Here is a 70,712-nt window from a genome sequence, read left to right as displayed (position 1 = left end):
AAGGTCTCAGGATGATTTCAGTGTTTAGGCCCTAGCCTAGAATTTGGGCGAAACAGGCTTAGCCCCCCTGCTCCACAGCAGGTTGCCTTTGTGACCATAGGTAAATCCATTTCAGGTGGTTATGCTCCAGTTCCTCCTCTGTTGAAGGAGCAAACCAGCACTGCCCTTCCTTCTCAGGGTGTTGTGAGAATAATACTGCGAGGTACTCAGCTAACATGAAAACCAGTAATGGAAGCCACATAAGTGCCTGGGATACAGTGGACATTCACACTACAGCTTGCAGCATTCTGGCAAGTATCCCTGGCATATCCAAGTGTTACAGAAAGACATTGTTAATACCAGCTAAATTACCTGCCCTGCACACATTTCATCTTCCAAAAAATGCAGGCTTCCTCATCAGCACAAGCAGTAAGGAAGACTCTAAATTAGCCGGTAGCACAAATAAAGACGCTTGTCCCTGTGACAGTGTTATGATGTACATGTGACAAAAATTCTTTTTTGTATGGCTTAATGGCATCAGACATTACATGTACCTGAGTTTTGTGGGTTTTAAATGAGTTTGCATTATTGCAAACTTCCCAATGTAGTTTAGTTCACAATGTTACCATTAATCAGCTCGCCCTCAGCCACGGGGGAGGCGGGCAGGCTACACAGGGAAAGAAGGCTCAGACCTCTCAGTGCTTCTGCCTTCAGCAGGCTCCTGCACCTGGGACCACCTGGGAATGGCCTGGCTTGCCCCTGGGGCAGCACAGGAAAGCAGCAGGAGGGTTTGCTGGTGGCCAAAGAAGGAGGTGGGGACAGTGCAGAGGATGCTGGAAGCCTGGGTGGGCTGCTAGCTGGCTGGGTGCTACCACAGCTTGGAGGCGCCTGATCCAGCACTTCCCCGAGCCTGCCTGGGCTTCCAGCACCCTGTGCACCATTCCCGCCACCTTCTCCAGCTGTCAGCAAACACCGCCACGCTCCTGCCACCTCCCCACGCTGCACCAGGGGCAAGCCAGACTGTTTCCAGGCAGCCCCAGGCATCCTCCTGGCCACAGGAGCCTGCTGAAGGCAAAAGCAGCAAGGAGCCCAATCTTTTTTCTTTTTAGTGGAGCCTGCCTGCCTCTCCCATGGCCAGGAGGTGAGCTGACAGATCACTGGCTCAGATTAAGGTGGGAGAGATGCTGTGGGAGAGGCAGGCAGGCTTCACCAAGGTGGTGGGGGGAGGGAAGGATCAGTCCCCTTGCCACTTCTGCCTTCAGCAAACACCTGCAGCTGCCAGGACAATCACTTATATACAATGATGGAAATTGAAACAGAGAGGTTTCAATTAAAAACTCAATTCAGGGGGCATAGAATGTAACCCAATGGACCTAACCCCTGTCATAGGTACAAGCACCCTAAGACTTTTTGTCTTTTCTGCTGGCCAAGCTTACCTGCTCAGTGTAATCAAAGATGAACCATTATTACAGAATGGAGAGTAGAAGACAATGTTATATAGTTTATAAATGTGAGCAATTGAAACCTCCACTCACTTAAGCAGCCTCATGCTAGCAGTTGCTCCTAGGTAGACAGGGGTTTGGCTGTGCTGTTGCTCTGGAATTGCCTCCATTGCTTGTTTCAGGCATGCCTTTAGGCTGTTTCCAGCTTCTTGAGGGCATGTTGAGTAGTTAGAGATTCCAGGGCCTATGGTAAATGCAGGAAAGAAACTCAAGAAATATTACTACAGAATGAATTGATAGCGGGGTTCAGGAGCCTTTAGACACAGAGGCCATATCCACACATGCAGGTATGTGTGATTTATAGATTTAAAGATTCATAGATGTTATGGTTGGAAGGGACCTCAATAGATCGTCAAGTCTGACCCCCTGCATAGGCAGGAAAGAGTGCTGGGTTCAGATGACCCCAGCCAGATGCCTATCTAACCTCTTCTTGAAGACTCCCAGGGTAGGGGAGACCACCACCTCCCTTGGGAGCCCATTCCAGATTTTGGCCACTCTAACTGTGAAGTTCTTCCTAATTTCCAGTCTAAATCTGCTCTCTGCTAGCTTATGGCCATTATTTCTTGTGACCCCCAGGGGCACCTTGGTGAGCAGAGCCTCACCAATTCCCTTCTGCGCCCCCAAGATGAATTTATAGGCAGCCACAAGGTCACCTCTCAACCTTCTCTTGCGGAGGCTGAAGAGGTCCAGTTTCCCTAGACTTTGCTCGTAGGGCTTGGCCTGCAAACCCTTAACCATATGAGTGGCCCTTCTCTGGACCCTCTCCAGGTTATCCACATCCCTCTTGAAGTGTGGCGCCCAAAACTGGACGCAGTACTCCAACTGGGGTCTGGCCAGCGCCCGATAGAGGGGAAGTATTGCCTCCTTGGTTCTGTTTGTCATGCATCTGCTGATGCATGACAAAGTGCAGTTCGTCACACTGACGACTCATGTTCATCTTGGAGTCCACTAGGACTCTGAGTTCCTGTTCCGCTTCCATGCTACCAAGCAGGTTATTTCCTAGGCAGTAGGTGTGCTGGACATTTTTCCTACCTAGGTGCAGCACTTTGCATTTCTCCTTGTTAAATTGCATTCTATTTTTTTCTGCCCATTTGTCCAACCTGTCTAGGTCTGCCTGCAGTTGTTTCCTGCCCTCCAGTGTGTCAACTTCTCCCCACAGTTTTGTATCATCCACAAACTTGGACAGAGTATACTTTACTCCCTCGTCCAAGTCACTGATAAAGACATTGAAGAGTATTGGTCCAAGGATTTGTGGCACCACAAACCGCATGCATTGCACATTAAATTAATAATTTGCTACAGAGATTTCCCAGTAGCAAAAAAACCCAAAACAGTGCAAAGCACACCAAAATAGCATGTGCCAGGACAAACACAGAGCCCCTGCGCTGAGGTATGTGGAGAAGGGGGAGCAGCAAGCCCAGGGTTGCCTTTCCCTCATCTTAGAACCATAGAAAACTAGGGGTGGAAGGGACCCCAGGAGGTCACATCTAGTCCAACCCCCTGCTCAAAGCAGGACCATCCCCAGCTAGATCATCCCAGGCAGCACTTTGTCAAGTCAGGCCTTAAAAACCTTCCAGGATGGAGATTGCACCACCTCTCTGAGTAACGTGTTCCACTGCTTCACCACCATCCTAGTGAACAAGTTTTTCCTGATATCCAACCTAAATGTCCCTTGCTGCAATGTTCACAGCTGGATGGGGTGCAGTGTCCCTCAGTGCAGAGGCTCCACAGTGCACAGAGATGGGAGGAGTTGTACCCTGGGCTGCCTGCTCCCCTGTCTCCACTTGCTGCTGTCTGGCTGGGGCACAGGGTACCTCAGCACAGCAGCTGCCTGCTGGCTAGCCCCGCACAGCACATGGAGCCCAGTCAAAGCAGCACACCAGGAGCTGGGAGGAGCTGGGCATTGGCAGTTTGGGACAATAATGTGTCCCACAACAAAGGGCATATGTAGACACTTCTAAAGATATAACCAAACCTGTACAGCAAATATTACACCAGGCTGAACCATTATCCTGCCTGCAGAAATGCTCAACCATGATGCTTCAGCACAGGGAGATAAAAATGAATGTGGGTAAATGTGACATGGCAAATTTAGGCCAAGAACTGAAAAGCTTCTCCTACCAAGCTACACTATATCAGCCCTAAAAGCTCTGGCTTAGAGATCTGAGGTTATCACAACCCACAAGGACATGACTGAGTGTCTCTGCCCTCAAGAAAGAGACACAGACACAGACACAGCAGGCTTAGTCAAGACTCATGTGTCTGCTCCCTTCTCAAACCACTTCCTCATGTGTACAGGAAGGTTTCTAAAAGTTATTGTAGCTGCCAGCAGTTGTACAGGAAGGCTCTGCTCAGAGGCCAGAAGTGTCCTATGCATGCAGAGTGATTTTTTTTTCTTAAAATATTTTTAAAACAAATTACTTTGAAATTAAACAGCTAAAACAGTGATTCTCAGCCGCAGCACTATGAGATCCTTTTAAGGGTGTCATGGGGTGCTGCACCATATTAGCAGTATTAGGTGTGCAAATACCTACACGAGTCATTAAAAAAAAAAAAACCCAATCCCAGAGATTTTAAATAGAAATCCATAGTATGAAAAACATTTCTAATCTGCTGTGGACTTTCTGAGATGTTTGCAGCAGAAGAATTGGTCTGTTATTTTTCTGTAGTCAAAAAAAAAAACAAGTGAAAACTAAGAGCTGGCATTTTATCAGGGGTGCAGGAATCTAACCACAAGTGCCTTGAGTCTAACGAGGTTGAGAACTGGTGAACTAGAAAAATCTCTCACAACAAATATTTGTGTTTACTGTAAAGACAGTAACCACCGGGGATCCAGGTGTTCCGTTCACCACGGGAAATGTAGTAAAACCTGGGTTTTCTCCTTTAAAGAAGAAAAACACAGGAAATGGTGGGTTTTCCCTTGCAGGCTGGCAGAGTTCCAGCCTACAAGGGGCTAGAGGGAGTTGGAGGAGGGCAGTCAGGCGGGGGGCATCATGTGTGGTGGGAGGGAGTTGGGCAGGGCTAGGGCTAGGGCTAGGGCTAGGGCTGCAGCTGCTGCCTAGCCCAGGCGGTGCATGGGGCCATGTGCAGCCGCAGGGCTCTGGCAGGGAGTGAGACAAGGCCATGGCTGGGTCATCCAGGGGGCTGCCTCCCTGGCACTGCACACACTCCAGAGGGGCATGGGGGGAACATGCCCCCCAGATTTGTGCACAGGGTGGGTGTGGGCTGCTTGCTGTGGGCTCAGGGCTCCCTTCCCTTCTGCCCTACCCCCAGGGCCTTCACAGCCCAGTGGGCAGGACCCAGCACAGCAGGGCAGAGCGGGGCAGGGAAGCTAGGCGCTGCCGCCTTGAGCCCCGCACCACCGTGGCGAGATGCCCCCTGCCCTCCCAGCAGCAGCAAGGGTGGCAGCACACAATTGTGTCCCTTGCTGCTGCTGGGCAGGCAGGGGGCACCTAACCATAGAGGTGTGGCGCTCCCAGCAGCACCACAAGCCTCCCTGCCTGGCTTCACTCTGTCCTGCCACACCGGGTCCTACCCACTGGGCCACATTAACCGCTGCCTCCCATGTGTGGCACCCAGGGCTTGGGCACTGCTGCGGGGGCAGGGGCTGCAGACCTGGGTCCCTGGCCCCATAGCCTTGGTAGCTGAGGGCCCCCTCCAGCAGGGCTGGGAGGGGTGGGGGGCTGTGGGTGGGGAGTGAGGGGCACCAGCAGTGCCAGGGGGCTGTGGATCAGGAGTGAGGGGCACCAGCAGGGCTGGGGGTCAGGAGTGAGGGACAATGGCATAGGCAGGGCACCAGCATTTCAGGGCTGCTCAATGCCACAAAGGTGTGGCAGGATACAGCCACAGCTGGACCTGCATCCTGGTGAGCAAAGGGGGTAGGGGAACCTCTGATTTTTCCATGATAAAAATCCCCAAATCAAATGCCAAAATATATAGGTATTTAGAATTTCTTTTATTATAATGATTGAGGCACTGGTAGGGTACCAAAGTGCTTTAAGATTGTAAATATATCAATAAAACATTGTGTTCAACTGATATATAGTGGTGTTTCATTTAAATAACAGATTTGGGGTATTTTAAATCAGAAAATTTGTAGTTTTTTATCAGAGAATTTATGATTTTTAAAAATAGAAAACCAGGATCCCTGGTTACCACAGATGCATTCTTTGTCATGTAATAACATACAGTGTTTAGAGTTATACAGGACTAGCCCATTGTTATCTGGTATCCAATTTAAAACTCTTGAACTTTGTTTGATTGTGGCCCAGTTTAAGAAATCATGCCTTTAAATACAAGCAGGTGCTTAAAACTTAAAAGCCCAGACTTTCATGAATACTAATGATTTTATGCATGTGTAAGTGTTTTCCTAAATAAGTACCTGTATACCATACTTGTGGCTTCTTAGTTATGAATTTGCTAGGCTTAAACATATAAGATAGTTATTACCCTTTCTCTTTCAGGCTTCAGTAGGATGTGTCCTAGAGATCAGATCCTGCCTCAGTCATTATTGTTCATTAAGGATTTCATTGGATGACAAAACACTGGTAGGAACCTATGATAGTCCCATAATTTCAGAATAGACTATTAAATGTAGGATCAGAAGGAAAGAATGGAGCACTGAGTGAAAGCAATTTGCAGTGGTAATTGTGGGAAGATTTTAAAGTTAGAATTTAACCAATAATCTTTAGACCCACATATTGGCTCTTGAAAAAATGAATTGATTAAGCTATATTTTCTTCAATTTTCATTTGCTACAAAGTGCCAATGTTAGATCCATTTTTTTGGTCTCTAATATACATGCCAATATTGGATTTAAGTGACCTTTGTTCAGTTTCCTTGAAGTTTGATTAAAAAAAAAATCTGTCTTAGGTTTGCTCTGCCTAGGCTTAAAGATAGTAACAACAAATGCATTCTTAGTCATGAAATAACGTACAGTGTTTAGAGTTATAGTATTATATCAAATGTTTCACTGTTTGTAGATTTGAAAAGGGGAACAAGAAATTAGGTTTATAATGAAAGCTTAGGATATGCCTATGCAGCAACCCAAGGTATAACTGCAGTTTATGCACACATGTGACCATAGCAGCAGAGAGCTCAGTCCTAGAACCCACAAGTCGTTCCTACCAGCTGCATTACTTAACTAGCAGGGTACAGTCACACTTCCTCTTGCTCCCTTTCTCTGGCCTAATTAGGTATTTTTCTGCACAGCTTCAAAAGGAAGAGTAAAGAACACTACCACTCAGGAGCAGCTCAGACCCCAGTATGAGGACCCTCTCCAGAGAAGTGCAAGGTGTGTGTTTGTACCCCTGCAGAGAGAGGAAGGAACTGAACCCAGGTCTCCCACATCATGAGTAAATGCCCTGAGCTATTGCATCAAAAGCACTATCTCCTCCTCCGGTTATTTTAAAAGGAAGGAGCAAACTCCAGTCCAAAAGGGTTTAAATGCCTAATTCCAGGAGAGGAGTGAGGGCTATGAATCCCAAGTGGAAGTAGCCATGAAAGCCCTGAAGGGGCATGGCATGCCTCTTCCTCAGCACTTCATTTTGGCCATCTTAGGTTGTCTCCACTTAACATGCCAGGTGTTCTGAAGCCCCTAACTTTCCTCAGGTACAGGAGTTTAGGGCCCTAACTATGGACTGTGTATTTCACTCTGCTCCTCCTTCCCAGTTTTCCATGTAAGGCATCCCAAGAGTGCCCCGCCACATGTGCTGAGAGTGCTGCTCTGTACCTGTTCATCCAGCACCCCTTCCCTGGAGAACCACAACAGTGTGGGAGGTGTTCAGATTTTCCCAGCATTCACTGGTACAAATGCAGCCAATAACATGCAAAAGCTCTAGGCTAGTGACAGGCCATGACTAACTAGATGGTTAGAAAAGTTGCTGGGTGAACATTGTTGATGCTAGATGTAACTAGGGCTGTTACGAACTGCTTACTGCCATAATTGTAATGTTGACACATCTAACCACAGTTCGCCACTTAAGAGGGTGAGCTACAGGTGACAGGCAGAGCTCTTTCTTCTCTTTGCTGAATTAAATGCAAGGGAGGGAAGGGTTTGACATCTTTGCTGCTACAGTAGCGTAACTAGAGGCAGTTTTCTTCAGGCATGAGATAACACTGAGGAAGCTTCTTTACAGTGAAGAAGGCTAGACATGGGATTTTGATTTCTGCAAGAGCTGATCTTGCAGAAAGCAGTTCCCAGAATCACAAGCTTTTAAAATATATATGTAAGTCCCACTGTGATTAGTTCTGCTTCTGCTATTGTCCTTTATTGTTCCACTGGACATGCCTTAGGAAGAAGAGTTGGTATGTGTGGCTCTGCCACTAATTCATTGTTAGGACTTCAGCTATGAGATCTTCTTGGTGCCTCCATTTCATCATCTGTAAGGTGGAAGTAAAAACACTTACCTGTAGTTGCTCAGAGATCCTCAAGTGAAGGGTGATAGCTATCCATGTATAAAGACCACTCAGAAAGATTGGGCTGCCCAGTCTTCAGTATCATCAGCAACCTGATCTTTAACTACACAGGATGCTTGACTCAAGAAGCTTGCAAAGAAATGTCATTAAAGCAAGTTTCCTTAGTTTCCATCCATCCAGTGCCAGAAATAAATGACATCCACTCAGTAGCAGGAAATCAGCTATCTTACCTTGCACAGTACAGGTGCTATGTTCACTGACCACTCCAGTGTTATTCTCCTTCTTGGCTGACCACTGGTATATGAAAAGGGTAGTGTGGGATGGCCCAGCATCCAGAACAATGCCATACTGAAAAAAACCCACAAGATCATACATATTCTCCTGTTGCACACATGTTCACACTCTTGTTATTACAGGTTTGTACTACATTGCACAAGTACTCAGTATAGCCAGCTGCAAAAGTAACTCCCCTATGATTATTCTCCTCCTAGATGGTGCCTGCTGTGATGGAGTGGCTCTCTGCTACTCTAACCCTTTCTTTGTTTTTTTTAGTGTTATTCCTTTCTCATCTTCAGTCTTGATCTTACAAGTCACCTACCCATGAATAAGTCCAGCCTTCTACCTGCTGGTCAGAGCATTGAGGCCAGACAAATTAAACTTACCAGACTTTGCTTCATCAAGCATTCCCCATAAACATTTGTAAACTCAGGTCTACAATCAGGCTAGAAACTTTCTTTAAATTAAAAAGTTTATTCTGCAAAAGTTGGTGGCACATCTGTAGAGGAATCTTCTCACTCATTATGCACAAGCAGATTTTTCAAATCCTGCCCAATGAAGAAGGGCCAGGCTAATCACAGAAAGTAACTACCTGCTGGGTACCCACTCAGATAGTTGCTTTCAGCATGAATGCAATGGTTGATGGGGCACAGCTGTGTTTTCAGGGCATCATATAACACCTAGCTGTCTGCAAAGTGCTAGAGGAAGTGGGAAATGAAAGAGGAAAGCAAGAAATACAACTGGTTGCTTTATGAGTAATGGGCAAGATGGCCCTGTGCCAAAAGTATAACATGCCAATTATCTCACAAAATGACCTTTACTGATACTGGGCTTTGCTGCAACTGCTAGCTGCCTCAGGTTAGAGGAAGCGCTATGGAGCAAGCTTTGACTTATGTCCCTTTAGAGGGGAAAGAACAGTACTTGATTAATTTTGCTATTGAGGTAGTTTATTTAATAGTACAGTGTTTAACAATGAGACAACAAGGTACTCGTTAAGGACCTAAACAAAATACTCCAAGTAAAGCCTCAGCAGCTGTACTGTGTCGTTTTGGGCTCCACAATTCGAAAAGGATGTGGAGAAGCTTGAGAGAGTCCAGAGAAGAGCCACGCATATGATCAGAGGTCAGGAAAACAGACCGTACGACAACAGGCTGAGAGCCATGGGGCTCTTTAGCCTGGAAAAGCGCAGGCTCAGGGGTGATCTGTTGGCCACCTATAAGTTTATCAGGGGTGACCACCAGGGTCTGGGGGAACGTTTGTTCACCAGAGCGCCCCAAGGGATGATGAGGTCAAACGGTCATAAACTACTGGGAGACCGTTTCAGGCTGGACATAAGGAAGAATTTCTTTACTGTCTGAGCCCCCAAGGTCTGGAACAGCCTGCCATCGGAGGTGGTTCAAGCACCTACATTGAACACCTTCAAGAGCAAATTGGATGCTTATCTTGCTGGAATCCTATGAACCCAGCTGACTTCCTGCCCTTTGGGCGGGGGGCTGGACTCGATGATCTCCCGAGGTCCCTTCCAGCCCTAATGTCTATGAAATCTATGAAAAAGATAGGCTCCCTTCGTTAAGGCAAAAAGATTAGTGATCTGTGTGTATTAATGCCACCATTAACACCAGAAGCCCTTACAAGCCTTATGCCTGGCTAAACCCAACTCAGGCAGAGTGCACCTTACCTTGCTCCCAGGGGGGATCTTGACAATTTTAGTAGAGACGCAAAGCAGCAGGATCCCAGTTAGCCCGGCTACAATAACTAAGCAAGGGGGAAGAAGTTCACGCCAAGACATTAGGCTCCCTCTCTTGCATCTGCTGAATTAAAAAAGGAAGCTGTGAATTAGCAAATCAGCAAGTGCAGAGTCTGTCTCTAAAGCTATTTGCAGCCTTCAGAATGAGGAGGAAGGTGGAGCTAGAGTCTAGTTGTGACATCAGCACGGTCCAAACCACAGGTCTCACTGATAAAGTGATATGATATCCTTATCATAAGGATAACTGACCCATATAAAGAGCTTTCTTCCCCTTCACCATGGTGAATAGAGCTAAAGCTTTGTGCACATTCCAGTGCTGGCATCATAGTCCTCAATGAAATCTCACAACTGCTCAGGATATCAGCCCCAATCTGTATGCGGGTCTCTTTCTACCTGCCAAAATCTTTAACTGCACAACAGTGAAAAAGCTTACTTTATGCTCCTCTAAACTCATGTCCCAACAGAGAAAATGCCATGTATTTCATCTCATGTTCAGCAGGGAATAGCACAGCCTGGAAATGGGTGTGTTTCTATGCTATCCTCTATTTTCTCCATGTGCTGGCACATTACTAGCTTGCCCTTTGGTAAATCCCAACCTTAAAGATCATGTTAAAAAAATAGCCTGGGGTTTGCTTTTTTCATCAGTTATGTTAGAAATTCACTTATGTTGTTGGATGTTGGGTTGCTATGTGAGGCAGCATGCGGCCAGCAGTGGGGTATCAGGTCCCTTCCAATACATAGCCCCAATCCAGATAGGAGGAAGGTCAGAGTGACACCTTAGAAACTAACTGGTTCAGGGAGGCATGAGTTTGTGTGTGTACAACCGACTCCATCAGATGTTTCATTTCTCTGAGCCAGTTACTCTCTAAGGGTGTCTATGCATGTGCTCTGGGGTAGGGGGATGGCATTTTAATTAAAGCAGCCACAGTGTCACATGTATTCAGCAGCCCACATTTCAAAATGGCCATGGGGACACTTTAACTAAAGCTCATTAAAGAAGTTTTAGTTAAAGCGTCCCGGTGACATTTTGAAATGTGGGGTGCTGAATACATGTGATGCTGCAGCACACTGGAACATCCTAATTAGAATTAACTGAGTCTGCTCCAATGCATTCTAATTATAACACGTCAGAGCACATGTATAGGCAAGGTGTCACCCTGTCCTACCTTCTGCTTGTCTTCAGATTAATGTAGCCCAGGTGTACATGGGTTTGTACTTCCCTCTCCAATTGAGGAAATTATTGGCAGGGCTCTTCTTTCACCTCTCCCCACTCAGGAAAGAGGCCTGATGTTATTTCTCTTGCTGCCTCCTGATTGGTGGATGGGCTCCACCAATCAAAACAGCAGGATCTCAAGCCTGGGACTCAACCCAGGCTCTGAAAGGTAAGGCTGCTACATTAACATGGCAAACCACCTGTCCACCTATCTAGGTGCTAAGATGGGTGACTCCTAAAGGAACTCCCAGTTTTTGCAAAACAGGCAATAAAGCCTTTCCCTCACTTCCTCACTAAGCTGCCTGTGTAGGCTGGACATAGGCCTGTGCTGTATAAGCCATGACCATGTTGTTGCTAGGCTTGGCCATTTTCAAGAGGTCTAGGCTTAAGTTGCAGAAAGGTGAATAAGACAGAAGCTCTCAGAAACCTGAGTCTGAATGACCATAGCATAAACCTTTGGAAAAATAGCAACTAGCTTGGTCAGCAAAGCAGAGGAAGCCTTGATTATTGTCTGTTTAATTAGACATAGTTTTGATTATTGTCTGTTTAATTAGACATGAACCAAGGACAAGGCCTAAAAGGAAACTCTATAAGAAAGAACTGTACATCAAATAATCCAAATACTCTATATCGTAGCTTCATTTTAAAATAATTAGTAGTGATTAATGTAAACAAATGTATTGAATGTTATGTTGCTATACTAGATAGGTTTTTGTTAGAATGCTTAAATACATCATAAAAGCAAAGCAGCCTCATCAGATCATAAACTAAGGTGAAAAAATAACAAATCAGTGAAAAAACATTCCACAATGGGAAGAGAAGGGAGATAAGGAAGCCTTCCTTTTGCTTCTCTTGCTTTCACAGAGATATAAATCCCAACTGACTGATACCTTCTTGGCCCCCAAGAACTCTAGTTGAATCTGGTTCTGAAAGTTTCAGTGAAACAAAGAAATTTAAATACAGCCAATCTGAGATCATTCAAACCAGTCATCTGTAAATATTGGGCATAGGCTGGTTGAAAATTTGAACTTCTACTTCTGCACTTAAATTAAGACTTCTCTGGTATGACAGCTGAAAATTATGTCTGTGTGATAAAGGTGCTTGCTGAAGTCTCTATGAAGATTAAACCAAGTGTTTTTCTGTCATTTGTTTAGCTATTAAGCTATATGTTGTTGCTAAGACCCTAATTAAAGTTTAAGGTTTAGTAAGGCTTTGTATAAAGTAAGGCTTAGTAAAGGTAGCAAAGCCTTGAAGAAGTAAAGCCCCATGACACAGTTAAAATTAAACTTATCAAAGGAATGCAAGGCTTGTACTGTTATTGGTCAGTCTAAGGACAGTTGAAGTAAAAAGAATATGAGTGGCTGTAAGTTATCTGCACAGTTCAGACGTTCTAAGTTGGCTGAAACATCCAGAAATCATTCAGAAGGAAGATACAGCTCTGTGAAAAGGATTAATTAGCTGTTGACCTGGATCGGTGGGCCCATGGATCTTGAGGACCCAAGGACTGAATACCAGGGTCCTTCCCGGTACCTCTCGGACAGCACTGGTCAGGGATGTCTGACTTCACTGAGCTTTGTGGAAAGAGAAACTTGTCATGCTGGGATGGGATGGGCTCCACCTTTCCCCTAAAGGTAAGCGTGTGTTCTCTTCCAGGTTGGTGAACCTCCTTCGGCGGGCTTTAAACTAGGCTCGTCGGGGGAGGGGGAAGATGAGGGCGGAGGAGACGATGAGATACCAGGCCCAGCAACAGCCAGCGTGCCCAGACCAATGGTCAAAAGGGAGAAACAGGTAAGCGATGGGGGACGGGGCATTGCTGAGACTAGGGGGTCAGTGGGCACAACCGCTGAAGGCCTCAAATGCCTCTACACGAATGCTCGAAGTATGGGGAAGAAGCAGGAGGAACTCGCCCTCCTCCTAGCTGTCACCAGCCCTGACATAGTAGGGATCACAGAAACGTGGTGGGACTCATCGCATGACTGGGCGGTGAGTGTCAAGGGCTATAGGCTATACAGGAAGGACAGGATAGGAAGGAAAGGTGGAGGAGTAGCACTCTACATCAAGGAGGAATATACTTCCTCGTTAATTAGCATGGGGGTAGAGGGGGGGCACTCTGAGGTGCTCTGGGTTAGAGTAAAAGGCAGTCCAGGGGAGAGAGACTTAACGGTGGGAGTCTACTATAGACCTCCCAACCAGGGAGAAGAGCTCGACCTGGAATTCTTAGGTCAGCTTACAGAGGCAGTGAGGGCTAAGGATGTGGTCATCGTGGGGGACCTGAACTTCCCAGACATCTGCTGGGAGGAGCAGTCAGCCAAGTCTGATCGCTCACGCCGGTTCTTAGCCAGAGTGCAGGACCTCCATCTAACCCAGGAGGTGCACAGTCCCACCAGGGGAGACGCCTTGTTGGACCTAGTGCTGGCCACGGGTGATGACCTGGTGAGGGGGCTGCGGGTGATGGGCCACCTGGGAGACAGTGATCATCGCTTGCTGGAATTCACCATCCAGCGTAAGGTGGCAAAGGGCTGCAGCAAGGCAACAGCCCTAGACTTTAGGAGGGCTGACTTCAACAAGCTAAGGAGGATAGTTGGGGAAGCGCTGAGGACCCAGAGGGGAAGGGAATCAGATGTCGAAGGTGAGTGGTTGCTCCTTAAGGAGACGATCCTCCATGCCCAAAGGGAGGTAATCCCAACAAGGGTCAAAGGGAGCAGGAGGGCACATAAACCCCCATGGCTCACTAAGAGCATCCGGGAATGTCTCCTTGCTAAAAGGGAGGCATATACCCAATGGAGAGATGGGGTCATCGCCAAGAAGGACTATGTTATAGTCGCCCGAGGATGTAGGGGGGCAGTCAGGAGGGCCAAGGCAGAGTTGGAGATAGGACTAGCTTCCCGGATTAAGGACAATAAGAAGTCCTTCTTCAAATACATAGGGGGTAAAAAGAGGGTCCCGGGTAATGTGGGGCCCCTGCAGGACACGATGGGCAACTTAGTCATCACGCCAGATGACAAAGCTAACATATTTAACGATTTCTTTGCCTCTGTCTTCCTAAGTAGGGACCAGTTCAGCCACCTCCCTGCTGGGCCCCCCTCGGGCCCCGAGAGAGACACGCCTGGGCCAAGGGTTAGCGAGGAGTTAGTTAGGGTACTTCTGGAGAGGCTGGACGTGTTCAAGTCCGCTGGTCCGGACGATCTTCACCCTAGGGTTCTACAGGAACTGGCCGAGGTCATTGCGGGACCCCTGGCGCGGCTCTATGAGCACTCGTGGTGCTCTGGCGAGGTGCCGGAGGACTGGAAGAGGGCCAATGTGGTCCCTATCTTCAAAAAGGGAAAAAAAGAGGACCCGGGAAATTACAGGCCAGTTAGTCTGACCTCAATCGCGGGTAAGCTCTTTGAAAAAATTATCCTGGCACACATCCAGGAGGGCCTTGCGGGGGAATGCATGCTCAGGGGCAACCAACATGGGTTTATCAGTGGCAGGTCTTGTCAGACCAACCTGGTGGCCTTTTACGATCAGGTCACCAAATCATTAGACGCAGGGGTTGCTGTGGATGTAGTCTTTTTGGACTTCCGGAAGGCTTTCGACACTGTCTCTCACCCTGTCCTCATCAAAAAGCTGGGAGACTGTGGTGTCGATGCCCACACGGTCAAATGGGTCGCCAACTGGTTGGAGGGCCGCACCCAGAGGGTGGTAGTGGATGGGTTCTTCTCGACCTGGAAGGATGTGGGCAGTGGGGTTCCGCAGGGCTCGGTCCTCGGGCCTGCACTGTTCAACATCTTCATCAGTGACTTGGATCAGGGGGTAGAAAGCACCCTGTTCAAGTTTGCTGATGACACTAAGATGTGGGGGGATGTGGGTGCACTAGAAGGGTGCAATAGGCTACAAGCTGACCTTGACAGGTTGCAACGGTGGGCGGATGAGAATAGGATGGGGTTTAACACTGATAAGTGCAAGGTGTTGCACATGGGGAGGAAGAACCGGCACCACACTTACAGGTTGGGGAACTCCCCTCTTGCCAGCACGGAGACGGAAAAGGATCTTGGAGTCGTCATTGACTCCACGATGAACATGGGCCGGCAGTGTGGGGAGGCAGTCAAGAAGGCCAATCGTACCCTGTCATGCATCCACAGATGCATCTCGAGCAGGTCCAGGGAGGTGATCCTCCCCCTCTATGCGGCACTGGTCAGGCCGCAGCTGGAGTACTGCGTCCAGTTCTGGGCGCCACACTTCAAGAGGGACGTGGACAATATGGAAAGAGTTCAGAGGAGGGCCACTCGTATGATCAGAGGTCAGCAGGGCAGGCCTTATGAGGATAGGCTACGGGACCTGAACCTGTTTAGCCTCCACAAGAGAAGGTTAAGGGGGGACCTTGTGGCCTGCTACAAACTGGTCAGGGGGGATCAGCAGGTATTGGGGGAGTCCCTGTTCCCCCGTGCGCTGCCAGGAGTGACCAGGAATAATGGTCACAAACTGGCGGAGGGTAAGTTTAGATTAGATATTAGGAGGCGCTACTTCACAGTCAGAGCGGCTAGGGCATGGAACCAGCTTCCAGGGGAAGTGGTGCAGGCTCCTAGCCTGGGGATTTTTAAAAGGAAGTTAGATGAGCACCTTGCCGGGGTCATCTGACCCCGGTGCTCTTTCCTGCTAAGGCAGGGGGTCGGACTAGATGATCTACCTAGGTCCCTTCCGACTCTAGCTACTATGAAACTATGAAACTATAAGGCATCAGAGGGGACTGCTGATGAGTTGCCGATGCAAATTATTCTTGTCTCTCATTATTCTTGTCTGTTATTCTTGTTTGTCTTGTTACTACACATAGTTGTCTTCTTGTTAAGTCAATAAACCTTTCTTACCGTTCTACCTCCGATCATACTCTCAATCCTGAACCCTCCGCTGGCAGCTGGGACATCCGGGGCTCAGCAAAACACCTCAACTCACCAAGGAAACAGAGAAGCTTGGCCAGCAGACTTGTTTTTTTCCCTGAATCCAAGGCTACATAACCATTGTCTTTATTGATCTGAATAAGTCTCTGCTATTGTGTATCCTAATAAAACTTTTGAATTATAACTGGAATGGTCTCATTGTATCATCAGTCTCACTCTCAACCACAGTTAAATTTAGTGTAACACCTGCTCCTGGATATTTGCAAGTTCTGGTGCTGAAGAGTCAAGGTAAGCTTCATGAGGTGCTGTTTTTTCATGTGCAAGTTCTGGAGCTGCTGATGGTCATCCCATGTCTTCATGACAATGGCTATAGATACGATGCCTGCTGGGGATGTGCACTGCTGGGGAACATCAATTTTGAGCATGTGCCACCTGTTTTCTCCTATTTAAGCATTCTAACTCATTCTCTGCCACTGTGTGACACAGGATGCTGGGCAAGATGGACCTATTGTCTGACCCAGTAAATGGCAATTCTTATGTTCTTAACATTTGTGAGCAAACAGGAAAAATGACAGTCCCCTGTAGCAGTCACTGGGCTGTTTAGCTGACACTGGGCCTGCTGTGATGCCTCAAAGGATCATTACTGCCCCCACCAGCAACATCCCCTTTTCCTGATGGAAGACGAAAATTTCAGATGACAATACACGTAAGAAGGCAGCCTCTGAAGGGCAAGACAGGATAACTAGCTCAATTCCACCCTGCAGCAACTGCTCCAAAAATAGCACTTCATTACTTCTCAAGATCAAGACATAGGGACAAAGATGTAGCTTCTCTTCAGTTATGTTGCATTTCCTGTTTTGTGTTCTCTGTGGGGGTTTCCAGTGACCGGTAGTAAGAAGCCATGGGGCAGATGACCATTAGCAGAAGTACGGGATCACTTCCACAGCTTGGAGGTGGCCGACTGCCAACCAGCCCCAATGGCACTGCAACCCCAACCAAGCAGCAGCCTGTTTCGAGGTATAGCATCTTGCCCTCAAAGCAGAGACGAGAGCATGAAGGAAGAAAAAGGAGAGGAATCCCAGCCTGCATCCTGCTCTCCCTTGCAGAAAGATCTGTGGCCTCTGCAGCTGCATCTGGGGCTCAAGGACTGGACTCTTAAGTCACCAGTGACCCGTAGTAGGGTTCATCCTTGAAGTATCAGCCATGCCCTACGTATCCCTACATCTCCAAGTGTTTTGCACAGAAGCTACACCCCCACTGCAGTGCACAGGGCACTGTAGGGTTTTAGGGGCAGGGCTCCAGCCCCAGCCCTAGCTGCCCTGAAGGCTCAGCCCCTGCAGAGCAGTTTATACTGGGACTGAGCTCTCTGGCCTGCTACAGCGCCGGGGTGCAAGCAGGGCCAGATTCACACCTCACGCACCCCTAGGCACGCGATCTTCAGCGCCGCCAATCTACTCTGACTTCTGTCTTTTCCGAGCCGTATCAACATCTAGCGCTCACTGGTACTGCGGGTAGTCCAACAGATCGGTTTCAAGCGTGTATTGCGGTATATGGGAATCGATGCGCTGTCCGCCATTCCTATGCACAATACTATGTAAGATATGTATTTTATTAGGATGATTGTTATTTTTACCTCCATAAAAAAAAAATCACAACACTAGAACGCCGGCGCCCCTGAGCGCGGGCCTACTTTGCCTTATGGGTACTCTGGCCCTGGGTGCCAAGCTCCTGCCCCCCCAGCAGCAGCTGGCAGAAGCAGGGTGCCTGGCACCCTCCGCCCTCCCAGCGTGCATAGGTGATGCGGGGGAGGGGGCATTAGCCGCTGCCAAAGCCGCCGCTGGCTCCTTGCTGTGGACCTGGCTGCGGGCGGTCCCCGCTCGGCCCACCCTCGCCACGATTGGTCCGTCTTGAAAACCAGATTCAGGGTTTCCTGTTGGTTTTCATGGGTTTCGTAGGGGCTGGGCGGAGACGGTCCCGTTGTGAGGGCTGCAGCGCCCTGTCACTGCCCCCGCGGTGGCTGTCCTCTCTCTCGGGGACACGCCAGCGCCCCCTGCAGCGCGGGAAGCGGCGGCCGAGGACGGGGCAGCAGGGGGCGCTGGGGAGCGGGGGCAGTGCCGGCGGCTTCCCGGATCGGGCCGGCGGGCGGCGGGCGCCGGCAGCGGCGGAACCAGTGCGTGGGGCCGGGCGGAGCGGCCGGGCGACGGACCGGGGGACCGGGCGGCGCCATGTTCGCGGGGCTGCAGGAGCTGGGGGTGGCCAACGGCGAGGACCTGAAGGAGACGCTGACCAACTGCACGGAGCCGCTCAAGGCCATCGAGCAGTTCCAGGTGCGGGGCCGGGCCGGGGGCACTCTCCTCGCCCCTCCCCGGGGCCGGGGCCTTCCCCCTCCGCCCGCGCCCGCCTCTCCCCGGGGCTCTGTGGGCCTGTGGCACAACACCGCTCCGCACTTCAGCTGCTATAATTATTTTACTTATATTATATTTTTGTTTAATAGCATGATGGCCCCCTCAGGATGTTTTAAAGCCTGCGCTAGAGGACTGCGAAAAGCTTTGCTCTTTCTTTTTCTGCATGTTTCCTGCGCGGATGTGAGAAGCGGGGGTGTGCAAAGCTCCAAGGCAGGGGTGCAGGTCGTAGCCGTGTTGGTCTCAGGCGGTCGGCAGACCAGGTTTGTTGGGTGAATCTGACGTCTTTTATTAGACCGACTTAAACAGAATTTTCTTCTCAAGCTTTGGGGTTTAAAAACCCTTCGTCGGGTGGAAGAAGCCTGTGCTGTCGGCGCGGGTGCTTCCTGGGTGCCAGGAACAGTGGGGAAGCCAGAGGCCAGGCTGCAGGTGAGACAGGCGGGCAGTGAAGATGTAAACTGAGGAGTCAGAGGGTGAGAAACAGGCTGCACAAGGGGGTGGGGAGAGAAACGGGAGGTGAACGTAGCAGGTAAATAGTGGGGAGGTACCTGGGGAGTCAGATGTCAGGCAGGTTGTCGTGTGTCATAAACCAAATGTCTGTATCTGCTTGGTAGCTGTGTTGGTCTGAGACAAGAAGACATACAAAAAACTAGAACTCTTGGTTCCAGAATGATACCTTTTCTTAGACTCACTGGGAATAATAATTATTTATTAGACCCGTTGGTCTAATAAAAAGTATCATTTTGGAACCAAGAGCTCTAGTTTTGTGTCTATTTAGTCCATGATTTTTTGTATCCAGGAAACTGATGAAGTGGAGTTCATAGGCTCGTCTCTGGGAAGTGTTTTGTAGGTTGCCTTTGAGGATCAGGACTGAGAGACTGGAGAGAGAGTGGTTTTCTTGTGAGAAATGTGCCCCCACAGGTAATTGGATATTTTTGTCTTTGATAGATGTCCGGTGTGCATTCATTCTGTGGTGCAGTTGATGTTTGGTTTCTCCTACATATTTTCCATCAGGGCATGTGGTGCACGGATGAGATGTATCACATTTCTGGAGATGCAGCTGTAAGATGCAGGGATGCTGATGGGTCTGTTGTGGGGTGTAGTAACAGTGGGGGTGGTGGAGATGTGTTGGCAGGTTTTGCATTTCTTGCCACGGCATGGTCTGGATCCATTCGGTGTGTTTGGGGCCTAAGGAAGTTTGCTTCTGGTGATGAGGTTAACGAGGTTCGGTGCTTGGTTACAGGCTAGGATGGGTGGTTCTGGGAAGATCTCTTTAAGAATTGGATCTTCTTCTAATATGGGTTGTTTGAGGATTTTCCATATGGGTTTGCAGGAGGGATGATATATCATAACCAGTGGTGTGCGATTCATGGGGGTTTTCTTCTGTACTGCAGCAATTCTTCACGTGGTGTTCAGGCAGCTCTTTCACACATATGATCTATCTTGCATGCAGACCAGCCCAGCCTCTGGCTTCTTTACTATTCACTTCATCCAGAAAGAGCACGCGCCAACTGCAGAGGCTTCCTGAGCCTGACAAAGGGTTTTTAAACCCAAAAGCTTGCTAAATTTTTTTTTCCAACTATTTAAGTTGGTCTAATAAAAGATTAGATTCACCCAAAGAACCTTGTCTGCCTAAAAGCTTAGATATATATTTGTGTGTGTGTGGTGGCTCCTGTGCGCCACCCCTGCCCAGCACCCCCAGAGCGCACACAATGCTCGAGTTGGACTCGATGATCTTGCAAGGTCCCTTCCAGCGCCTAATGTCTATGAAATCTACGAAAATAAATATGAAATTTCATAGATTGCTAGGGGCTGGAAGATCATTGGGTCCAGTCCCCCTGCACTAGGCAGGAGAAGACAGTTGGAGTCAAGTGACCCCAGTGAGGTGATTGTCTAGTCTCCTTTTCAAGATTTCCAGGATAGGTGACCACACCACCTCTGGAGTGAGTTTATTTCACAGTCTGGACACCCCAACTGTGAAGGAGTTTTTCCTGGAATTGAGCCTGAAGCGGCCTTCCAGGAGTTTGTATCCATTGCTCCTGGTCTTCCCCAATGGTGCCCTGGTGCACCAAATTCTTGATGTAGTCCCCTGATGTAGTGGTGAGCCGCTACCAGGTCCCCTCTGAGTCTTCTCTTCTGTAGGCTGAAGAGGCCCAAGTCCATCAGCCTCTCCTCTTCTTGTATGGCTTGTTGTGCAAGTCCCTGATCATACAAGTGGCTCTTCTCTGGACCCTCTTGAATCTGATTCATACAGTTGTCCGGTGGGTTTTCAAAATGTAATAGTCACATGCATTTGTTTTCCTGACATAAAGTCCTTAATGTCGTTACGTCATGTGATGAAACCTCCAAGAATAGATTCAAACAGAGTTGGCAACCCTACTGCCCACCCTCCCTGCCTCTGAGGGGGCCACTACCCCTGCCTGTCTCCCCCACAACACACACAACACCCGTGTGGCTCTGGAGAGCGGTGCTAGGAGGGCAGCGGGTGCCAGGCACCCTGCTTCTGCTGCTGGCTAGTAGGGGGCAGGAGCCTGGTGCCCGGGGCCTGATAGGCATGTGCCCAGGGGCACGGGCGTTCTAGTGTTACAATTTTTTTATTGAGGTAAGAATTATAATCATCCTAATAAAATATGTATCATGTATAGTATTGTTCATAGGGACAGCAAACAGTGTGTCCGTTCCCATATACCACAATACATGCTTGAAACTGTTCTATTGGACTACCCTCAGTACAGGTGAGTGCTAGATGTTGATATGTATTGGCTCAGAAAAGACAAAAGTCAGAGTAGATAAGCGGCCCTGAAGAACGTGTGCCTGGAGCACATGAGGTATGAATCCGGCCATGGTCAGGCCCCTGGCACTGTAGCAGGCCAGAGGGCTCAGTCCCAGCCCAAGCTGCTCTGCAGGGGGTGAGCTTTCAGGGCAGCTTGAGCTGGGACTGGAGCTCTGCCCTTATAAAATCCTACAGTGCCCTATACACTGCAATGGGGTAGTAGCTCCTCCCGTGCAAAACACTTGGAGACAGTAACTTTGTGATTATTACTGTCTTTCCCTGATTATGGTTATAAATGCATCATGTACATTAAAAGGGATTACTACTGATCTGGTTGTAATGGAACATACTGCTTGGCAAAGAAAACAGAAGTTCCTATAAATGTCATGCATTTTTAATGTTCTTCCACTATAGCTGTAAAAGGCTTGATGGATATGAATTGAAATACAAATTTTGTTGAAATATTGAAAAAAATTGGTGTGAAATAACAGCCATGTATTTTAATTGGGATGCATAGGACATAGGTAAACATACAAGGGCTGTTCAAAAAGTATTGAGACTGGTACTATAGGAAACAAAATATTTTATTTACAGGGGTTTTGGCTTAATGTCCTTCGAAGTGTGCTCCTTCTCCAGCCACACACTTCTCGTAGCGTTTCTGCCATTGTTGGAAGCCCCTTTGATAAGCAATTTGTAGAATTGCTAAAAGCTGCTCAGCCGCATTTTGTTTTATGGTTTCCACATCACAAAATCTTCTTCCTTTCAAGGTTTTCTTTAGTTGAGGGTCACATGGTGCCATATCAGGTGAATATGGAGGCTGTGGCACTTTTGGGATACAGTGCAACTTTTTGCTCTTCCCTCATCTAAAGAAAACCTTGAAAGGAAGAAGATTTTGTGATATGAAAACCATAAAATGGAGTGGAAGAAATGCAGTTAAGCAATTTGTGGAATCGCTAAAAGCTGCTCATCAGAGGGGGTTCCAGCAATGGCAGAAACGTTGCGAGAAGTGTGTGGCTGGAGAAGGAGTGTATTTCAAAGGACATTAAGCCAAAACCCCTGTAAATAAAATATTTTGTTTCCTACAGCATTAGTCTCGATACTTTTTGAGCAGCCCTTGTATATAAAAGAAAGAGCTAAGGTTTTCACATTCACAAAGCATAGGCTTTAAGAACAACACCAAAAATCATGAGAGTTGGCAACATTGATATAAGCTGTGTTAACACTTTGTTTGTCCTGCTGTAAGTAGTCCTGCTACAACTCACCATCCTGCTTGGTGCTCATTTTGGCAGACAGAAAATGGGGTCCTGCTGCCATCCCTGCAGTCAGCACTGCCGTTCCTGGACCTGCATGGGACGCCGCGGCTGGAGTTCCACCAGTCTGTGTTTGATGAGCTGAGGGAGAAGCTGCTGGAGAGAGTTTCAGCCATTGCCTCGGAAGGAAAGGTTGAGGAAAGGTGTGTTGCTAATCTTACTGCTGAAGATTAAGTCACTGCATTTGCACAGAACTCCTAAATTAGCCATAGTAAATACAATTTGTAAAGGCTCCTAGGTCCCATAGGCTTCTGAGTAACTTCTTGTATGTGTGACTTAGTCTAGAGGTTCCCGATCCCTGGGCTGCGGCCTGGTACCAGGCCACGATGGGTTGGCTGCCAGTCCACAGGAGGGTTGGCTGCCAGACCGGAAGTCTGGAAGTGACCAGCGTATGGTGGACCAGCAGCCAACCCTTTTTTATACTGCAGTTTGCTGCGGTCCACAGTTTACCAATCCATGATCTAAAAAGATTGGGAACCACTGACTTAGTCATAGTGAGTGGAAAATCCATGGAGCCTGAGCACCTAAATCACTTAGGAGCTCTGAATATTTTAATCAGCAGCTTCTCATGCTTGCATTTTTCTAGATACAAGAAGCTGGAAGATCTTCTAGAGAAAAGCTTTTCCTTGGTCAAGATGCCATCCATACAGCCTGTGGTGATGTGTGTCATGAAACACCTTCCTAAGGTAAAAGGAGTATATGGCTAATTCTCCTGGTTACAGCCTCTTTCAGCCTCTGTGGTTAAACGGGCTGTATGCCATGTGGAAAGTCTTTAAGTTTGTAGCTGGCTGTTAAGGAATTTGGCTTATGGGTTACCTGAGTCTGATGGAAGTTAACAGTGGCATGTATAGCAGGGGCGGGCAGTTATTTTGGGTGGAGGGCCGCTTACTGAGTTTTGGCAAGCCATCAAGGGCCACATGAGAGGCAGCCAGGGGCAGATAAATATTAATTTTCTAAATTTTTTAGTGGCCCTGTGAGCCGGATAGAATGGCTTGGTGAGGCACTTCAGCCCGTGGGCTGAATTTTGCCCACCCCAGATGTACAGGATAGTTCAAAAATATTTTGTGTTGTCTAAAGAAGCTTTTAATTAGAAAAAGACGTCTTTCTAATTTTAAAAAGTATATGAGCTATCCACCCCACAAAACAGAGCAAAATTTCTGATGAGTGAGCTTTTCTATAACTAGTTTCAATGTTCATGGCAAATGAAAATAAGATTTTAAGTAGTTGGTCAAATTTATAAATCAGCAAGATTTCTGGGAAAAGGCACTTAAAAGGAAATAAGGCACAATGGTATCTTGAAGGTACTTACTTCAAAACTGCTACTGTAGGCTGCTGAATTTTGAATTGACACACTAGATAGCAGTGTTCTCCTTTTAAAGAGGAAAATACTTGCTTCAGAACTAGGAGGAAAACATAGGGCTTTTCTGGTTTCTGTAGGAAGCCAAATGCCTTAAAGTGATGATGTAGAGAGGCAGGGGGAAGGAAGGACAAGTCCTTTGTGTTTCCTTGGGTGGTAATTACTCTATGGAAATCATAGATGCAGCCAAGATTGTGATTCACAACTATCCAATGGTCTACTCAATACCATTTTGACTCTGCATTGTTGTTTACAGGTCCCTGAAAAGAAGCTGAAGTTAGTGATGGCAGATAAGGATTTGTACAAAGCCTGTGCTGTGGAGGTGAAGCGCCAGATCTGGCAGGATAACCAGGCCCTATTTGGTGATGAAGTGTCCCCATTGCTGAAGCAGTACATCTTGGAGAAAGAGAACATTCTGTTCAGTAGTGATATTTCTGTGTTGCACAACTTCTTTAGTCCATCTCCCAAAACAAGACGTCAGGGAGAGGTAGGAGCAAGGACACCCGTTACAAGGGAGTTGTGAATAGAAACCCTTCATTTCTGTTACATAATACAAACATGTTTGGTTCTTCTGTTGTCATGATCAGATACTTGAGTCTCCATCGGGCCTTGCAACTGTGTTCCCAACTGCAAAAATTTTACATGAGCATTCTGTCTACCCATTCCAGCTATAACTTACCCACCTGTTTTTACAAGTCTCAAATCATCAGATTAATTTTTATTTAGTAAATACATATAATGGCTAATAATATTATTTTTAAAGCCCCACTGAGTTCAGTAATTGGTTAATGTTTAGGTTAAACAATGTAAATGCAGTTTCTCTTAAATGGCTAGTAAAAAAAAAATCATGGTGTGTGTCCCCCCCCCAAATCTGTTTATCAGTCTGGATTGTAATACCAGGTGTACTGTGTGTAATATCTGGGCACCTATGGTTAAATCAAGGTTTCGTTTTTCTCTATTTTTCTTTGTTTCATATTAGCAGCATGCAATAAGAGTCCAATCAAAAAAAAAGTTTTTGTAAAAATAGGAAAGCAGCATCAGGAGTTGTGGATGATGTGATTTATTTTTTTTCTTAGGCCAGGCATTCAGTTAAAGGCACAGTGGGATGTGAATTGTGATCCTGACAATCACACCTCTTGCTATGCTACGCATGCATGACAAGAGGCACAATTATGGGATCCCAATTGCACCCTGTTGCTGGTGCAGGGGGAACATGATCCCAGGCTTCACCTGCACCATCAAGTAGCATGCTGGGTACCTGGTATACTCCTAGTTTGGAATACGAATCAGTTGACTGATGCTCCCAGCCAAAGGAACACAGTGGAGCCCTTCAAACTCTGATGTGCTCCTGCAGCAGGGAACACCAGTCAGCTAATCAGCACTGGCCACACATTAAATGTAAGGAGCAATGGGAACCAACCACGAAGTTATTATGCACATTTTGTATAATAACTGTGTGGCTTATTCTCTGTTTTTTGTACCATTAATTGCATGAATGTTTGGCCAGTTTACTATTTTAAGATGTGATGAACTGGTTAATCTCGTCATAAGTGTAATATCTTCCAGGGGCTTTAGTGTTATCATTTGCAGTTGGATTTTATGTGGAATATGCTACAGTGATAGGCTAAAATACAAAGCCCTAAGATAAAAATAGCAAGTATTTCAATTAAATGTGGTTCAGTCTTAACTTTGTGACTTACAATCTTTCCCTGATTGTGGTTATTAATGCATCATGTACATTAAAAGTGATTACCACTGATCTAGTTGCAGTGAACCACACTGCTTGGCAAAGAGAACAGAAGTTCCTATAAATGTTGTGCATTTTTAATGTTCTTCCACTATAGCTGTAAAAGACTTGGAAAAACATGAGCTGAAATAGAAATTCTGTTGAAATATTGAAAAAAAAATGGTGTGAAATAGCAACCATTTATTTTAATTCTGGTTTTCTACAACAGTTGAGGAAGAATTAAACCTTTCTAAAGCTATGGTAATAACATCTTGGATACAAAATGTATGGTTTTTTTCCCCCCCCCCATTTTAGGTGGTTCAGAAACTGACACAGATGATTGGGAAGAATGTGAAGCTCTATGACATGGTGTTACAGTTCCTAAGAACTTTGTTTCTTCGGACGAGAAACGTCCATTACTGCACACTGCGGGCAGAGCTACTGATGTCATTGCATGATCTGGACATTAGTGAGATCTGCACTGTTGACCCTTGCCACAAGGTACAGTGTGCTGGGCTTGGCAAAAATATTACTTTGGAATGTTCTGTCTGAGCAGATTTCATGTATGATTGCTGCCTTTAAGATCTCTAGAGCAGAGAAGGTGTCTCCTTTGGCAATGGGAGAAGGTCTAAGCCTCAAATGTGAAATTCTCTTATTCCTTGGAAACTGGTACAAAACAGATCTGTGTTAATTAAGTCCCCACTAAGTCGCTCACTGTAGATAAATTGTTCGTCATGTAGTTTATGGTACTTTAATATGAAAAAAAAATCAGTATCCCATTGAAACAATATCACAGAAAGTTACAGTTGGAAGGGACCTCAAGAGGTCATCCAGTCCCACCCCCTGCTCAAAGCAGGACCATTCCCAAATAGATCATTCTAGCCAGGGCTTTGTTTAGCTGGGTCTTGAAAACCTCCAAAGATGGAGATTTCACCACCTCTCTGGGTAAACTGTTCCAGTGTTTTACTACCCTCCAAGTGAGAAAATTCTTCCTAATATCTAACCTAAACTTCCCTTGCTGCAACTTGAGACCATTGCTCCTTGTTCTGTCATCTGCCACCACTGAGGACAGTCTAGCTCTATCTTCTTTTGAACCCCACTTCAGATAGTTGAAAGCTGTTATTAAATCCCCTTTCAGTCTCATCTTCAATAAACCCACTTCCCCCAGGCTTTCCTCATAAGTCATGTCCCCCCTCCTCCTACCTTTTTTGTTGCCCTCTGCTAGACTCTCCAATACCTTCACATCCTTTCTGTAGTGAGGGGCCCAAAACTGAACACAGTACTCCAGATGTGGGCTCAGCAACGCAGAGTAAAGGGGAATAATCACTTCCCCTTACTTACTGGCAACACGCCTACTAATGCAGCCCAGTGTGCTGTTAACTTCCTTGGCAACAAGAGCACACTGCTGGTTCATGTTCAGCTTATTTGTCCAAAGTAACTCCCAGGTCCTCTTCTTCAGAGCTGCTGCCCAATCAGTCAGCCTGCGGCCTGTACTGATGTATGGGATTGTTCCATCCTAAGTGCAGGACTTTGCACTTATCCTTGTTGAACCTCATGAGATTCCTTTTGGCCCAATCCTCAAGTATGTCTAGGTCACTCTGAATTCTAGCCCTACTCTTCAATGCCTACTACTCCCCCCAGCTTGGTGTTGTCTGCTGAGGGTGCATTCAATGCCATCTTCCAGGTTGTTGTCAAAGACATTGAACAAAACCAGCTGCAGGACCGACTCCTGGGGCACTCTGTTTGATACCAGCTGCCAACTAGACATCAAGCCATTGATTACTACCCTCTGAACCTGATGCTTCAGCCAGTTTTCTGTCCACCTTACAGTTCATTCATCCAGCCCATACTTCCTTAACATGCCTGCAAGAATGTTGTGAGAGACCATAACAAAAGCCTTGTTAAAATCAAGGCACACCACATCCACTGGTCTCCCCGCATCCACAGATCCAGTCGCCCTATTATAGAAAGCAATTAACTTGGGTCAGGCATGACTTTACCTTGGTGTGAATCCATACTGACTGTTCCTAATCGCCTTCCTCTCCAAGTGCTTCAAAACGGATTCCTTGAGGATCTGCTCCATGATTTTTCTAGGAACTGAGGTGAGGCTGACTGGTCTGTACTCTGGATCCTCCTTTTCCCCTTTCTTAAAACTGGGCACTGTGTTTGCCATTTTCCACTCATCCAGGACCTCTCATGATTGCCATAAGGTTTCAAAGATGATGGCCCATGATTCTGCAATCCCATCAGCCAAGTCCCTCAGCACTCTCAGATGCATCCCATCTGGCCCCATGGACTTGTTCATGTCTAGCTTTTCTAAGTAGTCCCTAAGGTGTGTTCTTTCACCACTGGTGCTCATCTCCTCCCCTGACTGTGCTGCCTGGTGCAGTAGTCTGGGAGCCAACCTTGCCTGTGAAGATGGCAGCAAAAAAGGCACTGAGCACTTCAGCTTTTTCTGCAGTCTGTCACAAGGTCACCCCCCCATTCAGTAAGCGATCCACACTTTCCCTGATCCCCCTTTTGCTACCGACATACTTGGAGAAAACTTTCTTGTTACCCTTCACATCCCTTGCTAGCTGCAAGTCCAATTGCGCTTTGACTTTTGTGACTTCATCCCTGTGTGCCTGTGCAATGCTTATATTCTTCCCTAGTTATTTGTCCAAGTTTCCACTTATAAACTTCCTTTTTGTGCTTTAGTTTACTGAAGAGTTCCCTGCTAAGCTGAGCTGGTCTTCTGCCATACTTGCTAGTCTTCCTGCGCATGGAGATAGTTTGTTCCTGCACTTTCAGTAAGGCTTCTTTAAAATACAGCCAGCTCTCCTGGACTCTTCTCCCCTTCAGTTTGGCTTCCCAGGGGATTCTGCCCATGAGTTCCCTGAGCAAGTCAAAGTCTGCTTTTCTGAAGTCCGAGAGCCTTAGTTTCCATGCTTCCTTCCCTCAGGATCCTGAACTCTATCATCTTGTGGTCACTGCTGCCCAAGTTGCCACCCATTACTACATTCCCACCAATTCATCTCTGTTTGTGAGCAGCAGGTCAAGAAGAACGTGGCCCTTACAGCACTTGCACCAGGAAGTGGTCCCCAGTACTCTCCAAAAACTTAACTGGATTGCCTGCGCACTGTTGTATTGCCCTCCCAGCAGATGTCAGGGTGATTTGAAATCCCCCATGAGAACCAGGGCCTCTGATTGGGAAGCTTCCGCTAGCTGTTTAAAGAAAGCCTCATCCACTATTTCATCTTGGTTTGGTAGTCTATAGCACACGCCCACCAGAACATCACCCTTGTTGCTCTCCCCTCTGACCCTAACCCAGAGACGTTCAACAGGCCTATCTCCAGTTTCATTTTGGAGCTCTGAGCAATCATACGGCTCTTTACATAAAGTGAAACTCCTCCTCATCTTCTCCACTGCCTGTCCTTCCTGAACTGTTTGTACTCATCCATGATGGTGCTTCAGTCCTGTGAGTTATCCCACCACATCTCTGTTATTCCAATCACATCATAGTTCCTGAACTGTTCAAGGACTTCCAGTTCTTCTTGCTAGTTTCCCAGGCTCCGTGCATTCACGTACAGGCACCTGAGGTAACTAGTCGATTGCCCTGATTTCTCAGGAAGCATGAGAATACCTCCCCTGTTGCCCCCTCCTGCTTGCTTTTCCTCCAGGTCTCCCACTTCCTCACTTACCTCAGCTCAGGGCTTTGGTCTTCGTTCCCTGGCAAACCTAATTTTAAAGCCCTCCTGACTAGGTTAGAGAGCCTGTCTGTGAAGACACTCTTCCCTCTCTTCATCAGGTGGATTCCATTTCTTCCCAGAGTCCTTCTAAAGGATGTGTAAGTGCCTAACTCCATTTCTCTGAAACATCCCACTGTGGCCAGGTGTCTTATTTTTAGATATTGTGATATCTAAATTGGAGGTGCCTAAGGTGTCTTTCTGGATTTCATTCTAAGGCTACAATTTTTGAAAACTATGCGAGAGGCATGTAATGCTAAAGCCTATACAACCTCTGGGGTGGGAAAGGCTTCTGCAGTTCTATTTAATTAAATAGTGAACCACCAATGTTACAGCAGAATCCTTCAATGACTCGTATTCTAATGCTAGTGTAGAAGCCATGGGCATGTTAAGCAAGTTTCCTATGTTTGCAGTTCACTTGGTGCCTAGATGCCTGTATTCGGGAGAAGTTTGTGGACAACAAGAGAGCTCGGGAATTGCAAGGTTTTCTGGATGGCGTGAAAAAAGGACAAGAACAAGTATTGGGGTGAGTAAGTTGTTTCACTTAAGAATCGTTAATGATAATTTCAGTAGCCACAGTGGCTGACAATTAAATCAGGACTATATGGAGGAATTTCTAATGCATTCATAGGATGGTGGGTTTACTCATTATCTAGCTTCCAAGGTTTAATTCTGGCCACTGCCCCTTAATTTATAAATCAAAAGGATATTTGTCAGGTACAACTTGGTTCATTAACTAAATGCAGTAAAAGCTCTGTTATCCAGCATCCCCTGGGAAATGGGGGACACCTGTTAATCAGATATGCCAGTTAATCAAATGTGCACCGTCTGGTGCACTACCCAGTGTCAGTGTGCCAGGGGACAGGGAATGGGGCCCCACGCAGACTGCTTTGTCCTGGGCTGTGGGCCAAAGAAGTGACAAAGAAAAACTTGGCCCCTGGAAGCGGTACTTCTGGTTTTGCTTTTGCCCCATCCCTCAGATGCCAGTTAGTAGAGTTTTCTGGCTAATAAAGTGCTAGTTAATACAGTTTTTGCTGTACCTAAAAGTGGCCAAAGATAGAAATACAATTTCACCTGTTCCAGTAATTTGTATCATAATAATTTTTATTCCCTGTCTTCCTCCCCCTGCTGAATCTTGTATCGCAGAGTATCCTTTTTTTAGATGCCTTGAAGCTGTATATAGTGTCTCTCACATCTGACAGATTGTACAACTAAACAAGAGACATGATCAAAGGTCTTGTTTAAACAAATTTATTCTTAGGTAACATTCATCCTATGGCTGCATGTGAAATTGGGTTATGGTCTTTATTATTTGTGACTTTGTTTCCTTCTAGGGATTTATCCATGATCTTGTGTGATCCCTTTGCCATTAACACCTTGGCTCTGAGTACTATAAGAAACCTACAGGAGCTAGTTGGGCAAGACACCTTACCCAGGGTAAGTCTGAGAGACCTATGCACAGGTCACCCTTAAGCTCTGATCACAATTCAGTTGCAGGGTGGGATCTCCCCAAGTTGACTGTCCATTTTCACCTTGCTCACTATGAACTAGATGCATAGTAAGCCCTTACAATTATGAATGGTTGCAAGTAACTGCTTTCTGCCTGCTTAAATCCTCCTTAGAATTGCAGAATCCTTTATTACATATCTAAAATTAATATGGGGCTTGTTTTACACTGTACTAAGCTGTAGGTGATATACTAAAGTCCAAGTCCTGATGAGCGGTATAACTAAAGAGAGTTATCTTTACTGTACACGTAATTTTAAGCGGCACTTAGACATTATGGTGATGGGACCCATACCTAGGATCTAGGTAGACAGCCACTAGAAGCGTGCAAAATGGGCCCTATTCGATTCAGATCCCTATTCGGCCTAAATAGGGGACAGCGATTTGATCTGTTGATTTGGATCACTGTCCCCAATTTGATTTGGCCAAATTCAAATTGTCCCAGCCGCCTGCAGAGGGTTCGGGATTGAGAGTATGGTCGGGGGTAGAAAGGTAATAAAGGTTTATTGACTTAACAAAACTATGCATAATATACTGAGATACATAATGACAGATGATAATAATTTGCATCTGCAGCTTATCGGCAGCCCCCTCTGATGTCTGATGTACAAGTTTCTCTTTCCACAAAGCTCAATGAAATCAGGCGTCCCCAATCAGCACTGTCCGAGAGGTACCGGGAAGGACCCTGGTATTCAGTCCTTGGGCTCCTCAAGACCCATGGGCCCACTGATCCAGGTCAACAGCTAATTAGTAGTTCCTTTCACAGAGCTGTATCTTCCTTCTATATGATTTCCAAATGTGCCAGCCAATTTATAACTTCTGAGCTATGATGATAACTTACAGCTGTTCAGATTCTTTTTACTTCATAGATTCATAGATGCTAGGGTCGGAAGGGACCTCAATAGATCATCGAGTCCGACCCCCTGCATAAGCAGGAAAGAGTGCTGGGCCTACATTACCCCAGCTAGATACACATCTAGCCTTCGCTTGAAGACCCCCAGGGTAGGGGAGAGCACCACCTCCCTTGGGAGCCCATTCCAGACCTTGGCCACTCGAACTGTGAAGAAGTTCCTCCTAATATCCAATCTAAATCTGCTCTCTTCTAGCTTGTGGCCATTATTTCTTGTAACCCCCGGGGGGGCCTTGGTGAATAAATACTCACCAATTCCCTTCTGTGCCCCCCTGATGAACTTATAGGCAGCCACCAGGTCGCCTCTCAACCTTCTCTTGCGGAGGCTGAAAAGGTCCAGTTTCTCTAGTCTCTCCTCATAGGGCTTGGCCTGCAGGCCCTTAACCATACGAGTGGCCCTTCTCTGGACCCTCTCCAGATTATCCGCATCCTTCGTGAAGTGCGGCGCCCAGAATTGCACGCAGTACTCCAGCTGCGGTCTGACCAGCGCCCGATAGAGGGGAAGTATCACCTCCTTGGACCTATTTGTCATGCATCTGCTGATGCACAATAAAGTGCCATTGGCTTTTCTGATGGTTTCGTCACACTGCCAACTCATGTTCATCTTGGAGTCACCAAGATCCCTTTCCACTTCCGTGCCACCCAGCAGGTCATTTCCTAGGCTGTAGGTGTGCTGGACATTTTTCCTCCCTAGATGCAGCACTTTGCATTTCTCCTTGTTGAACTGCATTCTGTTGTTTTCTGCCCACTTGTCTAACCTGTCCAGGTCTGCTTGCAGCTGCTCCCTGCCCTCCGGCGTGTCCACTTCGCCCCATAGTTTAGTGTCATCTGCAAACTTGGACAGAGTACATTTCACTCCCTCCAAGTCGCTGATGAAGACATTAAAGAGTATCGGTCCAAGGACCGAGCCCTGCGGGACCCCACTGCCCACGCCCCTCCAGGTCGAAACCGACCCATCCACCACGACTTTCTGGGTGCGACCCTCCAGCCAATTCTCCACCCACCGGACTGTGCAGTCATCCAAGTCACAGCCCCTTAACTTGTTCACCAGTATGGGGTGGGATACCGTATCAAAGGCCTTCCTGAAGTCCAAGTATACGACATCCACCCCTCCTCCTGCGTCGAGGCGTTTTGTAACTAGATTAAAAAGAGACTAGATTGGTCAGGCACGATCTGCCTGCCACGAACCCATGCTGGTTTCCCCTCAGCATAACTTGCCCTGCCGGGCTCTCACAAATGTGAGCCTTGATAATTTTTTCAAAGACTTTGCCAAGGATGGAGGTGAGACTAACTGGCCTATAGTTGCCCGGGTCCTCCTTCCTCCCCTTCTTGAAAATGGGAACCACATTGGCCCTTTTCCAGTCCTCCGGGACTTGACCCGTACGCCACGAGCGTTCAAATATTCCCGCCAGTGGCTCTGCAGTGATGTCGGCCAGTGCCTTCAGTACCCTCGGATGGAGCTCATCCGGGCCTGCCGACTTAAAGGCATCCAGTTCTTCCAAGTGACCCTGCACCACCTCAGGGTCCACGCATGGAAGTCTGGTGCCTTGCTGCTGCCTCCCTACACTCCCAGTGAGAGACTTGTCATGCCTCTCGCTTAGGAACACTGAGGCGAAGAACTCGTTGAGGAGTTCAGCCTTGTCCCCTCTATCCGTCACCAATTGTTTCTGCCCATTTAGCAGAGGTCCTATTCCTCCCTGAGCCTTCCTTTTACTCCCTATATATCTAAAAAACAATTTCTTATTGTCTTTTACTTGGGTTGCCATCCTCAGCTCCATGGTAGCTTTGGCCTGTCTAACTGCCTCCCTACAAGCACGAGCAGAAGAGGTATATTCCTCTTTGGTGATCTCTCCCTGTTTCCACTTTTTATGTGCTCCCCTTTTGGCCCTTAGTCCGCCCTGGATTTCTCTGGTCAGCCAGGGAAGCCTCCTGGCCCCTTTCCCTCTTTTACCTCTCACGGGGATCGTCTCGCTTTGTGCTCGAAGGATAGTTTCCTTAAGGCACAGCCACCCTTCTTGGGCTCCCATCATTTCAAAACTACTACTCTGTAGTGCGTCCTTCACTAATCGCCTGAGTTCACTGAAATCAGCTTTCCTAAAGTCCAGCACGTTCACCCTACTGGTTACCTTACCCACTCGACGCCTTATGTTGAATTGTATTTTTAGGTGATCACTGTCCCCCAGATGGCTACCGATCTGTAGGTCCCCTACTATGTCATCCCCCGTTGCCAATACCAGATCCAGTAAGGCATTCCCCCTAGTGGGACCATGTACCTCCTGCGTCAGGTGGAGGTCCTGTACACAGGTTAGAAACCTGCGTGAGCGGTGGGACTTTGCTGTCTGTGTCTCCCAACAGATGTCCGGGTAGTTTAGGTCCCCCATGACCACCGCCTCTTTAGCTTTTATGGTCTCCGAGAGTTGCCTCAGGAGCCCCAAATCTGTTTCTTCCCCTTGATGTGGGGGTCTGTAGCAGACCCCTACCACCAAATCCTTTTCTCCTTGCCCCCCATTTAGCCTAACCCACAGTCCTTCTACTTCCTCATCCTTTGATTCTGTCTTGATGAGGGTTGATGTATATTGCTCCTTAACATAGAGCGCAACCCCTCCCCGCTTTTTCCCCACCCTGTCCTTTCTGTACAATCTATAGCCCTCGATATGTACCGCCCAGTCATGGGATGAATCCCACCAGGTTTCCGTCAGCCCCACTAAGTCATAGGCGTTTAGTGCAACCAGGAGCGCTAGTTCATCCTGCTTGTTCCCTATGCTCCTAGCATTAGTATATAGCCACTTGAGCCCTGCGACTGGTGCCTTTGCTGCCCCCCCGCTCCAAGTCCCAAAGGGCTCTTTGTCTCTTACCTTCTCGTTCCTTACCTGTGCCGTATTGCTGTCCACCCCCTGTCTTTCATGTTCCCAAAGCTCTCTTTCTTCAGGCTGGGCTGTCCTTGTTGGTGCCACCTGGTTTGGTGGTCCACAGCTTCCCCCGCCCTCATCTTTCCCTCCCCCCGACGAGCCTAGTTTAAAGCCTGCTGTCCTTAAGCTGACCAATAGCAGTAAAAGCCTTGCATTCTTTTGATAAGGTTAACTTTAACTGTGCCACAGGGCCTTACTACTCCAAGGCTTTGTTAAATTTACTAGGCCTTACTTTATACAAGGCTTTACTACATCTTAGACTTGAATTAGGCTCTTAGCAACAACATATAGTTTAATATCTGAAAAAATGATGGAAAAACACTTGGTCTAATCTTCATAGAGCCTTCAGCAAGCACCTTTATCACACCGACATAATTTTCACCTGTCACACTCCACCCCTTCAGGGACAGTGATTCGATCCGTTGATTCGGATCGCTCTCCCGAATTCAATTTGGCCGAATCCGAATCTGCCGATTCAATGCTGATTTGGTGAATCAGCGATTCAGACACAGGCACAGCTTTAAAAGTTTTTTCTACATACCTTGAGGTAGCAGCGTGGCTTGTGATCACTGCGGTGCTGGGGTGGATGAAGCGTCCCACAGCAGTGCATGGGGCTCTCCAGGATGCTCGGCAGCAACCCCGGAATTGGACCAGAAGTACTTCTGGTCCACTTCCTGGTCTGCCAGGGAGCACACGGGGAGTCCCCCTGTGCCCCCTGGCCTGGCAATCAGCTGCAGGAGTACTCCAGGTGGTCCCCAGACCCAGGAGGCACCAGTCTCCAAGCCAAAGGGTGCAGGGGGCCCCCAGCACACTCCCCAGTGGACCCAGAAGTGCTTCTGGTCCACTTCTGGGTCCGCTGTCAAGCATGTTGGGGAGCCCCCTATGCTTCTATGGGACGTTCCATATGCCTCAGCACCACAGCGATCACGAGCCCCTGCTACCTAGAGGTATGTAGAAAAAACATTTAAAGCTGTCTCATGTCCGAATAGCCGAATCTGTCCAAATTGATTTGGAGGGTTCCAAATAGATTTGGAGGGATTAAAGGATCCTCTAATTTGATTCGCATTCAGAGATTCGGCCACCAAATCGGGCCAGATCTCCACTGAATCAAATCGGGGACTGAAACTTCGCACAGCCCTAATAGCCACTCTCAGGATGAAACGGAGGAAATGTTCCTATGTTTCACTGTCAGATTAAACAAGTTTTACATCATGTTGTAAGCACACAGATCACTTGGGAATTCAATGTACTAATGTAAATACAACTCTTACTGGTTGTGTACCATCTTTTCTGGATTTTTACGTATGCCAGTGCAGATCATTTTATTCTACCAGATAATCAGTGTGTCAGATAAATGGTGTTTGTGTTTCTGGCAGGGTGTTAAGTATAAAGCCAATCCTGTGATAGATTTTATATATGTTATGCTGAGGTGTGTTCTGTAGTGCAGGCAACTGTTGGAGTCCCTCTTCAGCTTAATAAACAAATAAACAGTTTCCTCTAGCAATCTTTGTGATTTGACATCTCTGATAATTCTGCTCAATCCAAGAAAGATTCAACATGTAAAGAAACCAAGAGAAAGAAAATAGGTTTTATTTTATTTAAATTTCTAGGAAAGCCCAGACTTGCTGCTGCTGCTGAGGATGCTGTCTCTGGGACAAGGAGCTTGGGATATGATCGATAGTCAAGTCTTCAGAGAGCCTAAAATGGTGAGCTTTTCTTGAAAGTCTGGAATAGTACTTGTCCCTGCTGGTTAAAACAACATCAGTGTCAGCTTCTCCAGGTGCCTCTATAAGCATTTGCCAAATTTGTAAGGGTTGTTTGCCTGCACAAACAAGGTGACACTCTATTTGAGTGCTCTGTAAACTTTGCCTGGCTTCTTTTGTTCTCTTTGAACATCTAGCCCATAATGCACTTAGAGCCAAGTTTTATTTCTGATCAAACTAGCCCCAGTTTCTCAAAAGGCATGGCAATTTTCACCCAAGTGACAAGATGGTAAAGCATAATTGTGTAAAAAATTGTACTTCTAGGGTTGGCCCCAAATCTAGCAGCTCACTGACTTGTCATTCAGGGTGAAACACTTGTGCCTTCCAAGTCTTTGTGGTAGGCATGTAATAAAGGTATTTCAGTCAGCCTCTAGAAAAGAGTATTTTGGATTGCTCAGAGGACTGTCCCTGTACTTTCCCTTTGGCTAGCACCTAAGGTGGTCTTCGCCAGGCTTGAGAGAGGTTATGGAAAGAGTGTGATCACAATCATGGGCAGTAAGCGTTGGCTTAAAAAGAACCCTCCAAAAATTATTTTTTTCTTCTGTGCTGCAAAGCAGCCAGATATCTTCCCAGGGAGGTTCCTTGAAGCCCTGGATATCTAAAATCCTGACTGACCACATGTTTATCCTATGATTCACATATTTTATTCGGTTTTGTGAATTACTGTTCGGCTGTGGTGAAGAGCTGCCCCCTTCTGCAGCTCAAGCTGGCCCGAGCACCGTGGGCCCTGGGGGGGGTCTGCCCTGAGCACAGAGCCCAGGCCTTATCCCTGGGTGGGCATGCACAGCCCGATTCTCACCCCAGCCCCACTGTCCTGGGTCCCCACGTGCCTGTGTGGGCTGGAGGGGAAGAACTGGTGGCGCCATCTGGCAGGGGGGACCCAGGGCAACAGCCAGGGGGCCTCAGGTGCAGCTCCCGCCCACCCACTCCAGCCCCAGTGGGCCCCACAGCCACGGGCAGAGTGCATGATGGAGCCAGGAGTAGCAGAAGCAGAGACTCTACCTCAGCCCATGCAGAGAGCAGGGCCCAGGGCTGCGGCACGTGGGGCGGCACCAGCCACATCTGAGCATGGCACAGGCAGGCACTGCCACCATGCACTGCTCCCCCAACCAGGCTCCTGCCTCAGTTTCACCCTGCACACAGTTCAGGCGACAAAGCATGCCCAGCCCTGCTCCCTCCCTCACCACAGGGGCCTACAGGAGCGGGGCTACAGCAGGGCAGGGGGGCCTAGAGCCACTCCAGAATTCACCGTAGCCCCACCCCAAACCCTCTCCCAGCGCTGTCACCACCACCCACCCCAAGCACAGCCTGACCCAGGCCCTGCCAGGAAAAGGCCAGCACCCCAGCCTACAGCAACAACCCGCTCGCCCCCATGTGCAGATGTGGGGGCACCCCCCCCATGCCCTCCCTGGGTGCATGCAGCGGTGGGAGCTGACCCTCTCCCCTTGCTCCCCAGACGAGCCACTTGCAGATCCATCCTGCACCCCGCCCTGGCTGAGCAGCACCTGCCTCTGCCCCACTCCCTCACCGAGGGGCCTCGATCTGCCTTCCTCCCCACACCTCTTAAAAACAAGAAAAAAATATAAAGGGGTACATGAGGTGAAACTTTGAGACAGAAGGGGTTAAAAAAGGTTGAAAACCCCTGCCATAGTCCATTTTAAAAGGTCCTCAATCTGTTGGAGCCACTCAAGGATTTCATTCAAGAGGATTTTCCACAAGTTGCTCCATTTTTAAATGAACTTTGTGGCCGCTTGAACTTTTGCTTCCCATTATTTTCATTTTGCAGCAAAACAAGTAGCTTTCAGCTGCTGGAAAAAGATCACTGCATATTTGGTTAGACACACTACTAACTCTGCAGTGATCAACATTTAGGGGAATTAAAAATGATTAGTGCATATTATCAAATTACTCTGTCCTTACAAAGACCCTTTGCATTCAGTGTTTGCATTCATATAGAGCCAAATGCAGTGGAGAAGATATGAATTTCATGAAGTAGTACTATCAAAGCAAAAAGTCATAGTCCTTTCTAGCCCTATTTTCCTAAAATCTAAAGGGAGGTCACATAGTTCAGCCCTTTGCTCAAGGTAGGAACATGCCTAGCTAAACCATTCCAAACAAATGCTTCCCTGACCTATATTAAAATCTTCCAGTGACTGACTGCACAAATTCTCTAGCTTACATGTTCCAGTACTTAACCAGCCTCATAGTGATAATACATCCTTGGTTAGCCGAACCCTTGAGAGAGCTCCCACCAAAAATTTATTCAAATAACTGAATTTGTTCTGCTGAGTAAAACCCTGTGGTATTTTTGGAGGAATTATGCATTCTAACACCGTATATATGTTATATAGGAAAAGAGAGGTACCTGATGATTTGAGCAGGCACTGAATATGAATATGTTTTTGTGATCACAGGGAAATCATGCACCTTATTCTCTGGGAAAAAGTGTAGGTGTATCACTTGCTTACCCTTGTTAAACCATTTTGAGTTCCTTGGCTGAAATGAATTATGTAAATACTGTGTGTTCTTATATTGCACTGGCTTTTTTTCCCCCTTCTCTGTCTCTTAAAGGAACCTGAACTAATCACCAAATTCTTGCCAATGCTGATGTCCTTTGTGGTGGAAGATCACACATTCACTGTAGATCAGAAACTGCCATCAGAAGAGAAGGGACCAATACCCTACCCCAGCACTATTCCTGAAGCTTTCACCAAGTATGTCAACTACTTTACTTATTAATATATGTGTTAGATGCTTTATCAAGGCAAAATGCTAGGTAGCCATACTGGTACCATTATGTACAACCTGAAAAAATCAAGTGAAGGAATTTTGAAAGTGTTTAAACGTTAACTTGGGGCTGAAATTCCATTGACAAGGATTTGGGAAGATTAATTAGTAGAGTAAATTGATATTCTCCACAAGAGAAATGCTCACATATTATGCTTTTTGATGGAGACATGTGGCACATCAGTATCATCTGCCTTTCCACAATTTTAAGTGTGGAGCAGAGACAATATATAGTCCTGTCCTGGTGTAAATAACTCTATTCTGGAGAAAAGTTACCCCTCAAAATCAGGTGTACCTTCAGACTGGTGTAGTTTACTTCTACCTAATTTCCTATCCAGTTTCCCTTGAGCAAATAGCTATTTCTACTTCCTCTGCCACATTGTGGCACTCTAATTTACATCACCGTATAAACTGATTTAAGTTACCCTGGTGCAAATGTGTCTCATGTCCATTCCCATATTTTTAAGCTGTTTGTTACTTGCTTTCATTTCTTAAGCCCTTGTAATACCAGCAGAGACATAGATTATGCTGTGACTTCTGTAGACCATGAAAAATTTCCAAACTCTATACTCAGTGACATGTTAATATTATATTAGTATTTAATGGGGCTGCTATACATCAGACAGAAATGGCCTTCATGCCTGTGACACAGAATATAGGTTAGGTTACTGGATTTAGGATTACATTTTAGTTAAAGGGGATTTTAGATTACAAAGATACCAGTAAAACTACTTGCATAGAACTTAAGCAGTGTCCAGAAAAAGGTGTGAGAGGCAGTGTTTCTTTATCGCTACTGGCAGGGCTGTCCAATTTGGAGGCCTCTGATTAGAGAGCTCAAATATGGCCTTTTTTCATAAGGGGCAAAATTGAAAGGCAGTTGAATAGGTAACGGAACAAAACTCATAAGGACCTCAGTCGGCAAGGTAATTTGTAATTGATGAGAATCCATTTCAACTTAAGTGACAAGTGTATTGAATAGCACAGTTATGTCTTACTGCCTTTGCCTTCTATTATCTAATAATGGACCTTCTCAATGACCGCCCACTGTAGGCAAGAACCTAAAAAAATGTGAAGATTGCACTCCATATTACAAAAATGAATTCATTTTGAGCTCTTGCCACTGAAGCTGGTCAGTTTGTTCCTCTAGGATATAAAGACCTGGGAACAGAAGTAGCACAAGAGATTTGGTATTATAATTTAAACCTTTTTTTACCCAGTGGAAAAATAAAGATTTAGATCATTTCTGATTCTCATAATGGGTAGAATAAGAAATATTTTTGCCTAACAAACTACATTGCTGCTTGACAGTAACACAACTGGAGAAAGGCAAGTGACTGAACAGCACCATGTTTTTTTTAATCTTGGGAACTCCAAATTACCTTTATCTTCCTCTTAAGAAAATGGAGCTTCTGCCATCATCTTATAAAATCCTCAGCATTTCCTGTATTTGAAAACATTGCAGCACCCCATGTGAAGCAGTAATTTTTATTCTCGATGTAGGCCTAGTTTGGAAAAGGATGGAGTATTTTGTTGATGCTTTTTACTATATTCATTCAGTCTTTGCAAAGAGAATAAAGGTTTCCTACCTTTTTTTTAAAAAAAGCAAGAGAGATGCTTGTGCAACTTTGAAAGCAGAATGCAGTGTACTTTTCATGGTACTATTTAATTGAGGTGCGTTTTGCCTGACACCCTCCCCCCTCGGGCTCATCCCCCTGCTTGTGTTACTGTAACTAAGATGCATGTACCTTGGTACGGTAGAAAGTGTAGTTTGCTTGAAATCCCATATGTCTGGGAGTTCAGAAGCAACTTACTCTTTGCAAAGCATGAAAAGGTCTTCTGTATGCTTAGGCATACTCATATCTTGCACTTATTTCTATCACTGTTCTTGTCCACATATCCACACTCAGACTATTGTCTCTAGTTAGAATCATGGTCACCACTGTTTGATAGCAGCGCTGTGGGTGTCTGAGCTATGAGAAAGTATAAATCAAATCAAAATCATACTTTCCATTCTGCTGAACTTGGTCTGTGAAGTTCCTTCTTACATTAAATCATGGAGAGTTAAGAAGTTGTTATTGGAAAGTAAAAATGTTTACTGAATTATCATGTCTTTAGTCCTAGTCAGCAGACAGCTAACAATGGTATGCACCTTGGCCACCATGTCACAAAAGGCTTGAAGCTAGATATTAAGATATTCTATTGCTCCAGCTCCATGTGTGTTCCAGTTCTTAGACCTTTTCTTTTTAAATCACCTCTAGTAAGTGGTTTCTTGTTTTTCTGGTTGTAAATCTTTGCTTGTGTTTGTACCGTTACAGATTTTTACAGGAAAACAGAATAGCTTGTGAAATTGGGCTCTATTATGTTCTTCACATCACTAAGCAGAGGAACAAGAATGCTTTTCTTAGGCTTCTGCCAGGTCTAAGTAAGATGTCTTTTCTTTTTATATTTTGTGTCCAGTTTTCACACATGGGAGTCCTAAATTGAGGAAAATAAGCATTTGGGGATGACTGGGGGATAGCATCAATCCTTTTTTCAGCTTTGCTAGTGATTTCACTGTGTGGCCATGGTGAGTCATTTACCTTAGGTGGCAGTGTTTCCTTACTGAACCAGAATGGAGGGAGCCTTGTTAACTGTCTCTAATTCCATGGATAAAAGATACTGTACTAGCAATGTGACTAATAGGCTTGATGGAATAGAGCTGAAAGATAAATGATATATTTGATCAAGTGGCTTCCTGCTGCAGATAGTCTACAATGATTACATTGAGTCAGAACTTACTATTATCTTTGGATTTGGCTTCATTCACAAAAGAAACTTGCAATGACACAATGCAGAATTCAGCACAAACCTTCTCCCCCAGGCTTAAGTGTTCTTACCCCTTCTACAATAACTACCCAGCTCACACCCTAGGTTTTTCTGAGATCCACTCTCACCTTCCTTTATATCTGGACACAGTAATAAACCACCTGGAGATGGTTCATCAGGAAAGTCCACTTGAAATTTTCTGGCACAAACTTCTACTACATGGCAAGGTTTTTAGGCAAATGCATGCTAGCCTGTCGGTCTCTTTGTGTCATGCAGTTGAGACATTCAGTGACCTGGCCTTCAGTGATATTTTCTTGCACCTGCTCACCGGTAACCTCACATTGCTGGCTGATGAATTTGCACTGGAGGAGTTCTGTACCAGTCTCTTTGATGGCTTCTTTCTCACTGCCTGCTCAAGGTAACTGGTGTCTGTCTTCAAAGCACAGTATTTACAAGGCAAGTGGGTAGATCATGCCTCTCTGAGCTATTGCTTAACCTGCCTGCAGACTCTTTTCTTGGCTAAATAGATTATCTGTTTTATTTTTTAAAGAAATAAGATTTCAGCAGCCAATTCTGTAGCACCAAAATCTAAGAAATTACAGGATGTTGATTATAAAATGTTCTGAAATGTTAAATCACTGTTTGCGGACACAAGATGCAGAAGGCATGATACAGTTGTGCGTCCCATTTCTGTTTTGAACATTAGAGAGAGCTTCAGGATTGTGCTTTGTCAGTTGCACAGAAAATGTGTTTGTCTGCAAAAAGATCATATTAATTTCTTGGAAGCCTAAGGCAGGATTCATATAATGTAGCACACAAGCCATTTTTCTACATGTATTTTTAGCATTTGAATGTAGTTACTCTGACAACCATTGTAACTTGTGCTCTAAAGTGTAAACATAATATTGCCTGTTTACATTTGTTTCACCACCTGAAAATTGCTCTTCACAGAAAGGAGAATGTACATAGACACGTGCTAAGATTGCTACTTCACCTGCATCACAAAATGGCACCTACCAAATTGGAGTCACTCCAGAAGTCTTTGGAACCTACTAAGCAGGTATGAAGGGTAACTAGAAGAAAGCCATGTGCAAATTAAGGCAGCTGCATTCCCTGAAGTTGCTTAATGGAGCATGTGTTCTGTTTTAAATAGCAGCTTTCAAAGCGTACATAGTTCTGACTTAATTAGATCATAACCTCCTCTTCCCACTTTCCTCTGTGTTGAAACACTCCCTGTAATTGCCGTATTTAGTGCACTGCCTAATAACAACTAGAATAAAGTGTGACTTTTTAAATTCTTATTCTACAGACTAGCGAGGCTGTGAAGGATCTTTACAACCAGCTCAATGAAAAACTGGAGCTTCGCAAGCCCAGCCCAGCCCAGGTGGCTGAGACACCTTCCATGGAACTGCCCTTACCCACTGTGCCCACCCCAGCCTCTCTCTGAGCCGAACCTACAGTGCACTGGTGTGATTTTTTTGATGTAGAAGAACTAGACTTGGCAGCCTGTGTGGTGAAGCAGTTTCAGTGCACTGTTAAGTGTCTCTGTCAACAGGGATGAAAACTAATCAAGACTCACTTAAACCTTTCTGAGGTGCGACCAGCAGTCACTGCAGTTTGCTTTTGATTGTTGGCTGTGCTGGGTTGCAAACTTAGTCTGTGGCATATTGCAAGGATTTCTTGTAGATCCACTTACCTCTTAACTGTGTGTATTTTTTCAAAAGAAATAGGTTTATTTTTAAGCTTGATATGTTATTGCAGTTTTAGATGTAACAATTTTATGAGGTGGTAAATATAAAAACTCAACTCATTTAATCAGACAGAGTGAACTCTTGAGATTGAGGCATAATTTCTCCCATTGCTCCTAACTTGCTTCTCCAGGTCTATAGGTATTCTGGTATAACTATATAGTAACAGAGCCCCCAATAAAGACGTAGCAGATGCCAGCATAAGGGGCTTTTCTGCTAACAAATCTGTGTCCGCACCAGGGATCTTGTTGGCCTGGGTGCATCAGCTGCAGGAGGTATAGCTCTTGTCATGTTCTTAAGTCAGCATAGCTGTAGAACTAGCAGACGGCTGCTTTTGAGTTGGAGATGTTTGCTTTGAAATAACTTTGCTCCCTCCTTCTTAATTACGAAGGTGGGAAACATCCACCTTGGATGGGGATGTTAATTACAAAGGTGAGAGCTACCTCAGAAGGAATCATAACTTCTTATTCTCAAATGTGAGTTTCATAACAAAGTCCAAAGAACCAAGCCACTGCCTCAAATAAAAAAGCTTTTAAAGAAAACTTTGAGGTAATTTTAAATGATTCTTGAGGCAGCTAGAGAAAACAATAAACCCCCTCCAAAATGGAGTGGTGGGGAAGATTGTGACAATCCTGAAATCCCATACTGGAGAATTAATCAGCATCTAATGACCCATTTGCCTTTGCTGCCATGTGCTAGATTTATTCCTCTTCCCCTCTTGTGCTTACTAGTGGTGAAGCTGAGGGCAGTGGAAGCCAGTGTTCAAGGAGGTAAAATGTAAATATGCTGGTTACAAAGGACTTGCCTACCTGACATAAGAAGTGTTGGGCTCTAAAAGGAAGTTTTGTGCAACCCAGTAATCTGCCTGAGGAGGATAAACTGGAAAAGGTATGTGTGCGTGTATAGGGAGGCTCTATCAAACATGCAGAAGAGGTACTGCTGGTAGCTGGACAGAAAATCAGTGTTGCCCTCATGTATTCAGTAATGCCAGCTGTCAGGAAAACGTCGCGAGACTCAAGATTTCGAAGTCTAAATAACTCCAACTCTCAATCTCCTAATCGAACTCTCAGATCTCCAGATTTTCCCAGCTGGTAAGTCTGTGGGGAGGAAAGGGCAGGGGCAGGAGTGCACGGGTGGAGGCCCCTGTGGTGAGGGAGGGAGTGGAGCAGGGGCTGGGGTGAATGGGGCCCTGTGGCTGGGGCAGGTCATCCAGAGGCTTGCAGGGGCGGGGGGTGTGACTCCAACTTCCTACAGCTGCACACACCTTTGGGGGAGGCATGTGGGACACATGCTGTCATGGGTTGGAGGCAGGCTGCCTGCTGTGGGCTTGGGGCTCTGTGCCCTGCTGCTTTTGCCCCAGGAGCTGTCACATGACACCAGCATGCTTCCTGCCACTGGGCAGACAGAGGACACATGCCACAGCCAACATCCCCTGCCCACCTGCGGCCCCTGCCCACCTGCCAGCAGAAAGCACACTAGCATGCAGCTGAGCTTCTGGGGCAAAGGCAGCAGGGCACAGAGCCCAGCCCACAGCAGGCAGCCTGCCACTGCCCCACAGGGCATGTGCCCCCTCCCCCCATGCCTCCCCCATGGCTGCGCACTGCTGTGGGGAGCCACATGCCCCCCCGCGCCTCTGGATGACCCGCCCCATCCCCAGGGCCCTGTTCGCCCGTGCCCCAGCCCTACTCCCTCCCTCACCATGGGAGGCCTCAATCTGCCTGTCCCCTCCATGTATATACTAGCTGAGTGCTGTCTGTGTGTCTGCCTCTCACTCCAAGCTGCAGTCTCCTGAGCCCTGCTACTGCCTTTCACTCCTGACCCACAGTACCCCACATGCTGCCAGGGTGTGTGGGGGGACCACATGTCCCCAGGCTTCACACACCCATAGCCCCCCACACCATCACAACCCCCCCACATGCACGCACACACTTCAAAAGTAGCATCTCATGATTCACATGCCAATCTCTTTATTTATTTTTTTTTTTTTTTGTAAAATGTTTCTCATGGTTTTTGCTTGAAGCACAGGGACAAATAGTTTGTCTCATGGTTTTTGACAGGATCGCATCAAGCTTTAAAAATGGGTTCTCCTTTAAGAGAAAAACATGGGAACCGTGGCTTTTCCCTTGCAGACCAGCCTGCAAGGGGCTGCTTGGGACCCCCCCATGCCCTCCACACACTGACCTTCTACCCCACACACTGGGGGCCTGGGGGGGCAGCGGGTTGGGAGTGAGGGGCACTAGGTCAGGATTGGCCATCAATGTTTACAAATGGGTCCTGGTACAAAAGAGTTTGAGAACCACTGGTCTATAGGAAACAATCTCTCAGACTGAAGACTTTTCTTCAGACATGGGGTGGTGCTGCTGAGCTATGTCAAAACCTGCCTCTAGGACTGTCCTCTTTTCTAACTTCATTCCTTAAGGGACGTGTCAGGGAAGCAAAGATTTTCTTAATAAGTTATTTTGCTTTGAAAACACTTGAGAATTACAGATGGTGTGTGTGATCTCCCCCTTTCTTTGGGTTTAAGTTGTGTCCTGTGTTGCAGGCTGAGCAGTGTCCTTTGTGCCTGTCCACTCTGGTGAGTGCTTCCAGGTGGCAGTGATCATCACCAGCTCCCCAGAGCAGACTTTTGTTTGCAAGTTGGTGCTCAGTCCACTGCCACTGTGGGGCTTCCCCCACTCCCTCCTTCCCGGTCAGTTGTACTGACCCATTTCCTGGCCTCCTGTGGAGAAAAATCATTGTTCCAAGGGACCATAGTAGCAGATGAGTATTTCGTATTCATTGTCCCTGATGAGCTTGATGGCTTTCAACAAGGTGATAAAACTCTTTTTCTGGGCCAGTAGTTGTCCTCAGGCAGTGCTCAATACACAGTGACCTTCACAATTAGATACAAAGTATTTCACTCTGTCAACTCCACCAAAAATATCAACATAATATGCAGTGGTATATTTTGCCATAAAGAGGTATATTTTTCAGAACAAAAAAACCAAACCCTTTGTTTTGCACCTGCAGGTACTGGCACCTGCAATTTATCATACTGGTATTCGAGTTCCTGGGGTCATCTTCCAACTTTAAGTCCTGATGAAATGATTGAAAGGAACAGTGGCACTTCTGGCGATTTTATCTGATGATTTTATTATTTGCATTGCATTATAAAAGGGAGAAGCCCCCTTCTCTGATCATGATCTCCAGGCTCTGTGCAAACATAATGACTGATAGCTCCCACCACAAAGAGCTTACAGTTTAAATGACATTGCAGTGACATGAAGGCCCAGTAGCTTTTGCCGGTAGAAACAGGTTTTGAAAATCTGCCTCGCTTCTTTATCAACGTGTTTAATTGATCTTTACCTAAATGGTCCCTGGATAATTGTAAGAGACAATAATTCCCATTAATATTTGTTAGTTAAATTTCTCTTCATAACTGCATCCTGGGCACGTCTACACAAACACATTATTCGAGATTAGTGCAGATTACTGCGCAGTAAGCATCGCTGTCTACACATGCAGATGCCTACTAGCTGCATCTGTATGAGCTGTTACTGTGAAGTAATTTAGTACAGAGTCCCCTGCCCAGCCTGGAGCTGGCTGGGACCTGCCTTTGACCAGGACAGTTCCTCAGCTGTGCAGGGAAGTCTGCACATGCAGCCTGGAACTGGCTGGGGATTGCCCAAAACGGGACAGTCCCCAACCACCTCCAGCCTGTATGTGCAGACTTCCTCGCACAGCCGCGGTGCTGGCCAGAATCTGTCCTAATCAGAGGCAGGTCCCAGCCACATGCCCCCATCAGGCGATCAAGGTGCGCCTTGGAAAGAGCTGCAGGGGAGGAGTAGGCAGAGAATCCCTGCCCAGCTAAAGGCTCATTGGTAGCTGCCCCACCTGTGGATCAGGGCAGGGGGCTAGGAACTACCCCTCCCCCGCAACCTTTTCCAAGCCCCCTGCCCCTGATTGGGGAGCCAGGGCCTAGAGCTCCCTGCAGGTAGGGCAGGGGGACATTGTTGGCGCCCAGGCTGCAGTGGTGCAGCATGCCCTAGCAGCAGGCAGTTCCCAGGGGCAGGGAGCAATCTCCCAGCCCACACCAGGAAAGTGCTTCCTGCCAGCCCCTGGGCTAGTACTTGGGGGAAGCATAGAGCACCCCCTGGCCGCTGCAGGGGGCCAGTGCAGGGCCAGAGGGGGAGGAAGCAGACTGCTGTCAGAAGCAGTAAAGTACTGTTCCTGAATCCTTGCATGTTTAGATGCCTGCCTGGGTGGGTTTACTGTAAAGAAATTTACTTTAGAGTAAACTCATCCTGCAGCATTTGCACATGTAGATGTGCCCCCTGTAAAGAGGCTTTGTTCTCAGAACACAGCAAAGGTTGCCTACTATCAGAAACAGGTCTTTCCTAAATCTCAGCACTTGCTTTTGAAAAACACTGCTAAGCATTGTGTGAGTGCCAAAATTGTATTCTTCTATGTAAGATAATGCATCTAGAAAATCTCTTTTTGTTTACCAAGTCTTCATAAGGTATTGTTTTCTTAATTGTAAGTACTCAAGTACCAATGTAATAATAGATGTTAATGCTAAGACTCACAAAGTACTTTCATAAATACATATAATCACAGCTTTGGTAAAGGTAAATCAGGCCTCCAGTATACTAGTATTCTTTGTGTGTCAACAAATACGGGTGAAGGAGAATGACTTGGTATTTCTTGGTATTTATTTAGATTTGTAGAAAGCCTTTGTCAAAATTCCTCACAAAAGCTAATAACAAAGGTAAACAGTCACCTGCTGAAAGGACTGGAAACTGGCTATGGGACAATACCATATAGGAATAAAATATCCATTTTCAGTAGAGGAGATGGGTTTAACAGTAGGGTGCCTCAAGGGCCAGTTCTGGAACTGGTACTAATACTTTTATGAATGATTTGAAAAGGTTGAGGTGCAGTGAAATGGCAAAGAGACCACAGTTACTAAGGTTATTCAAGTCTGGAGAAGGTGAATGATACACTTTCAGGGGATGTGAACCACTATAATTGGATAAAACCATGGGATGAAATTCAGGCTGACATGCCAGCTAATATACCTTTGGAGGAGTTTATCCATCCATTTTGCTGGTTTCTAAATTAACTAACTGCTGAAAGGAGGGCTGGGCTTCCCTGTCTCAGTTTAGCAAAAATAAGTTCAATGTACAATGGCTAAATTAGAGCACACATAGACTATACCTGCTTGCTTGCTTGTTCTTAGCAGCTGATGCTCTGCAGGGTGATTTACCCTCTGCAGCCAAACTTTACTTAAAAAGTAGCTACTCACTCATTAAAGAAGCATGGGTAAATTGTATTAGAATTGTCTGTTCATACAAAAGTGTACAGTTGAACATAATTGACTGCATTGCCTCTCAGAATAGGAGAATAGTTTATAAGCTGCCTGCTTTTATTTCCCCCGATCCTCTCTGCTCTTGATGTTGAACCACTTCCACTGCTAACCCATACTGGCAAAGTGCACAGCTTCCTCAGAAAGAGCAGAGGCAGCTCCAGGGCTAGTGGGTCTAAGGGTTTGCTATATTAATCTTTGTAGTCTGAATTCATGCTGTAAATGGAGAGGAATGACTGTCGTGAGCTGAGTTACAATAGAAAGAGTGTATTTGTGGCATATCAGATGTGGTCTTTAATGTGTATATCCATTAGCAAAAGTGGGCCAGGGTTCAGTAGTTTGCCCTGGACATTTACAGATTTTATGGCCAGAAAGGAATCATTAGATCACTTAGTCTGACTTTATGCATGGTGCACAGAACTTCATTCTGCTCACCAATGTCTCAGTAAGAAGTTTTCATTTAGCCTAAACAGTCACTGATTTAAATGAACCTATTACCTTTTGTGTTTAAAACATACCTCTGCAAATCTGCAGAAGTTGCATGAACACAACTTCAGTAGTCATTTATTTCCAAATTCAGGCACATTTCCTGTCCTGTCAAATCAGCTAGGCTCTCAGCTAGCAGCCATTAAAATACTGAAACTATTATATCCTTGAATTGTAGAGGTCCCAGTCTCAATATAAATGTCAATTGAAAAGCATACAGATGGTAGGGAAAGAGAAAATAGCTCAGTGAAAAATCTGTGAAGGTGTATTAAAAAAAAGACAAACCTGTACTTTAAGTTAGAAGCTGAGAAAGCTAAATATAGAAAAAGTATCATGTCCAAATAATTGCTACCTCATCTACAGTGTTTTTCCTCCAAAATGTCAATGCGCTTCCCAAAGGAGATTAGCATAGCTCTCCTATTTTATAGATAGGGAAATTGAAGCACAGAGGAAGTGACTGCCCTGCAGTCACTCTGCAGAACAGTGACAGAGCTCTGAATAGCCCCTTGTCCTCATGCTTTGCAGTCCAGGTCTATCCATGAACCCACACTTTCTTCTACTTCACTGTTAATTGGTGCCAGGTGTCTGCCGCCTCCTCACAAATTTTGACAAAAGGCTCATAGCCAGGGAGGCAGCAAGTCTGCAGTTTCATTTAAATTGAATTCACATTGAGTTTCTGAATGAATCTTTGGACTCATCTCGTATTTCTTCTAGTGTTTGAGCTGCTTCCTTAGGAGGAGAAACCGGAGGGCAACAGATCAGAGCATGAAACAGAAGGATCTTAACAAATCCAAGGGAACAGACAGGGAGCCAAAGCTGCTTCCACTGAAAACAGGGCCGCCTGAGAGAATACCAAGTTATCTCAATCCACTGCTGTGCTGTTTGGGACACAAACTGCAGTCATGAGCCTTGTCTGCTCCAGCATGTATCAACAGTCTGCATGGGAGGGACTCTTCTGTCAATATTGCAAGGAGGAAAACATGGCTGTGGTGATATCAGACGTTAAAAGCCATCAACGTTTTGTATTACTTCTGCTCGCAGGCCGCAGATCAGTTGCCTGGCGTGACAGACTGCTACTCTGGGAGAAGCAGCCCAGAAAGGGGGCACAGCAGGCCAGGCAGCAGCAATTGGGTTACCATAGTAACTGGTCAATTAGCTCAATTAGCAGGCACCTGCAGGCCAAAATAATCTGAACAGAAGGGGCAGGGCCCTGGGAGGCATATAAACCCCCGGCCTGCGCTAGTCCTGCAAGCTGCAGGGGTAGGAGCTTCTGCTGGTAGGGAATGCTAGGTGAAGTGCTATCCTGCCTTGGAGGACCAGTGAGGCTCTGGGAGCTTGGCCTGGTACCAGAGATGAGGGGAAGTTTTACCTTTTAGAGGAGCAAGCAGAGGACTGCTTCCCCTTTTGTTGATGTTGGTGGGCCCAGAACGGAGAGTTTATGTTCTAGCCAGGGGGCTTATTGGTTGGTTACAGTTCATGCTGGTGGTTTGGGCTGGGACTATGAAGGGCAGTATTTGGATGTCCAGTTAGTGCCCTAGGGGCATGTAATGGCTTTGAGCCCTGATGGGGGCAGGCTTAAGGCAGAGTGAGACAAGGGCCTGGCACCCAAGAGGGCAAGGCTAGAGCTAGTACCTTGAAGCCAGACCCAACAGAAGGCCCAGCCAGAGAAATGGAGTGGAGGCTGAGGAAGTTAAAGCCCTGACAAGATTGGGATGGTACAGCAACACCTGCAAGTTACGGGGCATGGGTAGGGCCAAACTGACCAAGGAATTAGCCCCTAGCGCTCATTGCTGCCCTAGGGCATGAATGGGCAGAGAATGCTCATGCAGCTCAGGAGCTGGATCAAGGTCAGTGGTGCAGGATGGACCTACTGGGTAGTGGATAGGGTAAAGCTCGCTCTAGGACTCTCAAGGCAGCCTCCCTTTCTATACAGTAGGTACAGCAAGGTGTGGTGGGCAAGGAGGTGAGAGTACCCCGGAGGCAGAGCAGGACATGGGTTGTGGAGCCACCAGAGACATCACAGCTGTCCCTAGGACTCCAACATGTTACACATGGGTACTGTATGGATGCATAACTAAATGACAGCCCCTGCCTACCCCAACCAGCTTGCAGTCTCAAAACTGAGACAAGAATACAGTTGACTAGCAGTGGGACCACTAATAATAGCAAGGACAGTCCTGGAAAGCAGTGGTCACAGCATAGCTTGATTACAGTCAAATGTGTGGTACACACTGTAGCAGGAGGGATTACTGAAAAACAATGTGGTGGCCTTGCTTGTGCTTTGTGGAGTGACTGTCATGCCTGAGGGTGGCATGGGGAAGTGTGTTCATGCCAGAGTGAGGATTTCATAACCACACTTTCCCATGCTACCCTCAGACATGACAGTAGCTCCACAAAGCACATGGAATGAAATTCTGTCCTCTCTAAAGTAGTGGGGGAGACACCAGGTTCAAGCATCCTGGTTAAGGATCAGTGATGCAGTGGACCTAGTAGCCCTAAGGTGGACCCCTTTGTACCTTTTTCCCCTCTTTAAAAACACTAGTAACCACATCATCATGCACTCCTTTCCTGGGGTCCTGTAATATTGCAAATGGGAAATAGAGACTGATAGTATCTGAAGGAGACTGGCGTGTGAGAGAGGGCAGGGGGAACCTATCTGGGGACCTGACACTGAAGACCACAGCCACACTCCTGCTGTGAGTTCCTCAGCTGAGAAACCACCTCTGGTTTGGCCTGCATACACATCCCCTACAACACCTCCGGACCACCAGCAACCCAGAGAGTGAACTGTAGTAGCAAAGCCACAATGGTGCATTTTAATAACTATGCCTTGCTGGTTAGTGGACAGTAGAGGGCAACCAGCTCCTGGTCTGCAGTCTGTTCTTACCTGGGAAAGAAGGACCAGATCCAGGAAAGAGTGAGGTGCCTGATGCTTGCTAGGCAGCACCAGCTTTGCTACTGGACGTGAGCCACATGCCGATGTGTAGTCACATGCAGTTTGTGGCAGCACAAACCTTTTTGCAGCGCCATAAACTGCACACCCAGAGCATTAAAACATGTCCCATGCTGAAAATTTGCAGTGCGAGGACAAATTTTGCTACCAGTAAATCCCAGTAGCAGAAAAAAAACTGCAAAAAAAGCAGCATAGTACACACAAGAGCATGCGCCAGCAGATATGGAGGCTTGGTCCTCCCAGAAGATACTCTGGCCAGCACATCTCCACTCCTTTAGTTGTCCCCTGGCTTCTCCAGCACACTGGGAGCCAGGAGGAGTGGGAAAAAGGCAGTTTCCTCAAAGTGGGGCAATTTGCCCCACACAGATGTGGACTCACAGGGGCATGCACTTTAGCAAAAAGTAGCAGCACAAATTTGTGAGGTGAGGGAAGTACTTTCAACTCCTGTTCAAGCAGGAATTGTAGATTCAAGGGGGCAGAAAGGGACAGTGCAGGTGAGAGCATGACTCGGCAGGCTAGTGATAAGGGTACTCCCCTGGGAGGGAAGATCTGGGTTCTAGCCTCTACTCCCAGCTCTTTTGAGACATTGAAAAGTCATTGGATAAAATACATAAATACTAGGAATGCAGTTCCCCCTCTTCCTAGCTGATTGTCCTAACCATTAGCCTAGAGTCTTGCCCCTTTCTCCTTGTACTTCTCAGACCTCTCATCTCTAGGCTAAGCATGTCCAATGGAGATGGGCTCTAAAAAATCTGTCAAATTGTATAGTCTCTCCTCCAAACATGCAATTTTAGAGGCATATTTGGTGAAATTTGGACAGGTTCTCATGGGAATGGTGAAAGGAAAATCCCTAACACCAGGGCACCCCCCCCCCCGACAAAATTCAAGTCCCTGCTCCAAACCATGCAAGTACTACAACTGCTTAATGAAACAGGTGTAAGAATTACTGGTATTTTCAACAGGGATAAGCAATAGGTTTTACCCTAACCTCATTCTTGGGGAATGGCTAAATATTTTTAGCTCAAACTTTCTAATGCCTGTGTGCCTTGAGAGGGATGTCTGGCATGGAAAATCTCAGCTGAAAGGCTTCAGGTTGGTAAACCTACAAAAATGTCCTTGCTGGGGACAGCCTTATCCATTCTCCTTCTATAGCAGGGCTAGATCCACAGTACAGCTTGGCATGAATCAGTACAGCTTCATAATGGAGTTTCTAATATTTATATTAGCTTTGGATTAGGCTCAAATTGTATAAAGTGCTAGAACCATGTAAAACATATTCTTGTAGGCAGCAAAATAGGCATCTGATTTTAATTAATAGAGGCCTACTCTTCACAGCTCATATTCTTCAGTACCTTTCCAAAATACAGCCAGATCACAAATTGACTTCTTCGTTCAATTCTGTGTAGCCACGCTATACATCTTTGTCATAAAGAGAGGGTGAATAGGCTGTTCTGATACTTTGGGTACAAAATTGTCCTGGAACCTGAATATCACAATACATCACCAGGAGGCCCTTTGACTGCAGGAGCAGATGAAGGAGGAAGAAACTAGCTGCACAGTGTGATATGCCATGAATGAGAGGACAAGCCACATGCAGAAGGAGTGGGATCCTGGACTTCTTAGAGGATTCTGAACTAAGTCTAAAGATCACTTCAAAGCAGTGAAAAATCAGAAGCAGGTAAATACGTACAGGTGTGTTCATTGCTTTGTTCAATCTGCGTTGTTCTTTTGCTAGTTAAAGTTGAGAGTGATATGAAAGTTTATGGAATCCCATAAATCTGTTTTCTACCTCTATCACTTGTCCTTGCCAAAGTGAGAGATGAAACCAGGGTATACACAGTGTTAGAGCTCTGGGAAAGATGTTTCAGGTTTCTGGTGTGTCTGGGGCTCAGAACTGGGATCCCGTTTCCATGAGCAAGTAACAGACGGTGCATTCTGGCCGCCCAACCAGTGGCGGCCCCCAGTTTTTAGTGGGTTGAACCCACAGCCTTTTTAATTCAGATAGACTGAGCACCAGGTCAACCCCAGCCTGGGCAAGTGGCTTCTGCAGCACCATGTCAACCAGGCATGGCACCGGCTGGCCAGGCGGGCACCTGGTCAACTCCAGCCTGGCCCAGCATCTTCTCCAGCACCGTATCAACCCAGTTCTGGCCAGACGGCTCCTGAGCACCATGGTCAACCTGGGCATGGAACCGGCAGGCTGGGCGGGCACCAAGTCAACCCCAGCGGCTTCTCCAGCACCATGTCAATCCAGTTCTGGCCAGGCAGCTCCTGCAGCACCATGTCAACTTCGGCATGGAACTGGCAGGCCAGTTGGCACCAGGTCAACCCCGGCGGCTTCTCAAAAAAACCAAAACAAAACAGGTGGTGCATTGGAAATGTGCTAGAGAAGCCAAGGAGAGAGCCAGCGGTATGACTTGTGAAAACCAAGAGAAGCTGAAGAGTACATAGGACCCCAAAACCACAGCATGGTGAGCATCTAGAAGCTTTTCTGGGGCTGGGACATTCATTCAGCAGTTTTTACCCCTTGGATAGCAGACTTGCTTCATTTTAGAACCCTGATCCCTACAAAATGGATGAAGGATCCATTGGTTTTGCCTGGTTTTGTTCAAAGGCAGTGAGATTTGTCCACAGAAGTTGACTGTGTAACACTGCTGAGCAGCTGACAGCGCTCCAGAAACACTCTGGGTCTGTGAACACGAGACAAAAAGTATCGCCCTTCTGAAACAATAATGGCAACCACAGCTGGAACAATCCAACATCCTGCTTGGCTTTAAACACTGGGATTAACTAGCTCACAGGAGAGAAAACACTGCCCCACTTGCTTTGTTACTACCAAGCCATGTGCTCCTAACAAAGCGTACGTCAATTTTGTTCAGTACAAATGCCTATTATGTGCAAATAACAGTTTTTGGGAGGCAGCTACTCAGTACATTTTGTGTATACTGGCTTTGTATGGGTGGATCCTCAGAACAGCTTTGGAACTAGTGTTAGTTGTTAAAATACTTTGGCCCAGATTTACAGGTAGTCTCTAGCCCTAGGCAGTGATGTAGCAAGCCAAGTTGGCATTGGGGCAAACCCTGCTGGAAAGCAGTGGGGGACATGTGATTCTGAGGGGGGTGTAGGCAGAGGGAGTAGGCTCTGAGAGCAATGAAGAATAGGGGGAGGCTCCTGAGAGCCCCAGCTCTCTTGGTCCTAAAGCAGCAGTAGCAGGGAACTATTTTGGAATCCTGTCATGGCAATGCTGCTGGAGCACAGACTCGGCAGGGATGGAGGGGTGATTCTGGCTCCTCTCTTAACTTAGTGCCCCAGGCAGGTGCCTTTCTCCCCACCCCACTGGTCTTTGTAGAGAAGCACAGCCTGTAGGTCGGCCTTCTACCATCCCTATTCATGGGCTCGTGACACAGTGGCACAGCTGGGGTCCTCTACAACTATTCTTCCTTGATTCTAAGGGTATAGGGAGCTCTGGGAAGCACACCTTAAATGAGAGTACCTCTGAGGCCCTAAATCATGCCAAAGGTTGGGCAGGCCCCATCACAATACAGGAGACATTGCTGGCATCCAGTCCCCCTTCCCCTGTCAGTGCAGTAACTGAGAAGCAGGTCCTTTTATTTTTTCCACATGTACCACTCTAAAAGCTGGGGACAGTGACCTCATACCATTTCAGATTCAAGAAAAGTGATTCACTTTCCCACCCTAGGAGGAATTCATATTCAATGTTTAAATGGTGAGGTAGCAGGGAATAGAGCAAGGCCCGGTAAGAAACATTAATAAACAACAGTAGACTTCATTTCCTTTCTCAAAGGTTTTTATTTTCAAATGCTGCTTTTATTTTTTTTTTTGTTTGTTTGTTTGTTTGTTTAAAAAGAAATCTAGGCTCAGTCCCTGCAAGCAGCTCATGGAGCCCAGCTAAAGCTCCTCTCACTGCTTCCCTGTAGAACTCTTCTCTATTCCTCTTCTACTGTTCCTCTTCATCATCAGACAATATCAAGAGGATGTCCATTCCTGTGTGCTCCTCTTGGAAGGGGACAGAAAGGTCATCTTCTCTAGAGGACACATTCTTTTCATTCTCTGAGTCTAAGGATTCTTGCAGGGCTGCTGCAGGTGAAATGCAGTACTCATCACCTTGCTCCAGGGAGCCGCAGTGCTTGGGAACTCTGGCAGATTGTTCCTGTAGTGATGGAAAAGAAGGATCCGTAGGACTAACTGTTGTGGAATGAAATGTCTGACTTCTTTCCTCTGCTAAAGAGCCATCAAGAAGAGACTTGCTTAGACAGGTGTTAGGTAGTAATTCTGTATCTAAGCTTGCATCAGGAATACTTTGAGGATTGAGCATGGGGATGGTAATGACATTGTTCTTATTGACATGGGCTGTCACAGGTTCTTGACAATCCTGGCTTTCTTGGAGTTCGGGTAAGTTGCCGGCCATGTTCTTTCTCTCCACTGAGCACTGACTGATGTGGAGTTCTGTGACTTTAATCACAGCTGGGCTATTCCCTGTTCCTGGTTTCTCATTCACAATTCTTACAGGCTCCGCCTTTGCCAATGTCTCTCCAGTAGCCCTGGTAACCCTCCCTTGAACAGCCTTTAATGCCTTTCTGCCAGGACGCTGCTGGACTAGACTGGCACGGATTCCAGGTTCTTGTGCAGGTCCTTCTGTGTTTTTCTTGCCTTTGGTTGCACTGATGGCCTGGAGCTGCTTGGCTGAGGGGATGAGCTGTGCAGTGCTTGGCTGCTTCTGTTGCACATGGCTTTGGTTTGCTGCTCTCTTCTGGGGAGGGTTCTCTCGACATGTGCAAACTCTGTTGGTGACGGGCACTAACTTTCCTACCTTATGTGCCAGGTCCATGAGACCATGTGGTGTCTGGAGTGTGCAGAGTCTGGAGCTGTCTCCCAGAACCTTGCTGGGACTTGGGCAAGGAGCATGTGTGAATGAATTTTTCCTGCTTGTGAGGGGACACAAAAACAGTGGACAACAGTTAACAGAACTTCCTGCTGACAAAACCAAGTGGCAGCCTGATGTTCAGAAAGAAATCACTTGTCTGCCAAGGCACTGAATTGGTATCACCCAGTCAAACTAATACATTCATAAATATATCTACAGCCTTCTCAGCTGGGACACAGGCATGAAATCAGTGGAAATCTTGTCTGAGTCACGGCCTTCAGTCTGGATCCTGACTGAGAAATCCATTTAGTACATACAGTGCCTCCAGAAAAAATGCAGATATTTTAGAATCAGATCAGTATATCTCTCACTTCCTGGGGCATTTACTACTTTCCACTGGTTATGTTTAAAGGGCCCAGTCCCAATATTCTTGTAAGGATAAAATTCTGGAATTAGCACGAACTTCTGCTTGAGATCATGCTGCACTTTTTTATGCATGATGTGAGCTCTGCCAGCATCTGCGACACTGTAACTTTGAATAGAGAGGACTTCAATACCACAGGGGCTGCAAGATGAGAAACAGCAGGCTCCTCTGTAGAAAGGGTTGGGTTCCATTACTAGGACCCCAGCTACTGAGCTGATTAGATCATATTTCCTGCATTGACACCAAAGCTGTCAGCATGGGAACATGTGAAAGAAGCTGTAGAGTACTACATTAAGGAGGTATATCAGTCTGGATAGTGAGGAGCCAGCTGGCCTAGTGGATGGAACATTATATATCCACTCCATCACTCTCATTATTGGTCTCCTTTGGCACTCCGTCCTCATTGCATCTTCATGCATAAACAAAGTTATTATAAAGTACGTTGGCATTAAACCCACGTGACGAACCAATTTTTGCTGAGTTTGGCATGCCACTCACAATAAAGGGCAGGCTTTCAAAGAACAGTTTCTAATGAGACACCTGAATTGGGATCAGATTTTCCAAACAGCTCAGCATCCACCATGATAATCACGGTCCAGTTTTGGGTGCTAATTCCTTTTGGGAATCCTCACCTTAGAGTAGCATTCCACCCCTCAGATTGCTTCCAAGTCCTTAATGGCACAATGAAAAACTGTCCTTGCTGTACCACCATCCATCCCCATAGTAAGATATTTTAAAATAAATAGGTTTGATGCTGAAACACAATCAACACCTGCAATTGGGACGGGGTAAAAAACTAACTCAGATCTGGAGGAAAAGGAGTTCATTGCCAAGAGACAATTTCTAATCCAGTCTCAGTATGCCTTAAATAGTTGCTCAAAATTCCATCTGGGGCTATTATGAATTAATTACTCCATTAGCTTATGATGCAGGGGATGAAAGGAGGAGAAGAACCAGCAACGGGAAGGCATTAACATGCATCTCTGCAAATCGGATAATTAGAAAACATTTGCTTGCTGGCAGAACACTGTGTTTTTCCTTGCTATGGTGGACAACAGATGCATCTGAAAAGTGCAGAGCATGTGGCCAGATACAATGAAGTGTAATGCAGATGGTTGGAAGCAAAATATATACTTATAAGGTCCGTGTCCAACAGCATGGAGGAGTTGTGCATAATGAGAGCACTGAACTGCCACCTGCATCTCTTCCCTCAAGGACAGTTAGAAGGCAGAGCTCCTATGAGCTTTACTTTTTCAGTCAAGCAAGATCCTTTTCCAATGGGCACCATGTAGCAGGAGATTTGGAAAGTGCTCTCCATCATAAATAAGGCCCTCATCCAACTTTCACTGAAGGGAATAGAGTTCCCTTGATTTCACTGAGCTGGATTTAACCTAAAGACATAGTGCTGGGAGTTCACTTCTTCCTCTAATACCATGTTGAATAACTCAGTTGTTTCAGCATAAGTGACATGCCATACACTTGGGCTCTGGCTCTACCTTGGCTTTAAATAGGATTCTGCAAAAGTTGTTCCAAATATAAGTCAAATTCATCTTATCTTGGCGTTTGAACATGCAAAAAATTGGGACCTGAAAATTACCACCAGAGGTAGTAACAGCATAACCTTAGTATTGAGAGGGCTTAGTCAAAGTTATCCCCTGCTCCTGGTAGGATCCCTAGGGTATAAACAATCTTTTAGTCTAAAAACCACCCCCAAATTAAAACCACCCGAATCCTGTCTTCATTTTACCTGACACCAGTGGGTAATTCTGGGTCCCAGCTTTCCTAACCAAGATGTAGCCTGGCTGCTCTAAATCTGTCCTATGGCTTGTTGACAACACATTTCCAAAACCGAGAGAGATGGGCCGTGGAGACGGGACCGAGGGTTGTGTGACAGCCTGAGAACCTTGTACCTGAGAACCTTTTGCTTTTCCCTGTGGCAAAGAGTAGGCCAGCTTGTTTGACGAGCTGATTTAGGCAGCTTCAGAGCTGACGGCTGGCCTAGGTAGATGGAACGCAGATGCTGCTTCATGCCTTCTTTTGTGCAATGGTAAAAGGTCTTCCCTAAAAAGAAGGACAATGGTGAATACAAGCGTCTCTGTCAGAGATCCTTACACAAAGCCATTTTAAACAAAGCAGTAAATACTTTCCACAGGCTGCCCTTGGAGTCTACGAAGATCCCAGCCACAGGCGCAGAGTTCTTATTTTTCGTTTACTCCCCACCACCATACCTGAGACTGACTGTCCTACTGGATTAGGGCAGACACCAGTCTTTACAGCCTATGAGCTAGAATGAAGGGAAAACCCTGTATCATATGAACTGCTTAATAACAGGAGTAGCAGGAAAATGCTGTGCTGTGCAACAGGCTCCAAGAGAAAGCCCTGCAAACCTTGCTGGTTCGTATTTCTTTATGGCCCACAAAAGCTAGTTAGCCAGACATGTTGCTTTAAACAGGGACCTTCCCACAATGGTGCTGCTGCACTGACAATACTACTTCCAAAGCCATGGAGGTGCCTGCATTCTGATATGAAACCATGGTTGGCAATAAGCAGTATCCAGGGCTTCACCCGGACCTCTCTTAGCTGCAGCTGGCCTTGGTCTGGCTGCCATTGTACTGCTGGCTGGATCACATTTAGGCTGCCTGAGTGCCATAGGCTGGAAAAGCCAATGCTGAAACATTCGTCCTTTCTGTAAGGGGAACTGTGTCTAAGAATGTGACTATCACCATTTTTCTGTGCCGTAGACAGGGCTGTAATGCAGCTGCTCCAGTCTGTCAGCAGAATCAAGTACATTCATTCATACCAGAGACCTTTTAAAAAATGAGAAGGTCCCCTGCTGTAACTACTGAAGCCAGTGGAATTTAATCATGGATGTTGTACAGACTTCCTCTAATGAAGGTCCTGATGCTGAAGAACAGAGTGGATTCTCCTGAAAAAGCCTGAAGCTTCTGGATTTCTCCTGGCACAATCTATTACTGTCTGCTGCCTGCTCAGTGGAAACAGCAGGGAAGCTGATTGAGATCCACATTATGAAACACCGCACCTACAATTGATCCCTTTCTTAGGAATCTGGGAGGAGAAACACCAAGGAGATTACTAAAGGAAAGAGGGTATTTATTTTTCTTCTTAACTAATAAATAACTTTAAAATGTCCAGCAGAGGAAAGTATTAAATTAGAATATAAAGCTTCAATTTAGTGCAATTTAGTCAGCAGAGTGGAGCGCTATCGAACATCTTACTACAGCGCTCAAAACAATGCCTTTGAGTTCCAGCTTTGCTCTTCACAGCATTATAGTTATATTTCCTATACTTAATATGGTAAACAGTGGGACAGTTGTGGTAAAGTCACTTGGTTACTTAAGCAACAGAGATGTTTTTAAGGGGACTTTGGTTTCCTGTGCTTGTAAGAGGAGCTTGTCTTAGCAGCAAATGAAAATAAAAGTATGAAATGTATAATAACCAACTTCCTTTTCTATTAGGACATTTGCCTATTAGACATGGACTTCTTACCTGGAATCATAAACTGGTACTCTGAGGTGGTTTGGTACTGCTTTTTCTCCAGATTTTCAGGGGCCAGCCTTTTACTCAGAAGAAATTAAAAGCATAAGGATTAGATCAAGTCTAATTTTCTTATAGCTGGTATGCTGAAAACAACAGACTAGCATGGAATATCAAATCATTTCACCTATACCACTCTTTACGTGCTAATCAGATCCTATAGATGTGACCATGTATGTGCATAAAGGTAGAAGGAGATTGTTTCTCTAGCCAGCAACCCACAAGATGAGCTCTTTCTGGCTCACATCATTATTAGGAATAACCATTCTCCAGTTGGAACTCAGTGGACAGTTCTTAATGATATTCAGGCCAGACAAGAATCAGTTTGCTGCCTCCAAGCTGTGCTGACTCATTAAAGTTCACACCAGTGAAAAGCAGTGAAAACTTATTTTACTCATTATTTTTTTTTAAAGTAGCAATGACTCAGAACTTTCCGAGAAGCTCTGATGAGTAAGCATGCTATTTATACATCGATAATCTTCGACTACTTTACTGCAGCAGTTGCAAACCTTAGAACAGGGGCGGGCAATTATTTTGGGCGGAGAGCTGCTTACTGAGTTTTGGCAAGCCATCAAGGGCCACATGACAGGCAGCCAGGTGCAGATTAATATTTATTTTCTAATTTTTTATGGGCTCTGTGGGCCAGATAAAATCACTTGGTAGGCCGCATCTGGCCCGTGGGCCGCATTTTGCCCACCCCTGCCTTAGAAAAAAAACTATTCTGAAAATCACCTGCCCCAAACACTTCCCTTATAACCAGGGATCCTGGTTTTCTTTGATTAAAAATTGCAAATTTGCTGATTAAAACCCAAAAATCCATGATAAAAATTAAAGGCCCCCTACAGTGCTGCTGGTGCCCTGCACTCCCCCACTACAGCCTTAGCACCCCTTGTGATGCCCCTCACAACAGCCCCCCCAGACCCACAGGCACAGAGGCGCACACAGACACCCACCCCAGCAGGTAAGTGTGTGTGTGGGGAGGGGCGGGGCAGGGTGGGGGGAAGGGAAGGTGCTAGTGGGGTGGATTAAGAAGGGGCAAGGCCAGGAGGTGAAGGCAGGGGAGCCACTCTGTGGGCCACACGTGCCAGCCGGCCTGACAAGGGGTTCACACACGGAGGCCACCGCCGCAACTCTGCCACTGCACCCTGCGCTACCATCCCATGGCCACCTGCACGGCTTTGTGGGCAAGTGGCGCAGGGCTTATCCTAGAGGTAAGTGGGGCTTGGGGGCTGTGTGCCAGGGCTGGGGAAGGTGGCTGGGGGCTGAGGGAGCGGAGGGTGCTGCCGGCCCCAGGTGGCACACTGCAGCCAGGTGCAGGGCCAGGGGCTGAGGGCAGGGGTGCCCCTCTGTAGAAGGCTTTATGGGTAAGTGATACAGGGCACAAGTGCTGCCCAGCCAGCTGCCCAAGGGAGGGGGAGGCTGGCATGCAGCCAGCTGCACAGCTCTGTGGCCAGCTCTGCAGCAGCGGCGAGGGATGGTGGCTGGGGGGACAGGGGTGGGCTCACGCATGGCGGCCGCTGCTGCTTACCTGTAGGGCCGTGCTAGTGGCAGCTAGGATCCAGGGGCAAAGGGCGAGTCTAAGCCTGAGCCCAGCCTTGGCTGACTCAGAGACTCAGGCCTGCAAGGGCTCTTTGCAAAAGCAGAGAATCCATGAATTTCTCTGCTAAAAAGGGAAATCCACATTTTCTCTGATAAAAACAGGGAATCCGTGGTTTTCTCTGTTTTTCCATGGGAAATGGAAAACCCGGATCCCTGCTTATAACATGAGGCAATCAGTTAAGGTCTTTAGCAAAAATGCATGTTTCCTCTCATTCTCCCCAGGCCTGGTGAAATACCTGTGTCTTAGAGCTTGTAATAGCTGTGAGTGCTGCCCTCTGTTGGCAGTGGTGCCAAGCGCAGATCTGCCTTCCTCTCTTGCTCCAGAACTGCTTGACTTCCTTTGTGTTTAGAAAGGAAGGAATGAAATGAACTCCCTGATGCGCACAGCAAGAATGCAAATCAGAGAAGCTGGGTGGAGTATTAGTTAATACTAGGATCAGTTTCATTGCTCTTGCAGATAATGCCATGCTCTGCTATTACAATGAAGATAAAGATAACAGAATATAGAAACTTGCATCTCTAAGCTCCCAATTCAGATTTTGAGCAAGTAGGTAATAGCCAAAGGTTGTTACCATTTGGCCTATATGAAATGATTTGGTGTTTTCATTCTCATCCCTAGTGGACAGGCAAACACACCGTTCCAAAGCTGCTATCACAGAAGGCAAGGAGGTCAAAGACTGGGCTAAAGGCTGAGTGATGATCACCTCCTTGCTTCCTAGGAGTGGCTCCCCCAGAAATGAGCTGAAAAATCTTGGTGTGAAAGAAAGCACGGGTGTTTGGAGCACTGTCTTTGCTAATGCTATGATGTTCAGGAGGATATTAGAGGACTTTGTATGGTAGAGATGTCAAATCCATCACCTATCTTCAGACACTCGTGCTGTAAGCACCTCCATTTATATTTATATTAGCAGCATTTTGTTGTCTGAATGCTTGTCTCGGGAGATGACAGCGCCTTCTGGATTCTGCCTAACTTGATTACTCAACTGAATAAAAATACTAAGGGATAGCAGGAACACCACCAAGTCCTTCACATGGGAGGAAAAGAGTCACTGCCAAGAGATGATGGCAGGCAACAGAGACCTCCTGAATCTCTTTGCTTTGATTGCATTTAAACTGCTCTACACCCTGGGGTTTCCCTGCTGCTTGTCCCCCTGAGTGCACAATTCTGCTAAACCTCACGAGCACTTGGGTTTTAGAAGTGCTGTGCGCTGACAGAGCAGGGAACTCCCTGAGCACGGGGGAGTGTGAATGAAGCTGCCAGCAGTAGCATGAAAAGAGGAGTTATTGGGTATTGCCACCTTCAAAAATCAGATGTATTAGCAGCATTCCAGCAGGGCAGTTATGATCAAATAGCTGAAACCAGCAAGTAGTATTATGTAAAACACAGGTGTCTGACACTGGCCCCACCTCAGCTTAGCAAAACATCTACACACCCTAAGGTCTTTGTTTCAGAAGGATTTCTGCATGCTAACTGCCCTTAGACATAATCATTACAAATGCATACAGTGGATGTCATAAGCCATGTTGCAATACCTATTATGGGCACTTAAATCCTGGACAGAAAGGCTTCTCCTCAGGATTTGCTTATGTCCCACCACCACTGTAGAAAGTCGTTTTGTAAGCTGGCAGGATCCAGGTTTCTTTTCCTTCTGTTTTTCAGAGTTGTTCTGAACTGTATCCTGTCTGATGTTCTGTCCTGAATCCTGTCTCCCTTTCACACCAGGTTTGAAGACAGTTTTTTCCTTCAGCTGGGTGGCTTCTGCCCTTTGACATCGACGCATTTTTGCTCTGTCCTGTATTGTAAAATTAGCGAACTAAACTTGTGAAAACAAAAGGGATAGATTGACTTTATAGTCGACATGAGACCATAGTTAAACTTGCTAGTCTGCAAATGATAAGTAAAAATCAACGGTCTAATATTAATGGTGAAGTCTGTGTGTGCGTATGTGCGCGCGTGCGCGCACATGTGCATATGTTAAATTATTGTACAAAGATTTTATTGGTGTGGCTAGATATGCTCTTAAATAGCCAAGCATGCAGGAGTCTACCCAATCCAGGGTTTATCATGCTAAGTGTTCTGACTAACTACTACTTGTCTCAAGTGTTTCTGTCTTAAAGGGTTTGTCCACACACTTATATGAATGGGTACCACTAAAGTGGGTATGGATATCTCTGCTAGCTTTAGTCTTAGTTTGTGTAATAACAGCAGCAAAGATGTAGAGGCACAGGCACTGGTAACCTAAGGGTATAGCATGCATACTAGTTGACTTATACAGCCCAGCCTTCCTAATAGTGTTGCCCATTAGGGCTGTGCAAAGCTTCAGTACCTGATTCGATTTGGCAGAGATTCAGCCCAATTTGGTGGCCAAATCTCTGAATCTGAATCTAAACAGAGGACACTTTAATCTCTCCAAATCAATTTAGAGAGATTTGAACAGATCTGGCGATTTGGACATAGACACAGCTTTAAAAGTTTTTTCTATGTACCTCTAGGTATCAGGGGCTCTGAATGCTGCAATGCTGGGGCACATGCAGCGTCTCACAGAAGCCCGGGGGACTCCCCAATGTGCTCAGCAGCGCACCCAGAAGTGCACCAGAAGCACTTCTGGTCCACTTCCTGGTCCACCAAGGAGCATGCAGAGGTGGTGCCCGGGCTCCCCCCACTCAGTGGCTGATGCCTCCTGGGTCTGAGGGGGGCACCCAGGGTCCCCCTGCAGCTGATTACTGATCCAGGAGGGAATGGGAGTGGCCCCCCAGAGTGCTCCCTGGCAGACCCAGAAGTGGACCGGAAGTATTTTCAGTCCACTTCTGGGTTCACTGCCGAGCACCTGGAGAGCACTGCCCGTGCTCCTGTGGGACACTTCATCCACCCCAGCAGTCACGAGCCATGCGAGGTATGTAGAAAAAACTTTTCAAGCTGTGACTGTGCCCGAATCACTGATTCACCAAATCAGCATTGACTCTTCATATTTGGATTCAGCCAAATCAAATCAGGGACAGCGATCCAAATCAACAGATCAAATCTCTGTCCCCAATTCGGGCTGAATCTGAATCTAAATCAAATAGGGCCCGTTTCACACAGCCCTATTGCCCATGAGAGCTAGAGAGAAGCTAGTATGGCCATGTGCTACAGTCAGACCTTCACTGTGCTTCATTTCTACCAAAAGCTTAGTGTGTCCCTTGTCAGGGTTTGTGCAAGGTAATGGCAAGGAGAAGCACTAGTTGAATGAGCAGATGATTTCCTTATAGCCAGTGACAGCAGGCAAATAGCCTGGCTGATTTACCATGAGGAAATTTTGACTCATTCCTAAAGAACGTCAGCAGTGCACTTTTACCTGGTCTGGGACACCCACACATGTATTTTTGGACCAGCTTGTCAGTTGCTTATTGGAGTTGTGCTTGTTTGCAGTGCAGGGAGCAGAGGCAAAGGAAACTCTTGTTTTTGAAATAAGAGTGGGAGGTTAGGGAAAAGCAGAAAAGAAAACGTGAATGACCTGGTGCCATTGGGACCAGAATTAACATCTGATCAAGAAATGAGGAGAAAATAATGCAGAGGCAGTGTGGTGTTGAATAAAAAAGGATTTTTTTATTTGTTTTCCTTTCATGAAAGGAAGGAACAGTCAGTGCTAGTTGCTATAGCTTAGGATATGGGGAACTAGGTTAAATTCTCTACTCTGCCGTAGACTTCCTTATCATTTAATATTTCTCTGTTCCTTGGTTCCTCCCTTGGGATAATAATGGGCCTAATAACAGTTTCCTATGTCATTGGGTATTGTGAGGATTGCTGCATTAGAGAATGTGAAGCACTCTAATATTATGCTGATGGGACCATCAAAGTACTGTAGGTAAAGTAAACAACTAGCTTTACAAAATTGGAAGTCCAGGTGCAGCCAAAAAATAATGTTGGGGGAAGGGACTACTGATTGCTGCCACCTTGTTCCAACTAAACATGGCAAGATAAACACATTTTAAACCCTCTCATTTCAAATGTCTTATAAAGCTACATTGCTTCTCAGCTAAGAAATGATCCCCAGGGATTTTATCCTGCCATTTTACAGTGCAGACACAGTGGGCTTTCTGCCCTGTATCAGAGAACCCCTGTAGAGAATGGGGCAGGAAGATAAACCTGACAAGTATCCTGAGCACACCACCAAACTGGTGGGGATCATGGCAGGTGCACTCACCCAAGAAATCACCTGTTGTGAGGAACAGGAGACTATGGGGTCCAGGGCAGAAGTGGTAAGGAGTCGTCTCGGGGTTGGCTCATGGTTGCACCACTGTTGCCAGCACTGGAATATTTGGTGTCCAGCTGCCATGGGGGGGGATGTGCCCCGTTCCAGAACATGCAGACAATGGACATTCCATGCCACTGCCCAGGGACTCTGAGGAGGGAAGTGGTTCAGGCACTGAGCATCCCACCCTGCCCTGGGCTAGGGGCAGCAGGCCTCTAGAGCCTTCACCACAAGGCCGGAGAAGCCGTGGTTTGAGGATTTTCCTTCAGCACCAAGGATAGTTCCCTGTATCCTGGATAGTTCCCTGTATCCTGGCTCCGTCTTGGCAAGGGAGCGGCTGGATTCCTGTTCCTGCCCTCTTTGGCGTGGGTATTGGGACCCAGGGCAACCCCCCAGATGCTAAGGGCAGGGACTTAACCCTGAAACATCCCTTTATGATGGGTATGGAAATGGATCCTCTCTCATTTTTGCTAAGGAAGATAAGATGTCCTTATCTTGATAACTGGAAAAAGAGGAAGTCTATTCTTATCTATCATAGGAACAGCTGTCTAGTGGAAGGGGAGTCCTTTCCTGAGCTATAGGAGAGCAATAGAGAGGGTTGTTTCTTGGTTCTATGGCTGCTGGGATATGAGGAACTCTGAGAGGCTTCTCTTGGCCCCAGAGAGGGAAGGGGGAGCAGATCTTACATAGCTTCACAAGGAGGGACCTTGTTTTAATGCCTTCTCTAATCAACTAACACAGGCAAAAGTGGGGCCTATGGTCTGACCAGGGGAAAAGTCTAAGAACCCGAATTTGCCATAGTGGAATAATAAAATATCCAGGGCAATTTTCCCTGCAGTCTCCAAAGACATCTCACACACATCTGCTTTGTATTGGACATACCAGGTAATATGGGTGACTGCTGCTTCCTCTGGCTCTCAGAAACACATGCAAAAACATGTTGACATGAGAAATAATTGTAAAATCCCTCCTTTTTCTGCTCATAATTACTGGATCCAAGCAGAGAACAAGGAACTCCAGTGAACTCCAAAGACTTCAGACATGTTGTACCTGCTTACCCCTGTGGTCTGCTTAGCCCCATCTATTCAAACTAAAATCATTTGCAGGGTTCCTTAAGGAAGCAACAAAGCATTTGTCATCCCTTTGGCAAATGTGAAACAAATCAAAATGAGATACGTGTTTCTGTTCCCAAAGGCATTTTTTGGGATGGGAACAATCACTAGTTTCAATAGCGCTGACAGAATTATTCACTGCAAGTAGCATTTACTGTGAAATTAACCCTTTCCTTCTATTTTTAATCATTCACAAACCAAACCTTATTTTTATGAATGAACATGTTCAGAACTACTCACCAAACCATTTGGAAGAACCATTTCCAACCTAGGGATTGTTCACTTTAACTATAAGTAATGGCTGATTGCTCCCCTACTTCAGATGGTATTATTGCTGCTCCTGGATTGGATTAAATTGTTAACATGTGATTAAGTAGTAGATTAAGCAAGTAATAAATCATGGGATTTCTGTGGCATTGGGACCAAAGAATTCTTGTTCTAAATTTCATGAGACTTTCATGAATGTTTTGAGACAGCTTCTAATTGCCTGAATGCTCTTGGTTGTAATGGAGTACAATCAGGCTCATTTACTCCTGACTGTACTCCCCAGTCTAGGATGGAGGAATTATTATGAAACCAGTTGTGATTTTCATAACAACAATTCATTTTTTTCTAGACTTTGTTTTGTATTCCTAAGATGCAGCACCTGAACGAATTAAACTCTTACAGCCAAATTGTGGCCCCTTTTACTCAGACCCGTAAACTGGTACTCACATGAGTAGTGCCATGTGAGGTCACTATTGTGAACAAAGGTGTTGTAATATATCCCTTATTAACTAAAAATTGCAAAGCATAATCTTATAAAATGTTAGTACAGTATTGCCTTCAGTGTAATATGACTTAAACAGTGCATCTGAACCTATCTCCTGCAGCCTGGCAACGGTCTTTGTTGCTATAGAAACATGGTTCCCCATTCTTTCATGTTGAACTTCAAGTATTTCCCTCCCTCTAGATAACATTTTATTAGTTGTCACATACCCTCCGTTGTTATTTTCTTCACTTGATTTCGTGAATAATAAATTGTGCAATTAAAAGAGAAAGTTATTCAGCACGTCTTGTCTTGTAGATGGAAGAGGACTATTTAATAGACAAATTCAAGTTGCAAAAGGTTTTACTCTACAAGGCCATTTTGGATAGTTAACTATAGTTGCATGTGTTTTAATACAGAGATTGTGGACATACATTTAATGTGCATCTCTTTGTGTTTTAACATACTCAATAGATGAGCTGTGTTTAAAAGAAAACTGTTTTTAAAAATGGCTATTGTATATGCATATTCAATAGAGCAAATATTGTATATAACAAATAGCTAATCTTCAGAGTTCACTGTGATGTGATGCTCAGGTACTGTAGCAACAAAGTCTACATGAACAGAGATTCAAAGAGTTTAGGAGAAATAAAAAAATAGACAATTGAGCTGGACAAATCTAAAATGCAGAAGAACAGCAGAATATTACTTGTATTACCTGTATAAGGAATAAAATGAGTAATAAAAACATGCAGTAGGTAGACAAAAGACTCTGGAGCATTTCTGAGCTCAAGCTTCAGAGCACTGTTATCCTGAGTTATGAAGAGAGGTCCCTACAGTCAGTTGTTGTAAATGTTTTACTTTGAGGCGTTTGCACCTCTTCCTGATGCCTTTTGTACTAGGTGTGATGGAGACACTGTACTAGGTTAGCTAGAGAGTTCTGCAGTTCCTAGCTTTCCACAGTAGTCAGAAATGAAAAGATCATAACATCCTTTTTTCCTGATCCTCACCTGGTGAAAATGATCACAGCTACATAATTCTGTCCCAGCTCCATTAAAAGGAGCTGGAATGATTGAGAGAGTCTTTAGGTTCTCAGTTTATGGGTCACTGGCTCAGGAGTTTCCCACACCTCCCATATTGCTGAAGGGTGGGTTGGAGAACCTTCAGCATCAGGACATTCATGTACGTTGTATTAGCTTCAAAAGCTTTACAGACTTCAACAACAATTGAGTTAATAGTAACAAAGGAAGCAGAGGAAGAAAGAGAAATCAGGGGTGGGGAAGGATTTTTCAGTAAACAAATCTCTACAGAGAGAATGGGTTTGGCATTGGTTAGCTGTAGACTAGTCTTAAAAGAAATATTGGGAACGATCTGACAAGGAGCCCCTAGCATATCCTTTGATTTTTGACATTCACCGTGCTACGGTTCCTAAGCTTAAGGGACACAACAGCCAACTCTCACCTACCGTAGCCAATCAAAATGGATTGCTCTGAAGCTGAGTTGCTTGTGTGAGGAAAGTGTAGGAAGCTCATGGCTGCAGAGTAATGCAGGGAAAACATAAGCAAGAGAGAGAGGGAGAGAGAAGAAAAGAATCAAGTAGCAGAAGATATAATCAGCCCCATAAAGGGAAACGTCCATAACA

The 70,712-nt window shown here is 46.2% G+C and overlaps 3 protein-coding genes across 3 annotated transcripts in view; 1 reads left to right on the top strand and 2 right to left on the bottom strand.

Moving 5' to 3' along the window:
* LOC149855486 (ectonucleoside triphosphate diphosphohydrolase 2-like) overlaps positions 1-9,972 on the bottom strand; it is a 23,963-nt gene extending 13,991 nt beyond the window's left edge. The window contains exons 1-3 of the mRNA XM_090022491.1: positions 9,853-9,972; positions 8,129-8,246; positions 1,515-1,665 (exon numbers count right to left, since the gene is read on the bottom strand). Coding sequence (XP_089878617.1) covers positions 1,515-1,665; positions 8,129-8,246; positions 9,853-9,963 — 380 coding nt within the window. The 5' untranslated portion in view covers positions 9,964-9,972. The remainder of the gene's footprint in view (positions 1-1,514; positions 1,666-8,128; positions 8,247-9,852) is intronic.
* Positions 9,973-18,105: 8,133 nt separating this feature from the next.
* Positions 18,106-44,274, top strand: NELFB (negative elongation factor complex member B). Its single transcript, XM_090021847.1, has 13 exons — positions 18,106-18,338; positions 22,476-22,639; positions 23,083-23,182; positions 24,110-24,340; positions 25,895-26,080; positions 29,718-29,830; positions 30,639-30,741; positions 36,240-36,335; positions 38,964-39,106; positions 41,495-41,601; positions 42,261-42,402; positions 42,936-43,044; positions 43,294-44,274. The coding sequence occupies exons 1-13, from the start codon at positions 18,237-18,239 to the stop codon at positions 43,429-43,431; spliced, it is 1,734 nt and encodes a 577-aa protein (XP_089877973.1). The 5' UTR covers positions 18,106-18,236; the 3' UTR covers positions 43,432-44,274.
* A 10,658-nt stretch (positions 44,275-54,932) lies between these two features.
* Positions 54,933-68,583, bottom strand: LOC149855484 (uncharacterized). The gene is made up of 8 exons (XM_090022576.1): positions 68,563-68,583; positions 64,483-64,771; positions 64,158-64,186; positions 63,884-63,944; positions 63,215-63,320; positions 61,332-61,399; positions 59,735-59,885; positions 54,933-57,458 (listed from the first exon to the last, which is right to left on the bottom strand). The coding sequence occupies exons 1-8, from the start codon at positions 68,581-68,583 to the stop codon at positions 56,474-56,476; spliced, it is 1,710 nt and encodes a 569-aa protein (XP_089878702.1). The 3' UTR covers positions 54,933-56,473.
* Positions 68,584-70,712: the final 2,129 nt, after the last annotated feature.

The sequence above is a fragment of the Crocodylus siamensis genome, chromosome 11 (genome assembly GCF_052110815.1).
Source record: "Crocodylus siamensis isolate JL-2025a chromosome 11, ASM5211081v1, whole genome shotgun sequence".
Lineage (NCBI taxonomy): Eukaryota > Metazoa > Chordata > Crocodylia > Crocodylidae > Crocodylus > Crocodylus siamensis.
The sequence above is the reverse complement of the archived record's forward strand: the minus strand, read 5'-3'. Positions and strand labels throughout refer to the sequence as shown.

Bases quoted from the DNA above. Each gene is read 5' to 3' on its own strand.
- NELFB (XM_090021847.1), top strand. From the start codon at position 18,237: ATGTTCGCGGGGCTGCAGGAGCTGGGGGTGGCCAACGGCGAGGACCTG. The intron at 22,640-23,082 runs GTGTGTTGCTAA...GCATTTTTCTAG, and splicing joins GAAGGAAAGGTTGAGGAAAG to ATACAAGAAGCTGGAAGATC. The intron at 43,045-43,293 runs GTATGAAGGGTA...CTTATTCTACAG, and splicing joins CTTTGGAACCTACTAAGCAG to ACTAGCGAGGCTGTGAAGGA.
- LOC149855484 (XM_090022576.1), bottom strand. From the start codon at position 68,583: ATGGTTCTTCCAAATGGTTTG. The intron at 63,321-63,883 runs ATATAAATATAA...CTTTCTAAACAC, and splicing joins CAGACAACAAAATGCTGCTA to AAAGGAAGTCAAGCAGTTCT. The intron at 61,400-63,214 runs GTATTTCACCAG...TCTGAGTAAAAG, and splicing joins TTACAAGCTCTAAGACACAG to GCTGGCCCCTGAAAATCTGG.